This window comes from Pinus tabuliformis, chromosome 4_2 (genome assembly GCF_031772625.1).
Source record: "Pinus tabuliformis cultivar Carrire ecotype Pingquan chromosome 4_2, CPIR1, whole genome shotgun sequence".
NCBI lineage: Eukaryota > Viridiplantae > Streptophyta > Pinopsida > Pinales > Pinaceae > Pinus > Pinus tabuliformis.
In genome coordinates this window covers 230,713,898-230,785,986 of record NC_142304.1, presented here as the reverse complement: position 1 = coordinate 230,785,986, position 72,089 = coordinate 230,713,898, and the positions used below count along the sequence as shown (strand labels likewise).

The 72,089-nt window shown below is 35.9% G+C and overlaps 1 pseudogene; it reads left to right on the top strand.

Moving 5' to 3' along the window:
• Window positions 1-18,893: 18,893 nt before the first annotated feature.
• Window positions 18,894-55,679, top strand: LOC149168909 (uncharacterized; annotated as a pseudogene).
• The last annotated feature ends 16,410 nt before the right edge of the window (window positions 55,680-72,089 follow it).

Here is a 72,089-nt window from a genome sequence, read left to right as displayed (position 1 = left end):
CTCCACGCTGGTTTCATTTACCTGGTTCCTCTAACCGATTGGGTATCGAATATTGTCCCTGTTATGAAAAAACAAGGAACAATTAGAGTGTGCGTCGATTATAGGGATTTAAATCAAGCTTGTCCAAAAGACAACTACCCTACACCCTTCATCGACCAAATAATTGATGAATGCGCTGGATGTGAAATCTTTTCATTTATGGATGGATTCTCCAGGTATAATCAAATAAATATCCACCCACAGGACCAGTCAAAGACTGCATTTATTTGTCCGTGGGGCACGTTCGCATATCGAAAATTACCCTTTGGTTTAAAGAACACAAGGGCAAAATTTTAGAGGGCAATGAATTATGCCTTCCATGACATCAAAAACATAGTTCAACCATACCTCGACGACCTTCCAGCTCATTCGCAAAAGTGGACTGATCATCCGCAGCATTTAAGAGCGATATTTCTACGTTGCCGACACTACAAGATACGACTCAATCCACACAAATGTGTATTTTTTGTTAGTCTTGGTCGTTTACTTGGCTTTGTAGTCTCGAAAGACGGGATTCATCTCGACCCATGTAAGGTTCAGGCAATCATAAATTTTCCTCCACCTTCGAATTTGCTTCAAATTCAGAAACTCCAAGGGAAAGCAAACTTTCTGAGGAGGTTCATTCTGAATTATGCCGAAATTCCTAAAGGTTATATGCGTCTTTTGAAAAAGGAAGTACCCTTTACCTGAGATCAGGTTGCGCATGCTTCCTTTGATGCTTTAAAAGAATCCCTAATGAAAGCATCATTAATGTACGCTCCTGATTATCAAAAAGACTTTAACCTATATCTGGCTGTAGCGGATACAACCATCGCAATGGTTTTAGTTCAAGAAGACAATGGAATTGAACATCCTATATATTATTTAAGTAAGAAATTAAATGACACAGAAAGAAAATATCCTTATGTTGAAAAGCTAGCGCTCGCAACTGTTTAAGCGATACAAAGATTTTGACACTACGTCCTCTTTCGGAAAACTACCATTCTGTCAGATTGCAACCCCATGACTTATATATTGTTGCGACTGTTGCTGGGGGGAAAATATTCAAAATGGATAGCAATTCTACAAGAGTTTGATCTAGAATTTGTAAAATCCAAGTCAAATAAAGCTCTGGTTTTCGCAGAATTATTATGCAATCTCCCATCGTCGTCCAACGATGAAACATCCAAAGAAACGATCGTGGAAGAAAATTTGTTTCTGATATCTTCAAGCAATCTATGGTATGGGGATATAATCATTTATCTCCAAACCCAAAAATATAGGCCAAATACCTCTCGCTCCGAACAAAAACGTATTCGATACCAAGCAAAAGACTACATGATCGTCGGTGATACACTTTACCATCGTGGTATCGATACAGTTATGAGAAGGTACCTCACCCATGAGGAGGCCGAAAAAGTCTTGAATGATTGCCATTTACGCTCATGTGGGGGGCATCAATCTGGTTATGCTACAGCGCAAAAATTTTTACGAGCAGGATACTTCTGGCCAACAATGTTCAAATATTTCATAATCGCAGTCAGAAGTTGCCATGCTTGTCAAATTTTCGATAGGAAAACCAGAAGACCACCCGCACCTCTACAGCCAATAGTAGCTGTCGGGCCATTTTCCAAATGGGGCATCGATTTCATGACATGTAACCCCACCTAGACCAGGGGGCATTGGTATATAATAGTCGTAGTTGACTATTTTACCAAATAGGCCAAGGCGATGCCTACATTAGATAATACTGGTGAAACAGCTACCCTCTTCTTTTTCAATCATGTAGTCGCCAGATTCGGCGTCCCACAAGCTATAGTCACAGATCATGGATCGCATTTTCACAATCACATGATGGTCGAATTAGCTGCCAAATTAGGGTTGTCTCACGACAGCTCTAATGCATATTACCCGCAAGCCAACGGACAAGTTGAAGCAATCAACAAAGTCCTGAAGCGCATGCTGCAAAGGATGATTGGAGTTCACAAAAGAAGTTGGCACCTAATCTTGTACTCAGCCTTGTGGGCTTACTGAACATCGGTAAGGAACGCAACCGGGTTTACACCTTTCCAACTGGTATCTGGCCTCGAAGCAGTCTTACCAATCCAGTGTGAAATCTCATCCCTCAAACTCGCAATTGACCTTCTCCCCAGGACTTTAGAAGAGGAGGCTCATTTCATGGAAGTAATCCAATTGGATGAAACCCGTCGTGATGCCGCTTTGGCTAACGAAGCCCATAAGAAATGAGTCAAGGCGCAGTTCGACAACAATGTCAAACCCCATGTCTTCTCAGAAGGTGACTTGGTCTTGCTTTATGACCAAGAATCCGATAAATTGGGGGCAGGTAAATTCAAGTCTTTATGGATGGGCCCCTATGTTGTTAAGCGAGTGTAAGCAAAAGGAGCCTACGAGTTAATGGATTAAGATGGGATTCCACTGGCACAAACTCATAACGGGTTGTACCTCAAGCGTTACTATGCGTGATTCAGTATAGTAACCTATATACTTTTGTTATGTTTTTGTTTTCGCTAAAAGTATTTGTTTTGGTCAAGTAATCCATTTTTTACATTTATTGCAGATGTCAAACCTATTGGAGTCATGTGTTGGATATGCCGAAGGAGCAAGTCGTAGTTCGTGGAACCTATCTTCCGCGGCGAGTTAGTAAGTTTCAGAGGGGTATGTATTGGTCGATCAATGAATAACATCACTGAATATAGCACGTTGATAGAACTTCTCTCTGATGCCATCACACATGGTATACACCGACTGATTGTCAAGCTAGACTCACAACTCGTCATACTACAACTCACTGGTATCTACTCTGTCCGAAATCCAGCTATTTATCGCATGTTCTTAAGGGTTAAGATTTTGGAAAGGAAATTTGATTTTATTCAATATCAGCACATTTCCATAACCTTAAACACATTAATTGACTCATTGGCAAATTATGTGTTAGATAGACATTTGCAACATTTATAAAAAGAAGCATACCATTAATATTTTCATTTGGATCATGTAACTTAACCAAAATAAAACTTCGAAAATCAAAAATATATATATAACCGTTTATGGTTTACACATAATGTTCTGTAACCAAGACAAAATTGGTCAAATGACCCAAAACTCAAAACGCTAGGGGGCACCCTAGTCTAATGATGCTCGTGGTAGCAAGTCACAGCCTGTGCGATCATGCGTAAGAGCTGAGTCCATCGTCTTGGAACAGCAGTAGTATGTCGTTGCAACCTCAAAGGAAGCTTGTCAGTCCTCACATCTGGAATACTGAGAGTGAGGCCCTCGACCTGGTCCTGTAATGCTGCGAGAGTCTCGGTCACATCAAGGTCGCGAAGCATAGCCCTTCCAACAGCCTCTCCTGCTGGGGCGACAGCTGGCACTCTCAAGCGTACTACTGGCTGAACGGGACCAACATCTACATGAACACATGAGTTTGATTAGTCTTGATAGAATAAAGCACAAGGACATTATAAAAGAAAAACGATAAACAGGAATATGGTCAAAGAATTTACCAATGGCGCCCCACTGTTCGCCAGTCGGCAGTACTAAATTTGGGTCACCTTGGAAGTCCATACCAGCATATGGATACTCGGAATAAACCATCTCCTGATGATCAAACCACCCAAAGAAGGTATCATAAAAGGAAATCTGAGACTGACCAGCATGCCTAGACATATGGTCAACCCAACTCTGCATACGTGGTTCAGTCGGTGAAGGTAAATCGAGTGCAATATACTGCGGCTGCATCAGTGGTATCTTTTCCAAGGCAAAGGCGGTCAAGATAGAACCATACCCAAAGTTCTTCAACCTCCCACTCTTCACCTTGGTCAACTATTCTCTCATCACAAGAAGTACTGCGTCGCACCAGTTGAACACCTTCGGTTGGAGACATTCCAAGGCATACTGCATATAAGATTGGTTGGCTACATGAAGAGCTGCACCACCTGCCATCCTACCAAAAGTGAACAGAATAGTCCTGAAGGACCTGTCAGTAACATCATGGATGATGATCTTGTCGTCTTTACTTGGGTGAGATCCCTCTCTGCAATACCGGCGAACATAATCTCTCACAGATTCACCTCCTCGGGCCGAACCTGATAAAGAGATAGGGGCACCCCGCCTCGACAAGCCAGTCAAGAAATAGATGTCCACTACAGTAAAGGGGATGGATTTTCCCCTAATCTGGAACACCTAGCTAGTAGGATCCCAAGCATTGAGAAAATACTGCAGCAAGTTGATTTGTTGTCTCATGCTAGAAATGCGGAAAAATTTCAGCAAGCCACAGTTCCGCAGTGCGTTTATTGTAACCAGATCATGTAAAGCAAGCATGTCCTCTTCTTCATGCTCACGTTCTCACCATGTAATAGTCATCTTGCTCCAAAAATCTCTATAAAAAAACAAGAGAAGAGTTAGATCCTGATTTTGGTAAGAGACATGCAAAATTTCCATCAAAAACTGTGCATAAACTTCCTTCCTTGCGCCCATCGCACCTACAGTAGTGTTCTGGGTGTGTTGCATGTTAGTTAGCCAGTAGACAGGCTAACATCCAACGCACCTTTCGATGCACAAGGGGTGCGCTGAAGCCAAGGCGAGTTTTTCAAACCCCAGAGGCTCAGAAAAACCAGGAATCAAGCTCAGAATGCAAAATGGAAAGCATGAAATGAAAGAGCTCAGGTTTAGCTCCTACCTGGTCCAGACGGCACTGAGAATCGTCCACAGAATCTCCTGGAATCAGCTGATGAAAATCAAGGGGACAAAAGCACCTCCAAAGCTCCAACAAACCAAAGTTCAAATGAAATGGTAAAATGAGAGGTAAAAGCACTTTTTACTTTTTACATAATTCGAGTAAAATATTAGTGTTCTAACTCATTTTTCAAACATATATTGTTTATTTCTAACTAGTTTGATGATGCAATTGAAAATGCAGTACAATCTTTGAAAGAACAAAGCTATTTATGGTAAAGTCAAGAAATGACCGTTTAATCGAGCAGTTTTAGCACATAGTTCAAGCTCGTTAAAAAATAAACATAAGTCATGAGAAAAAGTTTCTCCCCACATTTAAGCTCATTAAAAAATGAACTATTTCACGGTAAATAACCATTGTGAATGTAGTACTTCAGCCTTTAAAGCGTTGGTCAAGTTCTCATCATCACCTCCACTCTGTATTAGCCGACCATTTACCTCCATTTGATCGTTTACCCCTTTTGAGGAACATCTGCGAAGAGTGATCCCACTAGCCATCCTTGTAACACTGTCATGATTGGAAAGTTCCAAACCTTACCTGGAATCAGCTCCTACCCAAGTTTATCACTCGTTCCTCAAAAGACAAGTCTCCTTTAAGCTCTTTTTGACTAACTCGTAAAATATGAAAAGATTGCCGAGCCATTGGCCTCTCCAACTCGTTAAAGGGACCGAAAGTGCTATCCCTCCTTTAGATTTTAATCTTTTTGGACCCGAGGGATTATTACACAAAAAGATCGAGTGCTTGTTTTGTTCGGCTCGTTAAAAGGATTGAAACTTCATCCCTTCTGTATTGTTTTATACTTTTTCAGACTTAAGGGATTAGATGACGAAAAAGGAATTTTGGAGTTTCCTTTATGTTCCTTTTTAGACTCTCTAAAATTGAAAAGGACCGAGTTATCTTTCTCGTTAAACTCGTTAAAACCTAATAGCGACAAACTTGTCTGTAGCAGACAAGAACGAGTTTCACTATCGCTAGGCTCGTTAAAACATAGCTATGGGTTTGCCCAAAGGGAAAATTATAGAACAAGCATATGTTATACTCCTCAAGCTTGACAAAAATAAAGAGGTACTGGTCAGCAATGACTGGGGAAAAATTGGGAAGAAAACTTGAAGAAAATTTTTTGGTAGCAAGTCGCTCTTGAACATGACACTTTCACTCCGCATCCAAGTCGGGTTGGGTTGTTTCATTCACCGATCACATCACCATGGTCCCATCACACCATCCACATTTGGGGTTAATGCTACGAATCCATCACGTCAGTGTCGCCGATATGTTCAAGAGAAGTCATTCAGAGAATTCACCTGTGTCTCACCCGCTACAATACATTTACACTCCATTCTTTCATGACTGCCACCCTGAACCTTATGTCATCAGATCGTTTTCACCTCCATTAAAATCATTTGCTCCGTTCTGTGTCATTGATGTTGGATTCATTAAGGCCCTCCTGTGATGGATCGCTTCTTGTCGACATCAGCTCATTATCCAAGAAGTCGATCTAGGAACACCCCGTTCAGTACTTTGAAGCTTGCATGCCTCAATGGCAAGTTTCTCACTTCCGACGACAGTCTTACATCAATGGCCTTCAACCGAAAGATTTTGCGTGGTGTTCGACGCTAAGTCCTTCATTCACACCAAGTGAATTGTACTGCAGTACCTTAAGGGTCATTATCATTATTGGTGATTCCTCTTGCGCCTGTTAACAGCTTACATCATTGGTTGGTAATGAGGAAATGTCTTTCCATGTTCGACTCCAGAACATCTCTCACATGGATAGACTTGTACTTCGAGTGAAGATCGAACGAGATTGAAGACCCCGGATCTAGTTTCATCCATCCGGGCTGCGATATATATTCAGGGAAATAAAGACATCAAATGTACATTATTGCTACACAGATAATCATCCAATCAAAGGGATGATGACTCTACCGGAATCATCAGTCTACACTCAGACGATTGTCTGTCCTATGTACATGAAAATGAATTTATAAATCTGAGCATGGGAATGCCCGCCTCAGCTAGATCATGAAAATATTTTGAAGATAATGTATTGTATTGTATCTTATTACAGGTCTCCTCTCAGATTGAAAGAACTTCGGATCCTCATAATAAAGCATTTCACCCGACATCAAAAAAGATTAACGACCTCATGCTTTAGGGGGCAACTGTTATAGACATTTTCGGGCACTACAACCCCAAGCATGAAATGTCCATAAACCAAGGGCTCCTAAGTCCCTAAAAGTGTTGTTCTAACCCCTAAAGGAACAAGGTCAACTGATTACAGCTTCTCCCAGAAGTTCTCCATGAAAAACTGCTCAAACCTGGTCAAAATAGGATCATTTCAGCTGCTCCATAGGCAAAGTGTGTTGCATCTCACCTAAGTACACTTTGTGGGTGCATTGCATTTCAAAATTCCCTGCTATGGGGTGCGATGGCCCAGAAGTGACAAATGGCAGTGTCATTCTGCGAGGTGGAGAGGCATGGAATCTTCCAGAAACTTCTCCTGTGACACTTTCCTCTCTAAATTCGACCAAGTATGAGTAAGAGATCATCAATCTCCAAGTGGAAGCAAGAACTATCAGAGGTAAGACACTAATCAAATCACAAGCTGACTCATCTCCCTTACAGATATCTATATATGGATCCCTCATCCCAGAGATCCAGAGGTTGGAATTTTGCATCTTGTAAGGAATTGCTGTTGGTTTCTTGAGACAACATCATAGCGTTGGGTGATCTAAGCTTTGTATGAGGTGAAGAAGGGCTTACTTGCTGAGAGGATGATGCTGGGTGAGAACAACTGGTTGTAACTCCCTTGGCTCTTTCTTGATTATCAATAAAAGCTATTTAAGTTTTCCTCCATACTCTTGTGTCATTTATGTTTTATGCATTTGTATGGTCAATTTATATCTAATCATAGATTGTTTATGATTATAGATCCATGTTCTTGTATAGTGTTATGCTAATGTGATCCTTCAGGTACACTGTGAAGCTGGGCATACAAGGGAGCAAGTAGCGAAAGACTATCAAGAGAGAGAGGGATTGAACTAGGAGATTAGTGTAAGATAGAGGTTGGTCTTCTCTGTTCTTCTCTCATCTATATTTCATAAAGGAAAAACGAAAGTAGCTTTACTTTGTTTGTTTCTAAGGTAGCTACCACACCTTAGTGGGATAAGCAATTCTGTGTAGACACTTTTCCCTGTAACATCTTGGCAGCCCGGACCATGCCTTACGTAGTTTTGGCAATTAGTCTCCCGACCTCTCGGTGGAAATTGCACAAATGTTCACGATTAATAACACAATTATATTGCAAGTCAATCCTTAAGTTTGTTTTGTTTTTTGACTGAGAGATTGCTTGACATGAGTGTTTCTTTGTCTCTAGGAAACATAGGTGCTTGTCTATCTCTCAGTTGCACATGTACAATCACCTTTAGGGGAGCAGATTCATAGGACACCGTTGAGAGCACAATGGGGTTTGTAGCGAAGAAATTGTCTATGATCTTTCCTACCCGTGAAGACATCAAGTTTTTCATATACAAGGACATCAAGATAATATGGTAGCAGCATCACAATAAGCAAAACCATTAGCAATAGCAGAAAGAAGCACACACGCATGAGACCAATGCAAGAGGAAGGTTCTTGACAACATAAAGGTGGAGAAAAGCTGTGAGTTCAAAGATAATCCACTCGTGATGAAAGGAGCTTTCGAGATTCAGGCTTTTAGGTGATGGTGTGACAAGATGATTGCATGAGGGAAGAGAAATGAATAGAGAAGGAGTTTTAGGTGATGAAGCGGTGACTCAAGGAGGAAAAATAGCTATATAGACGAAAGAACAGTTGGAGCACGAACAGGTACAACAGGGGATGCAACATGCACAGACTGATGAAACTACACCTTTACAAGTTGTAGATCCATCCCAGTAGCTGGCACAGAATAGAAAACGTGAGTAGTGTTTTTGATCGCATGCATGTCATTTGTGTGGATGCATGCGATCCCACCCATTTGGCATACTCACTGAGACAAAGACAAGAACTAAGTCTAATGAGGGCTGAGCATTGCAGTTTGATAGTTGATGCGCATGACCAATAGAAAACTCTTGGAGATCATCACGGAGACTATGCATCATTGTGTTTCTGGTATAGCCACACTGAAGATGACCATGCACATGTTATAAGATGAGTTGGACAAAGGAGTCGTATCATTGCACCCGGATGCAACGGAGGCAAGAGTTCACTTTTAGCAAGATGTCACCATTAAGCGTGCAGACGCCACCACAAGCTACCAAGCTTGACATCAATCTGCCACGATCGACCACCATGAGGTTGTCGAAGAGTTGGTCATCCCACATATGTCTGAGTGTTAGTGATGTCTTGCATGGCTTGCTCAAGCCTATGCCATTCCACATGGGTACATGTTCATTGTAATGTGACATCATCTAAAGTGAAAGTCCAAGTGTTGAGAGTTAGACGTAACAGTCATGTAGTAGGTGAAGAGTCATGAGGGTAGGTGAAGAGTCACAAAGAGGAATGTCGTGGTTCACCCCACCCTTTGCTCTAAATAGAACCACATCACTCATTGTAGATTCTTTTGCTTAGCCAAGCTTCCAATAGGAGTATCTTAGAGATAAGCTAGATAGTATTGTAACAAACCTTGGCTTCTTTATTGTGAAAAGCTAGTATATCTCTTTGAAGGAGTAGGCAGGAGTGACTTTAATGTTCCGCTGTCGGAACTAGTGGTTGGTCATGGTTGTATTGTCTGACTAGAACTTACACTTCTTAATATAACAGAGCCAGCACATTTCATGCATATGTAGTATTGTATTTTAGCTATCTTGTTTACTCTAAATGATATATGTATTTGTTTGCTTACTCATGCATGTGTAGCTATTTTCTGTATATGTATGTATGAATCTTACTAAAATTTGTTGTTGGTTTAACCATTACTTTTCATTGCTAGCTTCCTCGCCTTCCAGTTTGTGATGCATCTTAGCTTGTGTGTTCCCTTCTTAATTTCGTTCTTTCACATGTTTCCAAGGGGCACACTCACTTCACCCTCCATGTGTTAGAATCACTCATGCACCTTCCTTGAATTACTACATATGTCACACACTTGCTACCAACATATACATCTTAATTGCCTCTGTGAAAAATCGTAGTCAAGGAAATAACGTACAACCCACTGTTGGGACATCTTACCAAGGAGATCCCCTGACATGTTGGTGATTCCAACACTGTCAACACCTAATATTCTCAATATTTTTTTCTACTCTAAATGCATCCCCTGTGATATTCTCCCTCACTTATCATTTTTATCCATATAAAATATCCAAAGGTGAAGGTGGAAAATAGCCAAGACAAGTTTAAAAAGGGGATTTTCTAGTAGAAGCATTGATTCCTCTGCTATAGGAATTTATCATATATATCAAGTTTCCATTCTAGGTCTTTGTATGCTTGTAATTGTAATGCTTGAAAAGTTTCACCAATTTCCTAGTGACTATTTGCATATACCAATCTATCTATTAATGTAATTTTGTTTACCTCTTTAATCTCAAGTCCACCTTCTTTCATGATGTAGTTCAGAATGCACTGACCAAGCATCCTTTCTTGAAATAATGCTCCTTATTATCCCAAAGTGTGCCCATACCTATTCACGGAAATGTTTTCTATCTTTCTATATTTAATAGCACTTTTATAAATCATGAGAATGTTGGCAATATTTGCATTTATGTCAAGCTAAGTTGATTGATTAATGTCAATAAATGTTATTGATGTCACTAAGCTCATTGATGATCATTTATGTTAAATGGAAAATGTACATAAATGTTGAATGTTGAATATAAAAGGTTGAAGTGATGTGAAGTGCAAAGGCTATGTTAAACAATGTGAAGGCAAAACATTGAGACAAATGTTGAAATGCATATATTTGTTTGAACATGAAATGTAGATAATCCAAATATATTTTGACTCTTCTAAATATTACTGAATGAGATATTACTTTTGATTTATATTATTTTACAAATAATTCTTAGAATTGAAAATGAAAAGACAAGCTTGTGAGAAAATTTGGAAGTCCAAGAGACTATGGTTCATTTCATATTCCTCCAAAGAATACAAACAACAAAGAGGGCTTGCTTATGAAAAATACAATGTAGAATGAAGTTGGCGATATTCTTTTTAATAGGTGTGTTCTACATTAGAGAATGAATGAGTAGTAGAAGAAGAGAAGAAGACTAAAAAGAAGAAGAATTTCAACAGAAAATTTGACAACCAAATTGGATATGAGGTAATCATCATTTATGACTTGATAAATTTATGTTCTTTTGTAAGTTGCAACTTGAAAAATAACATGTTGTAGCATGTTGAGGTAGGATCCTCCCATGGGTTGCAAGTTGTAGAAAACTTGTGGGAGTTGGAGCCTTGTTTGAGGTAGGAGCCCCTTGAAGGTTGGAGCATATAAAAATCTCATGTAAAAATGAGTAGAAGCTTGTTGTCACATCCTGTTTAGCCTAAATTCCATGGTTTTTCTCCCTTTGGGGTTTCCACTTATATCTGTTGTCTTCATTTGTCTAATTCATGTTTGTTGTGTGAATGCTTTGAATTCTTCGTAAACAAATCTGAAAACCTCTCTCGAAAAATTCAAAAGGAATTCAATAATTATTAAGAACAACCATAAACAATTAACTACAGAAGAAGAAGATTAAGTTGATAAAAATAAAGAATTTAAATTACTAATTGAACACCCCCCCTCCTCTTGGTAATTTCCCATCTTAAATATCAATTGGAATCAGAGGAAAGTTCCTTTAGTAGCATTCTAAAAACTGGAAGGAGGTCCTAAGTAAGTAAAATGGCTAGTCAAGAAGGATTTTCAACAAATAAGCCCCTCTATTTACTGGCACAAACTATGCCTTCTATATAGTAAGAATGAAGACATATTTAATTTCTCTAGGAATAGAAGTTTGGTCTGCTGTGTTAATGGGGTATGAAGAACCAAAGGAAACAACTAGTGACAAGGATGCCAAACTAAATTTTATAGCTAATGAAAAGGCTATGAATGTACTTCTCAGTAGTCTATGTGAGTCTAAATTTATTAAAGTAATGCATTATGACATAGCTAAGGATATTTGGGATAAATTAGAAAATATTCATGAAGGAGATAAAAAGGTGGCGATGACCAAATTACAAGTTTGTAGAACTCAGTTTGATACGTTAAAAATTAATGAAGACGAAGAGATAGTCAAATTATTTTTGGGAGTTGATGAAGCTGTAGATATCATATTGTGTCTAGGTGAAACAATCCATGAAAGTGTAATAGTTCCAAAAATTTTGAGGTCATTACCATATAAATTCATTCCTAAGGTTTCAGCAATAGAAGTAACAACAAACTTTGATACTTTGAACAAAGTCAACTATGTGGCTCTTTGACAACATATGAGATGAGAATTCCAAAAGGGAAGGCAACTGGTAGAGAGGAAGCTTTCAAGCAAGACAATCCCATAGAAGAAAAGGAGTGGTTATTCACAGGTTCTGATGAAGAAGAAGAAAAATTCATCAAAAGGTTGAGGAAAGGCACATGTAAGTATAAAGGGAAACTTACATTTAATTGTTTTAATTGTGGAAGAGTGGGAAATTATGTATCAAAATTACCTTTTAAGGAAGATGAAAATTAACTTAAAGGGAAAAAGAAGAACAAGTCTAACAAAATGCAGAAAGAGAGATAATTGAAAAAGAAACATTTCTATGCTCAAGAAGATAGTTCTGGACTTGAACCTCCTAATGAATCTTCTAGTGACGATAGAACGAGTGAATTTATATTGATCACCTTGGAAGAACTTGAAAACCATTTAATATGAAGAAGAAGAGGAAGGTGAGGTAGATCTTGAGGGGGAGTTAATCAGTGCCCTAGATGAAATAGAAAGGCTTAAACTAAAGAATAGAAAGTAGAAAGAGATCGTATTAAAATATGTAAAGGAACAATCAAATTCAGATGACATTATAAAGTTGAAATTTGAAATTGAATAAGCCAATAAGGTGGTAGAAATTTTACTGTAGTAGATAAAAGAGAATTTATCTAAAGAAAAATCTAGATAAAGCTCAAACTACACTAAACATAAATTTTCAGAAAATAAAAGGATCTGAAAAATTGGATGTGATATTGAATTCTTAGAGGTATCCACTCATAAAGACAGGGTTGGATTATGAAGCACAATCCTAGACATTTCAGACAAAGGATAAAAGGACAATCATCTTTGTAAAATATTCCGGGAGAGAGGATGAAAACTCACATCAATCTAAGAACAAAAATTCGAGAAACACTTCAACATAAAGTGAGCAACTGTAAAGGGATGGAGAGTGAAGAGCCGAAGGGATAAGCTAGCGTTACAGAAATTTGCAGGGATCGTTTCTAATGGAAGGCAATAGAGGAGGGAGCTCGACTCCCTCCTACAAAGACATTTTTACAAGCAGAGGTAAATCATCGATGGTGAAAAGCAAAGGTTTTGCGAATGAAAGGAATAGGAATAATGAAAAGGATACAAAAGGGACCAAGACCAAGGAAAATAGTAGCACAAAGGACAAGGAGGAAGAAGACAAAAGTTAGGGTTGAAAAGACAAAAAACAAAAGGGAAACCAAGAGTAGAAATCACTCCTAGAGTAATATTAAATGATCCTGCTCTACAGGCGCATAGGGAACACATGGGGACCTACGCCATTATCTGCAAATTCATGGGACTATGGCCCACTAAAAAAGCTTTATAGACATGGATCACATATCACTGGAAACCCAAAGGAAGCATTAACCTACATCTTGGGTGAAAGGGATTCTTCACAGTGGTGTTCTCAAACATGAAAGATAAAGACAGAATATTCGAAGGAGGACCCTACTTTTATTCAGCAGCCAGTCTCTATATGAGGCCTTGGAGGATGAACTTTTTCCCAGAGTAAGAGACTTTCTCTTCGGTTCCAGTTTTGGTAAGGCTCTATTCTCTACCTCTTGATTATTGGAAAACTGAATCGCTAGCTGCCATTGGTAGTAAACTAGGACATTTTGTCAAAGCTTCTGAAGCCATAAGAAGAGGGAAATATAACTCCTTTGCAAGGATATGTGTGGAAATGGACCTATCAGCAGTGTTTCTGAATGAAGTTATCTTGGAATTTTTTGATGAAGAGTGGGTGCAGACAGTGGACTATGAGCATACCCCATTCAGATGTCGAAGATGCCATGAACATGGACATCTCTTCAGAGATTTCCCTCTAAGTAAGGTAGACAACAACGGTAAACTTAATACAACGAAGGACTCAAAAAGCTTTCAGAAAGTGGTAAATAGAGGAAAAGGAGGGAAAAAGAAGCTAAAGCAACAACACAACGAGGGGCAAAAGATCAGTCAAAACAAGCTCCAAGTGCTGGAAGAGAATGAAGAAATCACAAGAGAAAACCAATCATAGGAGGAAGGTCCTATTGAAAAATAGAAAGAAGAGGACAACCAATAATATCAAGATATTGGTTCTCAAAAAGAGACAATGATAATGGAAATTGAAATGGAGATGGACTAGGAAATGACCCAAAATGAAATAGATCTGGAAGATCATGAACTACAAGAAATTCTCAATAAGGAAAACCTGGATTTTGAAGGATTCTTGATGCAGGGAACCAAAGGAGGAATAGATTCACTACCTCAAGAAGAATGCAAAAGAATACAACAGTTATTTTTATGGAAAACTTAGGAAGGAGGTTTGGATAAAGGTAAAAAAATTCACAAGCAGGAGCAAAGAAGTGTGAAAACAATGAAATCAACTCCAGGACTAGCGACCAGAAATCCAGGAAAGAAGAGGGTCAGGAAAAATAAAAATGAGCTCTTGATGGAGTGTGGAAAGCTAATGATAGACAAAGGTGAGATGAAAGATGTAACCAATTACTCCTTCACAAATCTTTAACTATAAAGTTCATATCTTGGAATATCAGAGTTTTAGGTAGTAAAAGAAAACAAAGAATGTTAAGTAACAGAATGAAACTAGCAATGCTAGACATAATCTTCATTCAGGAAACAAAATTTTCCATTCAGATATTAAAGCAAATACATAACAAATAGCTTAATAAATTTGATTTTATAGAAGTTAAAGCAGAGAACACAGCTGGGGGCATTCTCACTCTATGGAACCCCCAAAAAATCAGCATAATAGATGTGGAGGCATCAAGAAATTATTTATCAGTAATCATTCAACCAGTGGGGGTTATGGACACCTACCTGGTCACAAATGTTTATGGTCCTCAAATAATAGATGAGAAACTCAGATTTCTTGACTCCCTAACAAATCTTAGAAGCAGACATGAAGAAATACCCTAAGTCATGGGAGGAGATTTCAACATGATTAAATATCTTTCGGAGAAAAAAGGAGGTACCAAAATGCTAACTAAAGATTCCATAGCATTCCAATCCTTCTCAGAAGATATGTAACTGGTTGACTCTGAAATGAACAATGGCCTTTTTACTTGGAACAACAAAACAGGAGGTGAGGCCCAGGTCGCCTCCATGTTCGATAGATTTTTTATCTCAGAGGTGCTAATGCTAACAAATAGAGAAATAATAGCTGATTTTCTCCACTTTGGAGGCTCTGATCACTGGCCAATTCAATTAGAAATCAAGGGGATCGATTCTCCCAAGAATAGACCCTTCATATTTGAGAATATCTAGCTCTCCCACCTAGATTTCATTAGCAACATTGAAAAATGGTGGTCCAAAGATTTGCAGATCCAGAGCACTAAAATGTTCCTCCTACATAAAAGACTAAAGCAAATGAAACTTGGACTCAAAGAATTGAACAAGAAGGATTTTGGTAAAAATTGTGAGGAAAAAAAATCAGTGGAAAGCAAACTATAGGAACTAAATCAAGCATTGATCATAGATGGTTCTAATAAAGTAAAAAGTGAGCAAGCTGATAAACGCAACCAAGAATGGGAGAGCCTATGCAAACAAAAGGAAATCTTTTGGATACAAAAGTCTCATGTTCAATGGCTCAAAGAAGGTGAACGTAATACCAGATTTTTCCACAGATCCACCATGGCCAATAGAGCACACAATAGAATCTCTTTGATATTGAATGAGAATGGGGAGCTTCAGACCTCTCATAAGAACATCAATGATGTGTTGGTACAGCATTTTAGAGGTACCACTAAGGAAAATAATCTAGACAGAGAGAAATGCATTAAGAAAATTACAAAAAATATCCCTAAGTTGGTGTTTAAAGAGGAAAATTTTAACCTAAATAAACCAGTAACCAAAGAGGAAGTTAGTGAGGTCATCAAAGATATGAAGAATGGAAAAGCTCTAGGACCAAATGGTTTCAATGTTGACTTTTTTAAGGCCTGCTGGAATGTTGTCAAACAATATATTCTGAATGTTGTGGAGGATTCTAGAAAAAGTAGGACTATCCTGAAAGCCCTCAACACCTCCTTCATCTCCCTGATCCCTAGACAAGATTTAGCCCTGACTGCTGATAATTTCAGACCCATTGCTTTATTCAATGTGGTATACAAAATTATATCCAAGATTTTGGCTAATAGACTCAAACGTCTACTTCCTTCTTTAATTTTAGGGCAACAATCTGGTTATGCGGAAGGCAGACAAATCCTAAATAACATTATTCAAGCCCACGAGGTAGTTCACACGTTAAACAATGAGAGACAGGCTAGTAGGATCATGCAATTAGATATTGCCAAAGCGTATGACAAGGTGAACTGGATCTATATCAAGAAGATCCTTACGGCCTTTGGGTTCGATGACAACTGGGTCAGATGGGTTATGGCTCTGGTAACTTCTTCCAGCTTTTTGATTTTGGTGAATGGCTCCCCCTCAGAGATCTTCTCTCCTTCTAGAGGCCTCAGGCAAGGAGACCCACTCTCTCCCTTTCTCTTTATCCTCATGATGGAAGGATTAGGCAGGTCCATCAAACAAGCCAAAGCCTTGAGAAAGATTAAGGGACTCCAAGTAATGGAGAATGGTCAGGAAATGTTTCACCAACAATTTGTGGATGACACCATGCTGCAAGGTATTCCCATAGTCAAAGAAGCTTCAGAGTACAAAAAAATCCTAAATAACTTTTCCTTTGCTACAGGTATGGAAGTTAATCTCTCCAAATCAAAAACAAAATTCTTAAATACTAACATTGCAATTCAGAGAAATATCTCCAAAATTATGGTCTTTCAAAGGGATTCCCTCCTCTCAAAGTATTTGGGAAATCCCCTTACAGCCAGACCACTACACAAAATTATTTGGGAACTAGTGCTCAACAAGATGCAAGACAAAGTCAAAAAATGGGCTATCAGATCATTAAACCTAGTGGGTAGGTTGATTCTAACAAAGGTCGTTCTACAATCAATCCCTGTTTTCTTTTTATCATCCCTCCCAGCTCCCAAAGGTGTCTTACAATAGTTCAGGAATATCCAGAGAGACTTCCTCTGGGGCAAGAAGGAAACTAGAAAGAAATGGGTCCTTCTTTCATGGGAGAAAATCTGTAAACTCAAATTCATGGAGATCTAGGCTTAGATGATCAAGAGATTCTAAGTAATGTTTTAGGAGCCCAACTTTGGTGGAGATGGGTTAGGGAACTAGAAGCTCAATGGGCTAAAACCTGGAAAGAAAAATATGCAAGGTCATGTCATACAAATAATCTTATAATAATGTATGGAAACATAAAAGGCTCTTATATCTGGAATAAAGCATGGGACAACAGAAGCCTAGTACAAAACAATAGTTTTTTGGAAATGAGAGCAGGAGATCTAGCTCTCTTCTTGGAAGATAAATGGCAATGAAAACCAATGTTGTTAAGAGAGGACTTCATGAGCCTCAAGAAGGAAACAGACTCCCAAGGATTAATCAATGTTAAAGATTTCTGGAGTTTTCCTCATAACTCTGGAAAGTGGAGAAACTTGAGAAGCATAGACTCTAGAGATGAAAACCCCATAAAAATAAAAGCAGAGGAACTCATGAGCGTGTTAAAACAAAGGAATATCTTGGTAACAGATGGGCAGGATCAGTTAAGATGAGGCCTCAATAAAGAAGGCACATTTAATATTAAGGAAGCAAAAAGAATTACCCTGAACCTAGATCCTTGTGTTTCAGCGAAATCCTGGCAACAACTTTCGAGCCACCAAGGGTGGGTGAAGATCAAGATTTTCATGTGGTTAGTTCATCTCAAGAAAATATTAACTTGGGACAATATTTGGAAAAGGGGTGTTATTGGGCCTTCTAGATGTCAGCTATGTGAAGCTCAAGAGGAGACAATGGAGCATATTCTCAACAGTTGCGCCTACACCACCTAGCTGTGGGATTCTTTTGATACCATTTTTCAAGAGACAGACAGAGACAAAGGAAGTATCATTAATACCCTAAACAAGTGGAGAAAAATATTTTCAGAGAATGAGCTGCTTAATTTGGCCTGGACCTTCACACCAAGCTTCATTATCTGGAATGTTTGGAAAGAAAGGAATAAAAGAATTTTGAAGGAAGAAAAAACTATTTCTCTTCGCATGATGGATCTAATATTGAAACAGATTAAGGAAACAGTTTGCACCACTTTGCGCAAATATCCCAAGAATCCTCCCACAAAGAATGAATTAAGAACTCTCAGGCATCTTGGAATGCAAGAGATCATTCCCCAGGGACTAGGCAAAAGGGATAGAGATTTGGAAACGGAAAAGGAGTTCTGGCATCCTCCACCAAAAGCTTATCTGAAATGCAATATTGATTGGGCTTCAAAATGCAACCCTAGAATAACAGTTTATGGAGGGGTGTTAAGAGATGAAGAAGGAAACATAATCTTTACATTCCACTGCCATTTAGGTAAAGCCACCCACAATATGGTTGAATTAATGTCATTGGAACAATGTCTAGAGCTTCTAAATCTAAATCAAAGCTCAAATGTCATTATAGAAGTAGACTCAGAGATATCCATTAACGCGGTTAAGAGAATCAGTTGTGGAACTATGCTGGAGAATGTCTCAAAACACTGGAGACTAATACAAGTGTACCAAAGAATTCAAAAACATCTCCTCAATCTTCGAACTATTAGCTTCAACCATGTTTGACGAAAAGCCAATAAACTAGCGAATAAACTGACCAACCAAGGAGTGATGACATCAGAAAGCAGGATTGAGATGAAGTGGCAGGAGACACCTCAAAGCAGATTTAAAGTTCTCTGCAATGAACAAGTAGTAGAGGACAGAGAAATTTCTATACATTCGGCCAGAGGAAAAGGTACGGAATGATGCTTTCTTAGCAAGTTCAAACCCAATACTCTAGTTGACACCATGAAGAAGGGCCAGCTTAGAGCAGTCACATAATTCCCTGGTGTAAATCAACCACTCTTCTTTTTCCTTCGAATTGTAGCATAGGGATCAATATACAGTCAGCGACAGTCTCCGATGCATGTTCTGAAGCAAGATTTCATGAGGACGGGGAGATCTTTCCAGCGGCAGATATTTTCCTACATTTCTCTTACGGAACGGAAGCCCAGGCACAAAACAGTTTTCAGGTAATCACACAACTTTGGAATGGTAAGTGATATTGGAGTTTTGGGAGCGATTCCACTAGGCTCCCAGCACGTTGCAAGGGTGTGGTAAGGAATACCACCCTCCAATGCACATTAATGAGTGAGCATCTTGGCAAGGTGATTTTTCTCTGAACCATTCAATTTTGGAGAGTGAATCGACAATTAGATTTGGTCGTGCGGTTTTGTGGGGTTGCTAGTAGTATCAGGCCTTTTGAGACAGTGACATGAGGGTTAGCGGGGTTTTACTTTGGGTTAAAAGATCATAATGGCCAATCGAAGGTTTTATCTGAGAGGTTAGCTTTATATTTTGTATAAGGGGGGGTCATATCTATGGCAAACTGCCCTTGGTATCTCCTGAGTCCTTGTAGAAGTTAGGTTTCTCTGTATATGATGTAACATTACTTTTGGTTTATTGAAATGGAAGGATTATCTCTTGCTTCAGAAAAAAAAATGTGAACAACTGTAAAGGAACACTATCAATATAGCATATAAGGAAAAATAAATGCAAAATCAATACACAACCTATAAGAACCTACACTCCTTCAGAAGATAGGATTATCATATGTCAATAGGGTTAGATTCACAAACAACATCCACTTCCAAGTAAAGATATTTGTTTTATGTATATTGTTATTACTGTAAAAGAAATTGACATAAAGCCATAAATTGTAGAGATTATGTCAGAAGAATTGGTTTTGGAAATTTTAAGATGAGAAAGAATGGATTCGAAAATGTTAAAACAAATATGAATATAGACAAAAATTCATTTTCTCCTCTCCTTGATATCAATGAATGTTTCTATTGTCACAACTATGGGCACAAGTCATATGAATGTAAGTTTCAAGACAATAGGTTAACATCTCAGAATATGTATAAAATAATTGGATGAATGCAATGGAGAAAGAATGTAGAAGAAAAGAAACCTGACAAGTGTGACTTAGATTTGTATTCTCAAGGTAAAAATAATAAATGGCATGTGGGTAGTGGTTGCTCTAGACATATGAGAGGAGATAAAGGCAAGTTTTTTTCCCTGAATAAAAATAAAACTAGAAATGTCACATTCGCTAGTAATGAAGTAGGAAGAATTAGAGGAAAGGGTATAGTGAGTCTGAACAATGGAAGAGGAAAGGCTTAAGATGTACTATTTGTAGATGGTCTAAAAAAAAATAGTGTAATTTAGATGTGCGACAAAGGCTGTGGTGTTCTTTTTAGATCTCAAGACTCTATAATAATGTCAACATCTACAAGGAAGGTTCTGGATAAAGGAGTTTGAACTGAGAATAATGTATATATATTGAAAGAAGAGAATGAGGAATGCTACATCATCAAACAATATGAATCCTACCTATGGCATATGAGATTGGGAAATCTCAAGTTTGATCACATCATCAAACTCAACAAGAAGAAAGAGGTCAGAGGTCTACCAATAATAAGAAAAACTTTAAAACATCATTTGCAAGTCATGTCAAATGGAAAAACAAACATGAACATCATTCAATGTCCAAGATAAACTATTAAGAAGTAAGGCCTTGCAGTTAGTTCATATGGATCTATGTGGGCCATCTAGAATAGAAGTAGCAAGAGGAGAACAATATTTCATGATAGTAATCGATCACTACTAAAGATTAACATTGCTGGAATTTCTCAGAAATAAGTCAGAAGAATTTGAGAAATTTAAAACATATAAGGCATTGGAGGAAAATCAAATAGGGTGCAAGATAAAGTGCATAAGTTCAGACATAGGAGGTGAATTTGCATTAGAGGAGTTTGAACACCTATGTAATGAATTTTAGATAAAACAACAATATACTATTCCAGACCCACCACAATAGAATGGAGTTACGGAGAGATAAAAAAGGCATGTTCAACAAATAGCCAAATCCATGATGCAAGAAATAAACATTGCTCAAATCTATTGGGCAAACGCGGTGCATACAATTGTACATATTCCCAATAAGGCACATCTTATACCAAATTGTGATAAGACACCTTATGAACTATGGCACAGGAACCCACAACAATCAAGCATTTTAAAGTATTCAAAACTAAATGTTATATCAAAAGTAATGATGAAAAGCCAGGAAAGCTTGATGCTCGATCTCATGAGGGAATATTTTTGGGATATTCATCAAAAAATAAGGGATATAGATGCTATAATAAAAAACTACATAAGATTGTCGAATCCAAAAATGTAAAGGTTAAAGAAGAGTTACCTAATAAGAAAATGAACACAGGTTTTATCAATCCTCCATATCATCATCATCATATACGTAAGGAGAATCAACTACAAAGTGAAGAATTAGATGATGTTGAGACTCATTGAAAATGACCTTCAAGATACACTCAAAAGAATCACCTTGAAAACCAAATTATTGGAGATAAAAGTTAAGGAGTACAAAGAAGGAGGAAACTAGTAGAAAATTTGAGCAAGTTCATATAACCATGTTGTCAAAGATAGAGCCAAAGAAATTTGAGGAGGAAGGTAAAGAAAAAAGTTAAATAGATGTTATGAACGAGGAATTAGATCAAATTGGGAAAAACGAGACTTGGGAACTAACACCAAGACCTGTCAGAAAGAATATCATTGGTAGAAAATGGGCATTAAAAAATAAGATGAATGAACATGGCCAAGTTGTTAGAAACAAATCCACAAACCTGTGTAAGGGTTACTCATAAATAGAAGAACTTGATTATGAAGAGTCCTTTGCACCAATCGTGAGATTGAAGACAATCAGGATGTTTTTGTCCTTTTCATGCTACAATGATTTCAAGGTGTATCAAGTGGATGCGAAATATTATTTCTTAAATGGTGATCTTGAGGAAGAAGTCTCTATGGAAAAACCTTAAATTTTATCATTGACAAATAATCCTAATTATGTCTGCAGGATAAATAAAGAACTATATGGTTTTAAGCAAGCACCTCGAGTGTTGTACTCTAGACTGGATAGGTACCTTAAAAAATAGGGGTTCAAGAGAGGATGATTTGATAGTAATCTATACATTAAGGCTAATAAAGATGAGTTACTCATTATAGTTGTGGACATGGATGATATTATGTTTGGAAACAATAAGCATCATCTGGTAGAATGGTTTGCTGAAGAGATGAAGACTAAGGTCGAAATGTGTATGATTGGAGAACTTACCTTCTACCAAGGGCTCTAGATCCTACACAAACCCTGGAGGCATATTCATTTCTCAAGAGAAATATCTAAGATATATGTCGAAAATATTGCAAATGGAAGATTGTAAACCTGTCTTAGCCCCCATGACTATGGGATGTAAGCCATGCGTAAATGATGACTCACTTGATGTGGATCAAAAGTAATATAGATCTACTATAGGAATTCTGTTATACATAACATCTTCTCAACTTGATATAATGTTCACAATTAGATTAGTAGCAAGGGATCAATCAACACCCAAACAAAGCCATTTGTTAGTAGTGAAAAGAATATCCAAGTACTTGAAGGGGACTATAGGCTATGGTATATTGCATTCGAAAGTTAAGGATTTTGCATTAACAACATACACAGATGCAAATTGGGTGATTTGTGTGTATGAGAGCAAAAGTACAAGTGGTGGTGCAGTCTACCTAGGAGAATCATTGGGGGAATGACTAAGAGAAAAATAAAGATCGGTGTCTCTATATACTCAAGAAACTGAGTACATAGCAGTTGCAGCCTATTGCACTCAAGTATTGTGGATGAAACAAACACTACAAGACATGAAGGTAGATTTTAATGAATCTATATATGTCAAGTGTGACAATATAAGTGCAATAAGAATTTCAAAATATCCTCTATTCGATTCAAAGACTAAACATTTCCCTATAAATTACCACTTTCGTAGGGAAAAGGTTGTTGAGAAAAAGTGAAGATGGAGTACATACCCAAAAGGGAAAAAATAACAGACATATTTACAAAACCCCTTTACTAAATAACCATTTGAATATCAATGAAACAAGCTAGGGATAGTACCTATAGACTCTCTTCACGAATGTTACTTCAAAAGTAGAACCTGAAGGACTACAAAGCATATGAAAATTAGCACGACCTAAGGGGGATATTATAGGAGAATGAAGGAGTAATGAAGAGAAACCCAAAGCTTATGATCATGACAAGAATTTGAAGTAGTTAAAGAAGTAGTAAGAACAAGAGAATCATCAAAGTGGGAAATAAAGTCATATTCTCTACGAGCTATCAACATCAATCGGGTTCACCATTCAAAAGTCCATTCTTCAATAATTTTTTTTCCTTCACATGTATATATCCGATGCATAAACATGTAAATAAATTTCTACATGTAGTCACAGTACTAGTGCTGCTAAGACAATTGCTTATATATTCAAATCATATTGAAAGAAAGCTAAGCACAAACTATTGTATAATTTCATCATCATTTTTTCTCAAAATGTCTCATTATCTGAATGCATCAGTGTACGTTATGATGATCCCAATTAAACAACTAGTGTATAAAAATATGAGAGCCATTCAATATATTTCCATAAAGCGGAGGAGTTGACTCTATATATGTTTATGTTTGGTTTATTTATGCATTCATCATGAAGCATCATGTGATCTACATTAGAACCTGATCATTGGCAATATTCACGTGAAGACTTCTATTCCAGCAAATAAATTAAATTTTGTACTAGTTTCACTGCATCACTAAGTTTTCTTTAAATCCTTCAGCTTCGTTATTTTGAACACAAAAATTTGGATGCAACAAGAGCTAAAGTGTATGTATCCTCAATAAAAGAAACCTCTTGAAAAACACGAGCAATATAGTGGAAGATGAAGATGAGATAACGATTCACCATCTCATGAGGTTTCGAATGAAAAATCCATACTTAAAAAGATTATAGCTATTCTAAACCATAGAATTAAAATTCAAATAGAACATGCAATTCATGGGCATTCAAAAAAAAAAAAACCTAAGAAAATATGCAAAACAACGATATGTTGAACAAAAGGCTATTATTGCATGCTATTTAAGAATAAATATATTATATTTAAGAAACCTCGCACAGTAATTAGGCTACAACAAGTTATATGAGACAAAATAAATGTGTTTATGGTGTTTAACCATATGGACTGTGATCTGTCAAAGCTCATCATCAAAAGAGGTAGAGACCATCCTTTCTCAGAGAACAACGTGCACAACATTTGCTTTCATATTTTACAAGGGTTGGCGCCTGCAACTAAGTCCTTATCGAGCACCGGAACTCCTTCCTTACCTTGATATGTGGACAATGGATGTTATCATGGTGGAACTCCTCACCGGCTGCCAACTATTTCAAAGGTCTTGGTATCAGATATGTGGATGATGGGCATGGAAAGTGAGTGGTATAAGTCTTGCTCTAATGTAGTGATATAGTGTAAATATCAATGGGCTATCTGTTGGGCATTATAGACATTACCTCCAACTCATGTTAATACATTATACAATTATACATTACAAAGCAATGCTATACATTGATACACTGCAAACCATGTGTTATACATTAATACATTGTAGAGTAGCATTATAGACTAATACATTATAGAGAGACATGATACATGAAAGTGGCCATCTCATGCATTATATGTTACAGTGGGCAGGCTAGGAAGAAACATTATAATTTTGGAGCAATGTCATTATTTCAAAGCATTATTTATTGTTTCTGAGAAACGTTATCATTCCCTATGGAGCAACCTCATTATTATCATTGACAAACTCACATTCAATATAGGCAACATTGTTAATATCAACAACATTAAATGTAACAAGAAATATTTTCATTATTGGTGGCATTATTATCATATCAACCTTAATGGTGGAAGAAAGATCAAATGTGACAAGGCTGTTAATATCGAAATCATCGTTAATATAGGAATCATTGTTAATGTTGACAAGATTTTCAATAGTGACCATGATAATATCAACAATATTGTTAAGCATTGTTGTTAAAATCGGCATTATTGTATGCATTGAATTCAAATGATAATATAATGCGACAGTGATATATGAACAACTCTACATTTCTCAATAGCATTACATTTCTGAGCAACGTTATATTTTAGAGTTGTGTTACATCATGATCAATGTAAATTCTCATGGATAGTTGAACCCTTGGCTGACTGAAATTAATTGTGGGTAATGAAGTTATCTCGGCAAAAAGTGACCTTTTTGGGAATGAGGTTATCTGAGGAATCAACTAGCGGTAGCAATAATCGGAGCCTCCTTTCTTTGAATGAGATATTTTCTCTTGGTTGACTACTAATGATTGTTAGACATTTTTTTGTTAAATGGTGCAATGTACAAATGGTGCAACATAAGAATTGAGATACCTCAAAAACCTCTATAAGGAAACATGAATACCTCAAAAAGAATTCTAAACCAATACCTCAAAAATCCACGAGGGATTCACTGACAAAGCAATACCATATCACGTGCGTTCATATTAGGGCATACAAAATGAGGAAAAAATGAAATAATATATTGAGCATATAATAAGGGCATAAAGGGTTTTTATATGTTGTATAGAAATATGTGTATTACAAGGCTTTGTTTATACAATAAATTGGTCGTGCATAGTCAAAACAAAAGTGGGTTGGAGAAATAGAGGTTCAGGAGTATTGTGGGCGTATCGAGAGTTGGAGGGAGAAAGAAAAAACTATGGTAATGTTAGGTCCATTGTAGCCCAATATTAAAACCTATGGTTAATTTTGACATGCAATTCATGGTAAGGATAAATTATTAAAGTAAAAGTGAAATTCTCCTTTATCTTTCATTTTCATCCTTTTACTTAAATTTTTAACATTACCATGAAATGATTCAGGATCTTTGAGAGTGGTTCCGACATCATTAGATTTAATATGGAGAAAGTATAATTTTATATCTCACTTAAAATCCAATAGACTTATTAGTTTTTCATAATTTCAGGATTGTGGGGATTCCAATGTTTCCATTGGATGTTTTTCATGTACTAAGGTATGGAACTCATATTTAATCAATAGAAACAAGCCCTCTATGTACCTTGATGTTAATGACATTTGTTTTCAAACTAATCTATCATGACCTTACTAAAAGTGTACATGTCACTCAAATAAAATCTTGACTTGACATGCAAAGTTTTTTCTATCTTATGTTAATGCTTAGAGGGTGATATTAATGACAAAGATCCTAAGGTAGACAATGATTTTTATTATATGTAGTTATTTGTTGTAGCATTATTTTTTTGGATGTTAGAGGCCATACATAGCCTATTTCTTGATGTATTGTTTATTAGAAGATGGATTGAACTTGATGTTATTTAGGTTATGTGAACCCTTACATGTTATATAAATGAGAACTTGTAATTTGTGGACATGTGGTTGATGAAAATTATAACTACTAGATGAATGATGTTATATGTTTTAATCCATGTTTTTATGTTTTTTATCACAAATTCATCCTTCTACAAGATTTTGTTGAGCTATGGAGAGCTCCAGTTCATCTTTTGATGGAGACAAACTTACTTGGCACTCTTACCATGCAACTGTGGTGCACTAGGTGTTAAGGTTAGGGATATGATTTCACAAAGTCCAACAAGATAGGATTTTTCATGTGTCCATGTTCATTGTACTTTTTATCCTCTTCCTATTCTATAAGTGATATGAAAGGTGTGCCATTGTGCTGATTATGGAGGTTTTATTTTTAACTATTTTATTCTATCTTTTCCAATATTCAATATAAGATAGACGCAATTGAGAGCTCAAGTCTATGTATTTTCCTTTCAAATTTTCCATAGCATGTATTTTTAAATCGACCAACTTATATCTGCCTCCTTTTTACTGAAACGTTCAAGATTTCAACTACCTAGTATTTAGGTTATTCTTTCTAGGTGGAAAATCTTATTACCATTGTTAATGAAAATGAAGGGATATAAATATAATGGTATATAAAAAAATTTAATGAAAAAATGGATACCTACAATACCTAGTGAAATTAGGGGCCTTTTAAATTCGGAAGGTGTATTGGGTTAGTATTAGTAGGGGGTTAAATAATGTGATTTTTAGAGGTATTTTTCAATATGTAGTGAAATTAAGGGTATTGTTAAGTATGCCACAAACGCACGTGCTATGTTAGAGGTTAATTCAGTGGAGCCCCTATGCAAAAATATTATTAAATGGTGCAACATATATGGTGCAATGTAAATGGTGCAACATAATAATTTCTATCTTATTACCAACTAGTAAGCCAAGGCCCAAATAACTGCTTTTGTTCCAATGATGAACTAGTTGTGTGATGCCAAGCCATTTTAGATTCGTTCCATTAGTGAAATTTCAAGTCTCTATCATAAGTGATGCTACATAAGCAAGCCATTGTATAATATTTAACCTCAAATAATGCAATGCCATATAATTCACATAGGGAAGATGACATTGTTTTCGTGTCATAAAGTTAACACTAATGAGGATGTGATGATGCTCATGTAGATGTGATTTTATACCATTGCATATGTAGTGAGAATCATATTGTTTCAATATGACACAGAACATAAACCAAGTCTCTACAATATGATGATTGCCAGAGCCTCTTCAACGAATGTGAATCACACACAAAATTATACAGTGAGCCTCCTACAAGATTATCCTCCAAATATTGTAATTAATTCCATTTCTAGAATATATATAAGAGACAGCATATCAATGAGTGTAATGAGATTGTGATGTGTCATAAATAATAAGGACTAGTTGATATAGCAGACTCATTGTGGAGATTTAATGTTTTTTTGGAGTTCCCTTTTCAACACTTGTGCAAACTTAAATCTTGGTTAGAGTTTCTTCTTGAACAACTTTTAGACTCAAAACATTGTTGAAGCAACAATGTTGAAAACATCTATGAAGACACTTTTATATTACTGCCTGAAGACATCCTGGAGCCTTTAAATAAGATTGGAAACCACTGAAGCAACCTCTTGAGATCAACCTAAAGCATGTGTTGAGGATTCTTTTTCAAGCAATCATTGGAGATCTTGGAGGAGTCCTTTGGCAAATACTTGTTGAAACTGGTTTGTAACAAATGACAATAGAATATTGGAATCTATAGTTTGTTATTTCTAGTCTTTCAGAATATATAATTTCAGATGGTCACACAAAGTCGTCTCTCCATAGTATTTTTGCAATATTTTATAGAGTATTCCCACAACAATATTTAAGGGCTATAGAGAAGTGTTCATTTACAGACTACAAGACATTTATAACCCCTTCTGATTGATTTCAAAGGGGGAGGTAAGTGGAGGTTACAGGAAAAAATGAGAAACTAGCAGAGGCTATGGCCAGCAAGGAGAAATATCTTTCAGGACAAAAGGAAGAGGATGAATGAGTTGCCATCAATACCAAAGGGGGATATTGTTGGAAATATTGGCGTTTATGTCAAGTTACGTTGATATATTATTGTCGATAAATTTTATTGATGTGACTAACCTCATTGATGATAATTTAAGCTAAATGGAAAATTTACATAAATGTTAAATGTTGAATATAAAAGGTTGAAAGTGATGTGAACTACAAAGGCTATGCTAATCAATGTAAAGGCTAAACATTGAGACAAAGCTTGAAATACATACATTTCTTTGACATAAAATGTAGATAATCCAAATATATTTTGTCTCGTGTAATTATTACTGAATGAGATATTAGTTCATCTCTAATTTATTTTACAAATAATTTTCATAATTGAAAATGAAAAGAAAATCTTGTGAGCATGTTTGGAAGTCCAAGAGACTATGGTTCACTTCATATTCCTCCAAAGAATACAAACAACCAAAAGGACTTTCTTATAAAAAATATAGTGTAGAATGAAATTGGTTATTCTCTTTTTAATGGGTGTGGTCTGCATCAGAGAATGAATGAGAAGTAGCAGAAGAGAAGAAGAGTGAAAAGAAGAAGAAATACAACATAAAACTTGACAACGGAATTGGATATGAGGTAACCAACATTTGTGACTTGATAAATTTATGTTCTTTTCTAACTTGTAGCTTGAAAAATAAAATGTTGTAGCATGTTGATGTAGGAGCCTCCCGTGGGTTATATCCTATAGATAACTTGTGGGAGTTGGAGCTTCATTTGATGTAGGAGCCTATTGTAGGTTGGAACCTACAAAAATCTGATGTAAATGGGAGTAGTAGCTTACTTTCACATCACTTGTAGCCCAAAGTTTGTGTTATTCTCCGTTTGGGGTTTTCACATATATTTGGTGTCTTCATATGTTTAATTCTTGGGTGTTGTGTGAATGCTTTGAATTCTTGGTAAACAAATCTCCAAACCTCTCTACCTGAAAACTAAAAAAGGAATTCAATAACTATTAAGCACAACCATAAATCATTAACCGTAGAAGAAGAATAATAAGTTGAGAAAAATAAAGAATTTAAATTACTAATTCACCCCCACCTCTCAGTAATTTCCCATATTAAGTATTAGAGAATGCACATGCTGTTGAAACTATTAAGTATAAAAAATATGTATTTCTTTCCCTTCCCATTCATTGGTAAATATCACATAGAATCCATGGAAATCATTTCCTAAGTATGACTGTATAGGTAAAGGATGGTATAAACCCTATTTATTGCTACTAGGAATTATAGTACAACAAAGTACACAACCTCTAATGTACCTTGCTACATATTCTTGCATTTTGCGCCAATACACATACCTCTACATGTTGGAAACTATCTTCCCAATAGCAAAGTTCCCTGTAACCTTGGAGGTGTGAGCCTCCCTAATAAGTTATAGTTGCTCACTTTTAATTACATGAAGGTTATCAAACCTTTATAGTAACCCATTTTGGAGATGATAGTTAACCTTTCTGTCACCTTCTTTTAGATAATCTATCTCTATAGATTTTTAAATACCACCATAAATTCCTTATCTTTTGTGTATGTATATTTTTGTGCATCATTAGCAAAAGGCTCATTTTTCAATGGAAGTGGAATTTAAAGCATGCAGAAAGATTTTTTTTGTGATTCCTTGTTATATTTTATGATTACTTGAAATCAGCGTAAGAATCCCATCCACATGTAGTGTCTAATGTGTTCCATCTTACTATATGTGTGCAAAGATTATAGTAATTGTTGATATGTGTGGATGGGGGTTTCATTTCCCATCTAATAGTGTTCCCACATTTTAATAGCTTGTATCAAGGCATAAAACTCCTTGTACATAGGAAGTTGAGAATTTACTAATGAAATACATCATAATGGTAGCATTCAATCCTTCCTCTTTGAATTAAGAGCATTCCCATGACATACCCACTTTCATCTAGCTTCACCTCAAAAGGATTTTGCAATTTTAGTAATGCAAGGACTAGTTCTTGATTGGTTTTCTTTTTCAATTATTTAAAGGCGTTATACCAACTCTTTTCTAACAATAAACACTTCCCCCTCATTATTATGGCATGGAGTAGTGTAGATACTATTCAAAATTAATCTATGAACTTTTGTAGGTATTGGGATACCCCAATGAAACTTCTAACTCTAAACACGTTTGTAGGAACTAACCACTTCATGTTGGCGTTCATATCCATAGGATCTATATTAATATTCTTTCCACCAATGACACACCAAATACTACTGGGAAAACTAATATTTCTTGAGATTTTCCAATAGTTAATGTTATTTCAATTTCCCTACCATCTACATCAAGTGGGATATGTTCTTGTCGCACGTAGCACTCTAGGACTATATATCATTAAAATAAATTATAACAAATAAATATAGATAAGGGAATAGTAAATCATTCAGTAGTCTCATAAACATAGTTGATGTATTGCATAAAACCAATGGCATGACTGACCATTGATATAAACTTTTTCTTTTTTGAAGGTCATCTTCTAGTGTACTATTCTTTGACTTCAACATCGTTGTGATATCCTAATATGAGATATAGCTTGATGACATTTTTTTGTGATGAATATAATCTAATGAGTCATTATTCCTAGGCAAAGGTTACATGTTCTTGAGTGTAATCTTTTCTATTGCTTCATAATTGATGCAATGATTTTCCAAGTGCCATCCTTCATTAGTTCCATTATGATGCATGACCCACAAGGTGAAGAAATTTCTTGAATAACATCATGCTCCAATAGTTATCGCAATTTCTTATTCATTTTATCCACTTCTAGAACAAACTATCTATACAACCAAACATTCGACAATGGAGAGTACAGAAATAAATTAAATTTTTTCTCCACTTCCCTTTTGGGTGGTACCCCTTTGGGCTCTTGGTACACTCCCTTTATATGCTTGTAGCAATCATTCAAGTTGTTGTGTCCCTATAATACTAGTGATTACCCCATTACTATTGTAGTTATACCCCTTATTTATATTGTTGTGCCCCCATTACCCCCATATTGTTATTAATTTGCCCATAGAATCCCTCTATTGTTATTTTTGTGGCTTTATATTATTATTGTTAGGTTGGCTGGATTATATTGTGACTCCATAGACTCCTATATATAGAAAGGAGGTTTTGTTATTTGAATCATCCAAGAATTGTTCATTTATGTAATGTAAAGGAGGTTGCCCCCTCGAAGAGGCGAATTCTAAGGCGTGGATCTCTCTTTTCTATCTTTTTGTGAGCTGGTTTCATAACATTTGGTATCATAGCTTTGGATTCTAGGGTTTCGCTGCTCCAAACAGGTCATCGTGGCATTTTCGCTATAACTTTTTTTTCTGTGACGTTTCAGAAGTTGCAAAAAAAAACCCATTTGAGAAGAAATCGCGCTGAACCTTGGGTCTAAATTTCAAAGCTTTTCGTGCGATATTTTCGGAGATATGATCTCAGGAAGTTGGTCTTTTTGCAGACTCCTGAATTACACTCAAAACAGGTGACCTGGGGAAAATCGTCATAACTTTCTTTCTGAGCATCGGATTGAAATTTCGTAAGAAGGTACAGAAACAGGACGGACTGTAGTTTTCTTTTATATACTTTTAGAGTCAAAGGTTGAAACAGTCACACGTGGCACTTCATACAAGTTCGCTCTACTGAACTAGTCTATAATCAGGTCACTACGGGAGATTGTGCATAACGCTTTCTTGGAGAATCCAATTTGGTTCAGACTAGTGGCATTGGAAAGAGGACACACAAGGCTACAATAGGTCACACTTTCAAAACTGGATGATTCGAAATTACAGAGGTACATCAAATTCAATATCAGGCTTCTACAAAGTAAAAAAAGGTGTGTAGTTTTTATTTTTTATTTTTGGATAAGCTTGGTTTGAAGGAATTCAAAGGGCCTAGTAAAGCATTATTATCGGTAACTGATGCCCCGAGGAAAGAAAATGAAAACACCTAGTAAGGAACCTGAAAGCTCTAGCGTGACTCATGAAGAAGAGGAAGAAATGCTACATGATATATCAAAATTACAAGAACAAGTGCAACAAATGTCACGCTCACAAAAGCTAACAGATGCTAAGATAAATGGCGTGGAATATAAGATAAAGGGCATGGAAGCTAAGATGGACGATCTGAAGATAGATTTGAAGACAGATTTGAAGAAAGACATGGCAAATTTGAAGACAAACATGGCAGATTTGAAGACAGATTTGACAAATTTTCTACAAGAGATACTTACTAATGGTGAAAAGGTTGTAAACGAAACTCATGATGTGAACAAAAGTAATTTTAATCATGATTCCATAGATTCTAATGTTGGATCAAAGGCCCACCATATTCCAAAAATCAATATGAGGAAGTTTGATGGCAAGGATCCCGCCACTTGGATATTACAGATGGAGCAGTTCTTCGATCTCAATAATGTGCAAAACACACAAAAGGTACGTATGGGAACTTTATATTTGGAACCAAATCAATTTGTATGGTATCAATGGCTTTTCTCTTGTAAACAATTTATCACTTGGGCAATTTTTACGGAAGAATTGATAGCACATTATGACGATACAAAAAGCAACACTTTTTTTAGCCAATTGATAAGTCTCAAACAAAAGGGTTCAATAATGGAGCACATTGAGGAGTTCCAAAAATTGAACATAAGGGTAAAAGATATTTCAGAGCAGCATAGGATTGATGTGTTCATAGGGTCTTTAAAGGATAATATCCAACATGATGTTCAACTTTGGGAACCTGATTCATTAGAGAAGGCATTTAGGTTAGCAAGAAAAATGGAAAGCAAAATTATGGCAACCAGGAAGCATACCACTCACAACTATAAAGACGGAACTGCAGTTGCCCCTAGTCTTCCACAACCTATAAGGTTGACACCACAACAATTGGAAGAAAAAAGAGCAAAAGGGCTTTGTTATAGTTGTGATAGCAAATACACTAAAGGTCATAAGTGTACTGAGAAGAAATTATTCTACATAGATTGTGAAGAGAAAGAAGAAAAGGAGAAAGAAAGGTCAAAAGAAGAAGATATACTCCAGGAACAAAGCCTAGATGAAGAACAAATAAATCCAACCATATCTTGTAATGCATTGGCGGGAATTACCACTCCTCAAACCATCAAGATAGAAGGACAAATCAAGAAGAAAAAGGTGATAGTGTTGATTGATTCAGGAAGCACCCACAATTTTATTCATTGTAGGGTAGCAAAAGAATTGAATTGCTTCCTATATCTAGCACCAGAGTGTCAAGTGATGATTGCAAATGGAGGAACAATAAATTTCTCTGGAAAGTGCCAATATCAAGCTATCCATGGGAGAATATGTATTGACTAGCCCAATGCTTTCCATTCCAATGGGAGGTGCTGATGTTGTACTAGGAGTCCAATGGCTACAATCCTTGGGTACAATAGCTTTTAATTTTCAAGAACTTTTCATCAAATTTTCTGTGGAAGGAAAGGAAGTTGAATTAAGGGGTATTGCAGGGAAACCAGGAAGGATAATCAGCTCTAATGGTATGACAAAGCTTCTAAAAAGGAGCAAAGGGGTGTAATTGCACAATTATGTTCGCTAGATGTTTCCACATTAGAATCATCTATTTCTCCAGATCTCCAAAAAGTCCTGGACAATCATTCCAAGGTATTTGAGACTCCCAAAGGTCTCCCACCTATGCGTGATCATGATCATGCTATTCATCTGATTCCAGGAAGTGTTCCTCCAAACATCAGGCCGTACAGATATCCCTATGTCCAAAAAAGTGAAATTGAACGTATGGTTGCAGAAATGCTAGAGGCTGGTATAATTCAACCGAGTCAAAGTTCTTTCTCTGCTCCAGTAGTATTGGTGCACAAGAAGGATGGATCATGGCGCATGTGTCCGGATTATAGGGAGCTCAACAAGCTCACTATTAAAGATAAGTTCCCCATTCCTGTCATTGATGAATTACTGGATGAATTGCATGGATCAATTTACTTCACCAAGTTGGATCTTCGTTCAGGATATCATCAAATCAGAATGAAGATTGAAGACATTCTGAAAACGGCATTTAGAACTCATGAGGGTCATTATGAATTTTTGGTCATGCCTTTTGGCCTTACCAATGCACCTTCAACATTTCAAGGTTTGATGAATTCAATTTTCAAACCATTCCTTAGAAAATTTGTGTTAGTATTTTTTGATGATATACTTATCTACAGCAAGTCTTGGAAGGATCATGTTGAACATGTTGACAAGGTGCTACAACTATTGGAAGAGAAACAATTATATGCAAAAAGATCCAAATGTTTCTTTGGAGTCCAGGAGGTGGAATATTTGGGTCATATTGTATCTCATGAAGGAGTTAAGGTAGACCCTAGCAAAATTAAAGCCATTAAGGAATGGAAAATCCCCACATCCATAAAGCATTTGCGCGGATTTCTTGGGTTGACAGGGTATTATCGCAAGTTTGTTAAGAATTATGGGAGAATAGCAGCACCTCTAACAACATTATTGAAGAAAGATGCATTTTCATGGACTCTGGAAGCAACAAAGGCCTTTGAACATCTTAAAGAGGCAATGTGCCAAGCACCGGTCTTAGCTACACCGGACTTCACAAAAACCTTTATTGTGGAATGTGATGCTTCAGGAAATGGAATTGGTGCTGTTCTAATGCAAGATGAAAGACCCATTGCTTTTGAAAGTCGTCCAATCAAGGGAAAGTTTTTAAGCAAAGCTATTTATGAGAAGGAAATGTTGGCAATACTCCATGCACTTAAGAAATGGCGACCCTACCTAATGGGAAGACACTTCAAGGTAAAAACAGATCATGATAGCCTTAAATACTTTTTAGAACAAAGATTATCCTCTGAAGAGCAACAAAAGTGGGTCACAAAGATGTTGGGTTATGACTTTGAAATCATCTACAAAAAAGGGAAGCAAAATGTGGTGGCAGATGCACTCTCAAGAAAGGATGAGGATGTGGAAGCATTGTTGTGCACTATTTCTATTATCCAACCAGATTGGATAAATGAAGCAAGGGAGGAATGGAAGAATGACGAAGAAGTGTGGGCACTTATTCGAAAGCTACAACAAGATTCCAGTACGTCTGATACATTTAGCTGGAAAAATGATTCGTTATGGTACAAAGATCGCTTATACCTCTGTAAGAATTCCCAGCTAAAACAAAAGATTCTTATGGAATTGCACACTTCTCCCTTAGGAGGGCACTCAGGATTTTTAAAAACTTACCACAGGGTTAAGAAGGAATTTTTTTGGGATGGCCTTAAATCAGATATTCAAAAGTTTGTGGCAGAATGTTTGGTTTGCCAACAAAATAAAGTTGAAACAATTAAGACACCGGGTCTATTACAACCTTTATCCATTCCAAGCCAACGTTGGGAGGAGGTTTCAATGGATTTTATCACAGGTTTACCCAAGTCTGAGGGAAAGAGTGTCATCATGGTGGTAGTTGACAGACTTACCAAGTATGCACACTTTTGTGCATTATCACATCCATTTAAAGCCAGTACAGTTTCTACTGCATTTATGGAAACAATTCAAAAGCTACATGGAAACCCAAAGATTATTGTAAGTGACAGAGATCCCATTTTCACTGGAAATTTTTGGACAGAATTATTTTCTTGTCTTGGTACTCAGTTAGCTCATAGCTCATCTTATCATCCTCAATCTGATGGGCAAACTGAGATAGTAAACAAATGTTTGGAAGGATATCTTCGTTGCTTTGTATCTGATAAACAGACACAATGGGTCAAATGGTTGCCTCTGGCTGAATGGTGGTATAACACTTCCTTTCATACAGCAACAAAAATGACCCCATTTATGGCACTTTATGGGTATCAACCACCATCCATCACATCATATTTAAGAGAAAATTCTAAGGTTCAGGTAGTGGAACATCACATCGAACATCAACAACAAGTCCTCCAACTCTTAAAGGATAACCTTGTGTTGGCACAGAATAGAATGAAACAACAGGCAGATCAACATCGCAGTGAAAGAAGTTTTGATGTAGGTGATTGGGTATTCCTACGGCTACAACCATATAAGCAAATGTCCCTCAAGCAAGCTAAGAAGGATAATAAATTATCACCAAAGTATTATGGTCCGTACAAGGTGTTGCAAAAGATTGGTACTATGGCATACAAATTGGAGCTTCCTGCAGCTTCTCGATTGCACCCAGTTTTCCATGTTTCATGCTTAAAGAAGGTTATAGGCGACAAGCTCCCAGTTCAAACAATATTGCCAGAACTTGACGAGGAAGGAAAAATTATATTGGAACTGGAAGCAGTTATAGAAACAAGAACTCGACAGCTATGAAATCGATCAATTTCAGAGTACCTTATCAAGTGGAAGAACTTATCCGCTGAAGATTCCACATGGGAGGATGAGAATTTTATGCAGAAGTATCCTGAACTACTCAAGCGTTGAGGACAACACTTTTTTGAAGGAGAGGGGCATGTTGGGTCCCTATAATACTAGTGATTACCCCATTACTATTGTAGTTATACCCCTTATTTATATTGTTGTGCCCCCATTACCCCCATATTCTTATTAATTTGCCCATAGAATCCCTCTATTGTTATTTTTGTGGCTTTATATTATTATTGTTAGGTCGGCTGGATTATATTGTGACTCCATAGACTCCTATATATAGAAAGGAGGTTTTGTTATTTGAATCATCCAAGAATTGTTCATTTATGTAATGTAAAGGAGGTTGCCCCCTTGAAGAGGCTGAATTCTAAGGCGTGGATCTCTCTTTTCTATATTTTTGTGAGCTGGTTTCATAACATATATGTTCTTGTCACACGTAGCACTCTAGGACTATATATCATTAAAATAAATTATAACAAATAAATATAGATAAGGGAATAGTAAATCATTTAGTAGTCTCATAAACATAGTTGATGTATTGCATAAAACCAATGGCATGACTGACCATTGATATAAACTTTTTTCATTTTTGAAGGTCATCTTCTAGTGTACTATTCTTTGACTTCAACATCGTTGTGATATCCTAATATGAGATATAGCTTGATGACATTTTTTTGTGATGAATATAATCTAATGAGTCATTATTCCTAGGCAAGGGTTACATGTGCTTGAGTGTAATCTTTTCTATTGCTTCATAATTGATGCAATGATTTTCCAAGTGCCATCCTTCATTAGTTCCATTATGATGCATGACCCACAAGGTGAAGAAATTTCTTGAATAACATCATGCTCCAATAGTTATCACAATTTCTTATTCATTTTATCCACTTCTAGAACAAACTATCTATACAACCCAACATTCGACAATGGAGAGTACAGAAATAAATTAAATTTTTTCTCCACTTCCCTTTTAGGTGGTACCCCTTTGGGCTCTTGGTACACTCCCTTTATATGCTTGTAGCAATCATTCAAGTTGTTGTTATGTACTTTCGTAGACTACTCTATAGTTCATCCTTCCTGATTGACTCACCACTAGAGAAGTATTCTTTCAACAAAAGTAAAATTGATTTCTTGCTAGAATTCATCGGCTTCTTGTCTTGGAACTTACCAATGAAATATTGGACTTTAATTTATGCATCTCAGTTATTGAAGATTTCCCATTCTTGATGAGGAAGTAATCAATCTATCCATTGATGAATATTTATCCCTCATATACATGTATATCCTCCCAAACATGACTATGCATACATTAAGTTTCAATACATCTATATCTACTTCATTAATATAATCAACAATTATAGCAAAAATATGATGCATTGTTTTCTTACCTTGATATTTATGTCCATATTTACAAACCCTAATGTATATAGTCTATGATTCTCATGAAACCCTAATCAAATTTTATTCACCAAATACATTGCAGTGACACTATCTTGCCACATTGAGTTGAACAATGCATCTATCTTGTTATTCAAACCCTATAACTTGACATGGAAGAGTTTGGTCATCTGCTTCTCTTCTTAGTGATGAATGATACTCAAATTCATCTATTTTTTGCCCTAACATGAAAACAAAAAACTTATCCAAGATGAATATACTTTCCACCTTATTACTTGAACTTGTCACTATAAGATTAATTTTCTTTGAATCGATATTGTGGTTATTTGAGTTTAGAATTGAATGTACTTTCCATCACTCCTCCTTAGTGTTACCATCTATGATACATTGGCTACAACGGTTATTGTAGATATTGTCTTCCTATCCTTTCCCCTTTCCTAGTTCTTCATCCCTCCTTAGAAGATTCCTTTTGCTCCTCATTATTTAAACCACTTGGATTCCCTTTAATTTTGGATATTCATTCAATATACTACAGTTATACACATTCCTCTTCCATTATTCTTAGGTTGAAAGGAATCATTCACTTTCATATATGGCCCTGTGGACACCCTATATAACTTAGGAATACATCTAGGCTAATGAGAGGGATACCCAACATGATTCCCATATTATTGACCTTTATGGTGTAATCATATAAAATATACCCCAATCTATACCTAAAATAGTGTGATAGGATTGATATTTCCTCTATATACCTAAAAGGGTAAAATTATGACTTAATGAGGGTTTTGAATTACTCCCACTTAGTTTTTGGTGGATGAACCTATAGCCTAAGTGTTTATGTATGACTTTTTGCCTAAGTGATAGAATGGCCCTCTAATATTAGTCTAAAAAATGATATTTTTTGCTCCATATTGATATAGTGATGCCTAACTCAAAATAAATTTATAATAGTCCCAGCTAGTTATTCGATTTAAACATATAAATGTCACCTTTTTATGTATTTGTTTCCACCTTCAATTCCTTATTAAATAGGGATCCTAAATAGCTGATGGCATTCGAACATGGACACTCATTCTCAGCTTCTTCCCTTCACTCACATTTTTGGATTTTCATGGTCTCTGGATTTCATCTATGATTTCACCTCTATGTTGGAACCTCCATCTTCTCTAATTACAAGTTTTTTTATATAGCTTCCATAAGGAGGTTCATGTTGCAAATGATGTTAGTGGCTTGTGATTCCAGCCTTATGAATCCATATTTTGTTAGATCATGAGAGTTATTGTGAATAAACCATTAGACGTGTTTATGGTTTTGCATCTTTCTACTTAAGCCACTTCACAGATTCCTTATAACTTTCAAAAATATTCGCTAAACAAACATAATCCCATACCAATATGATTTATGGACTACCATAGTTATTCAACTACAATTTCTCACGGCAATAAAATTACCAAAATATTTCTTACTAATATGATATATTTTGGTCGATTTATTTTCCTATGTTTATTAACATATAAAAGGTGGAAAATTTCATCGAATAGTGTATATAAACCACATTAGTCTATGTGATTATGCTAGCTAATAGCCAACATGTGTGGGGTGGATTCATTGACTATGGTTAACCATGGTTGATGAGGGTTGATGAGGTTGATCATGGTTGATGAGGTTGACCATCGTCAAGATTACATTAATGTTAATGGTAATGTTACATCAATTGTTGAAGTGCATTGATGGGGTTGACAATGGTTAAGGAGGGTTGACCATTATTTAACATATTCAACCATATAGATCCTAATTGGTCATTATAGTTCTCCATTTTCAACCATAGAGACATTTGTTTACCATGTTCAACCATTCTAGCCATGTTTGACCATGTTTTACAGTTAGGAATCGATAGAGCATGGAATGTTCTATGTTGAGAATGGTTGACCAAAGATAACCATGGTTGATCATGGTTGAAAAACGTTGACCATGGCTAACCAATTTTTCTTTAGATTCCAAATTCTTTAGAAACATGAATTTTCTGCATATTTAATTAAATTCAGTAAAACATCATTGGCATTATGAAAAATGTGTTGTCCTTAAAGGGAACCTACTTAATAAAGATTTTGACATGATGGTAGTAGGATGAGTATTCATGTTAGTACATATTCATGTTGAATATGCATGTTCTATGAAGCAAAGCCACTTACATACATGGGTTTAGTGAAGAAAAGTAGTGTACAGTTTATGCACGATGGTGTTCTAAATACTAGGGTTTTTAGCATGGTATTGGCCCATAGTGATGAGTGCAACAAAAGATATTTGGTCCCGTCAAATAATAGCATTAGTATAACTACAGAATTGCCTTAAGGTATTAGCTAAGGCCTAATCTATATAAGGAGATGGAGATTAAAGTGTTTCTTGTGCATGTAATGGGTTATTGATGAATTGTTTATTTTGAAATAAGTGTGCATGCAAAAGTGTGATGATGGATAAGATCTTATAGATCTAAAATAACTATGAGTTGAATAACCTGCTTATGAGATGATAGATTTGTGATGATGAGGTAATGTATGTATTTTACATTATATACCAAGATCTGGGGTTTGAATGATGTTCTATTCTGCAACAAAGATATGATTACGTTGTTACAGATCTATAAGCAAGTTTTCCTCAAAGATATCATGTACATACAAAAATCTGCTTCTAGGTAATCATGTATCAATTTTGCAGTATGGACAGATATGTACGCAAGTATGATTATTAAAATGCATGTATATATACGGAATTGTCTTATAAATGTCACGTACATATTCTATGGTTTTGCAGTCTCAGCTAATGATTAGGATTGACTTATTCTGTTATGTTTTCTGTTGTCTATCAACGATTTCTCTTTCATGATAATCTATGTGTGACAGTTCTGGTTGAGCTGAGTGGTTTGTGGAATGATATGTTGACTCAAGATGATGTTGTCATGTGAAGATTTGTATATGTTTAGCAATCTATAGTGCAGTGATTCAGATTCAGGGTTTGGTATTTTGAGATCTGTATGCAAGCTTTCTTAAGGGAAATCACATATATACACATATATTCCTCATAACAATGGTGTATACATTATGGCATATGATTTATTAGTGTTTGTAGAAACATGATCTAGTTTCAATGATAAACATTATGTGGTCTAGTATTTTTGAATGGGTATACAATGATATGAATTGATCTAGCTAATTTGGTCATTTAAGAATCATTAATTGGTTTATTCCATGATTTAATGATTAAGTTGGTTTAGTGATTAGTTTAAGTTTGTTATTATATATTGGGCTTAAATAATGGTAGTGGGTCCAGTCTGAAATTTTGATGAAAGGTGTCCTACAAGTTGTGATGTTTTCATTTAGATGGATCGAGCATGAGAAATTATGAAATGTCATCCACAAAGGTGTTAGCACCTTCAGTGAGGAAGTTGAAGCTTCCTTCCAGTGGTAGTTGGTGAATATGATCAGGGTGTTAGAGTTCCCTTACAGTGGATGCTGGTATGAGTTTGTGCCCATACAAGATTGTAAGAAGTTTTTAATTATAATAAAACATGAAGACAAAAATGACAATGACAGTGGTTTTTTCCCTCATTGGGTTTCCACCTAAAAAGCATGGTTTTCATGTTTGTTGATCTACTGCTTATGTTTGCTGGTTTATTCTGTTCATATTGCACATGGTTACTATTTAATTAATTTCTAAAGAAGTATTTATTTACTATTTCAAGTTAAACAAATGATGAATTAGTTGAAAAGTTAGTAAATTGGATTACACTACTTATCCTCATCGCACTCGTGTACATATGCTGATTCATTGAATTAAAGTCACGTATAGAAATATGAATAATAATTTTAAATGTTTTAGTGAGCTTTAAAATACTGATTCACCACCCCCTCTAAGTATTTTTCCCATCAATTGGTATTAGAGAAGGTCCTTCAGAAGAAGCTTGATCGCTTGAAGGAGATCCATCAAGATGGCTAGTCGAGAAGGAATATCTTCTATGAGGTCCCTTTAATTAATGGAACTAACTTTGTCTTTCAGAATGTCAGGACATGATCATACTTGCAGGTGTTGGGAGATAATGTATGGGAAATAATTGAAAATGGATATCAATATCAAACCTCCATTCCCACAAATAGTTTAGGAAAGAAATAATATGAATTAAATGCAAAGTTTTTGAATGATATCTTGTGATGTCTGGTGGAGTCTAAATTCGTGAAATTATTGCAGATGAAAACAACCAAGTAAATGTGGGATAAGCTTATCCAAATTTATGAAGGTGACACCAAGGTAAAAAGTGTTAAACTCAAATCATCTAGAATATAGTATGAGATGCAAAAAATGCATGATGATGAAAGCATTACAACACTTTTCCTTAGAGTAGATGAAATTGTTAATTCCATGAGAATTGAAGGTGACGAAATAAAATATTCTAGTGTTGTTGAGAAGATTTTTAGATCACTAACTATGAAGTTTAATTCTAAATTCTCTTTTGTTGAAGAAATGTAGGATTGGAAAAGTATCACACTTCATTAACTCCATGAAATATTGACAAAATTAGAGATGAGGAAAGGTGGTCCTTAAAACACGAGATAAGAAACTTTCAAAGCGACATAAAAAGGGAAACATAAGGAACCACCCACGGAAAAAAGTTACATATCACATGAGGAAGAAGAAAATTTTTTGAGAAAGATTCAAGTCGGAAGTGGAAAATTAAGAGGTGAGCTTCCCTTTGAATGTTTTTCTAGTGGAAGAGAAGGGAATTATGCATCCAAATGTCCTTATATAGAAAATCATAAACAAAATGGAAAGAATGTTGCTAAAAATAAGTTCTATGATAAGAAAATATTTTAGTGTAATGAAGGTAGTCATAACACATCCGATGACCAAGAAAATTCGCATTAACATTCTAATAGTCACTATCAAGTACCTATGGCTCTTGAAGATCAATCATTAAATGAATCATATGGTTGTGACGTAAATGATTCAATGAAGGCTCTAAACGAGAATGACAAACTTGGTAATTCTAACAAAGAATTTGAATCAAAGGGAAACAATATGATTGAGGAAATAAACATGTTGAAGATGGAATTAGAAGCAACCAATAGAATAACATAAAGCATAAGAAAATAACTTCAATAAAAGGAAGAGGATTTCGAAACATTAGAATATGAAATGATAACCCTAAAGGAATATTATGAGAAGATCAAAAAATGGGAAAAATAATATAAGTTTGTAGAGAAGATTATTAATGAACAACACTCTCCTTTGACCAAGACAGACATTGGCTGTGATCATACAAAATGTGATGAGAAAAAATAGTATAGTGTTGTTTAAGGGAAATCTAGATCAAGTCACACATCTCCTAGATCAAGGTCAAGATCTATCCATAGGAAGAAAGGACGGTTTTTTGAATATTGTTCTCTTGTAAGTCATTTGGGAATAAGGCCACTGATTTCACATCAAGTATGTAGAATAGAATCAGGAGATGGTATACGTTCTAGCGCATAGGTAGAAATTGCAAGCAGATATGGAGGAAGAAGCAATCTAAGTCAGAAACGTAGGGAATATTGACCCCACTACATTCCATTGGTTCTTAAAGCTTACTTCTCATAGTGACTGCAGAAATGGTATGAGGTACATAACCTCATAAGAGTAGAAGATGACTATAAGGACCTCAGGAGCAGTGACGTGTAATCTGAGGGGTAGTAATACATATGTTTTCTTGATAATGACTCCCATGGTTGTTTTCGATGTTTATGACAATGCATCTGATGTAGTAACAGTGAACAAGTATAGACAAAACAGGCTTAGGGGGAGATCTAGTTATGAAATTTTAGCACTTTCCTTTAGGTACACGGATATTATTAAGGACAATCACATATATACACGAGTTTTAATAATGACATTCACATATATTTTCCTATAATGAAGAAACAAAATGACAGATTTAGGGAAAGGTTGTGATATGCTCCAGACAATTATTATTTTTCTTTATTGTTTTAATGTTGATTGTTATTGTCTATGGATGCTACTTATAAGTGGTATTTTCTAATGATGGTTTATTAATTTCAGCAATATGACATTGATGTTTTGATGGATATACTAATTGATGAATATTGTTTATGACCTAACTCATGGACGAGCTTATGTGATTAGATCTGACAACGAACAATTGGCACAAGTTCAGGGGGAGCATTTTCTTTGCTTCTAATAAATTCATTGCTGAAATTATGATTTCTTTAGTATTCCTTATTTAATAATGGTGTCTATTCTCATAATTTTGTTGACGTTTTGAATGATAACTACATCTTGATGTTGTCATTTTTCATAATTTTCTTATGGTGAAATATGGATGATGCTTAAATGTTTCTTGACGAGATGCATATAAACTATCAATAATGTTGCTAATAAAATTTGTGATACATGTATATGATAATACACATGCCATAGGAAGATAATGTTGATCTTCTTGGTATGATATCAAGGAGATGGGTTGATTTGGCAGTCTTATGATTAGTTGATGATGATTATGAGTTCATACATATTGAAGAAAGAGGTCTTTTAGATGACTACTTGAGTTGCATATTGGTGAAATGGTTTTTGATGTGAAAAATATTCTATAAATATATTGGGCCAAGAGAATGATGTTACTGCAAGTTTCATAAAGACTTGGTTATTGATATACTACTGCTACATCTGATGGATGGTACCTGGAAACAAGGCATACTTTGATGATGTTGAAGAATGATGCTTCACTTCCCTATATTATGATTAGATGCTTGGTTCTAAATTATTTTATTGATGTTGCATATTTGGTCACATGTTGATGATATTGAAGCTACATTGTCTTATCTTGCATATTGATGATGAGTTGGTGTTTCTTCTATCTATGGTACAAATCCCACATAGTATATGATGTTTGTTGAAGACTATCTTGGTCATGTTATAAAGGTCTTTGGTCTTGGTTACAAGTGCCATATTTGTCTCTTGATGTAAAGGTCGTGTAAATACCTATGGTATAAATCATTGTGAAATTCATTTATGTTTGAACTATTATGGTCAAGTCATGTAATCCCATCTTTTTTCGCATATGATATAAAGTTGAACCAAATATGTAACCCCACTATGTTCAGTGATCAATGTAAGCATGAGTCATTGGTGATAGGAAAGTTCATGTGTGGTTGAGTCATATTGTCATGTACTTCTTTGTATATCTTCCGAAAATTCAACATGTGCTCAGGGGGAGCATTGTCAATATTCAGTGTTCGTACTCAAAAAGTCAGATCTACAACACTCATGTCAACAAAATAAGTGAAACCTTCATTCAACATTAGCCAACCCTTTTCCCTTGATGCCAAATGGGGATAGTGGTTTGGTGTTTGTAGCAGAATGCTTGGAGAGAAGCTTGGTATGCCTACATATCTATTTACAGCTATCTACAAGTACCAGTGACCAAACACCAGAGTGGTTATCATTAAGTCAAAATGGGGATATTGTTGGAATTATGAAAAATGTGTTGTCCTTGATGGAAACCTACTTAATAAATATCTTGGAATGATGGTAGCAGGATGATTATTCAAGCAAGTACAAATTGAATATCAGTTCGAAGACGGAGGAATGATAAACATAAATCTTGAAGAAGTATACGTGGGCTTTTTAATGCAAATTCGCGTACATACACAGGTTTAGTGAAGAAAAGTGGCATACATTTTCCGCACCATGGTATTATAAATACCCTATGTCTTTACCATGGTATAGGCACATAGTAATGAGAGAAAAAAGATATATTTGATCTCGTCAAGGAATACCAATTGTATAACTATGGAATTGACCTAAGGTATTGGCTAAGTATTAAACTATATGGGGAGATGGAGATCAAGGTTCGCATGTGCATGTAATGGGCTATTGCTTAATTGTTTATTTTGAAATAAGTGTGCACCCAGGAGTGTGATGATGGATTAGATCTTATAGACATGAAACGACTACACGTTGAATAACCTTGTTATGAGGTGATCTATTTGTGATGATGATATGATGTATGTATTTTACAATATATGTTGAGACATGGGGTTTGAATGATGTTTCATTGTGCAACAAAGGTATGATTCAATAGTTCAATATCTATATGTAGGTTTTCTTCAGAAAAATCACGTACATACGTGGAACTACTTCTCGACAGTTGTGTATCGATTCTGTAGTATGGACATATCTATATGCATGTATGCTTATTAAAAGGCACATATATATGTGGAAGTGTCTTATAAATGTCGCATACATATGATAGGGTTTTGTAGTCTGAACTGATGATATGGCTGACTTGTTCTGTTATGTTTGTTGACGTCTGTCAATGACATCTCTTCCATGATAAACTATGTGTGACCATTACGATTGAGTTGACTAATTTAGGGAATGATTTGTTGACTAAAGACGATGCTGCAATGTGATAATCTGTATGTGGTTCAGAAATATGAAGTGCAATGATTAAGATTTAGGGTTCAGTCTTTCAAGAGTTGTACGCAGTTTTTCTTAAGGGAAAGCCCGTATATATGGGAATATTCTTCAAAACAATGGTGTATGCATTCTGACGTATGATTGATCAGTGTTTGCAGTGACAAGATTTAATTTTAGTGATGAACAATATGTGATATAGTGTTCTAATGAATGGGTATAAAGTGATTTGAGATGATTTAGTTGCTTTGTTTGTTTGAGATTCGATAATTGATTTATTCAATTATTTGATGACTAAGTTGGTTCAATGATTTTTTTACAGTGATTGGTTTCATTTTCTTATTATATATTGGGCTTAAATAAAGGTAATGAGTCTAGTCTAAGAATTTGATGAAAGGTGGCCTACCAATTGTGAAGTTTTGAGTCAGGTGGATCTAGTATGAAATATTATGAAATGTGGTCCACGAAGGTGCTGAGAATTGGAGCCTTAAGTGAGGAAGTTTAATATTCCTTCGAGTGGTAGATGGTGAATCTAATCAGGGGGTTGGAGCTCCCTTCCGGTGGGTGCCGATAAACAAGATTAGTGGGTTGGATCTCCCTTCCAATGGGTGATGGAGAATGAGAGAAGGTTGTAGCCTTCTGCACATGGGTGCCTACACGCTGGTATGAGTTTGTACCAGTAAAATATTGTAAGAATTTTTTCATTATAACAAAATATGAAGAAAAAGATGACATAAGCGATGGTTTTTTCCCACATTGGGTTTCCACCTAAAAATTGTGGACTTCATGTGTGGTTATTTATTTTTTATGTGTGATGGTTTATTTTGTTCTTATTGCACATGGTTGCTATTTAATTAATGACTAAATAAGTATTGATGGACTAGCTCAAGTTAAACAGATGATGAATTAGTTGAAAAGTTAGTTAACTAGATATACACTACTTATCCTCATCACAGTTGTGTACATACACTGTTTCATTGAATTAAAGTTGCATAAATAAATATGAATAAGAATTTGAAAGGTTTTAGTGAGATTTAAAACTATGATTCACCCACCCCCACAATTATTTTTCGCATGAAAGTGAGAGACAATAAAGAAAAAAGGAAAACACACACCATCCACAATAGACAGAAATATTTCACCCTAGGGAACCCTAATGGGAGAAAACATGGCTAAAAGTTGAGGCTACTCTACTCTCTTTCTATGTAATGGATAATGTGAAAGTACAAAGAAAGTGGTGCTCTCTATGGAGTTACCTAAGACATGTGGCCTGTATGGTTACGGTAGAATGATAACGCTCTCTATTGTTCTCTCTAGCTTCTGATTCCTAGTTTCTCTACTCAATTATGGAAAAAAATTGCAATGACAGGTAATGAAACTCATAATCCTCATACAACATAGAATAATATCCAACTAGAGGTAACATTGACTCCCTCAACTCTTAACTAGAGTAATGGATTTGAAGCTTATTGAGCCTCTTCAAGGTACACATGGGTAGCCCCATAAGCATTAGAAGAAGGGGTTAACATGGTGTCTACTCACACCGCAATGGTAATCATGGTAGGAAAACTTGTGGGAGAAATATTATTTTCATATAAACTTAAATTGACATAATTTTTACACGATTGGAAAGGTCTCTATGTTAGAGAGATATTTCTTGTAAGTACGGTGGTTGAGATATTTTGAATGAAATAATTTACAATGATAGTATATATAACTTCAACTTTGCATCAAGGTTATTTCCATGGCATACTAACTTGCATTTGACTCCACCTCAAATGGTTTTTGCAAGTTTCGTGACATGAGAAACCATCCTTGTCTAATTTCCTTTTTCAACTCTTCAAAGTCCCTATGCTTATAGCTCCCCTACTCATAACTCTTTCCACTAGTTATCGTGTGGAGTGGTGAAACTACAATTAAAAATGAAATATGAACTTCTGTAGGTGGTGTTCCACTTTAATTAAATCCTAACTTGATAGAGATTTGTATGAACTGAACACTTAATGATGACCTCTATATTGATAAGATACACCTTAAGCTCCCTCTACCAATCACATACCTTAAATGCATGAAATATTGATGGCCAAACTCACATTTCTTGATGTTTTCAATTAGTTAGTACTTCTTCACTGACTCTAGCACTTGTATCAAGTGTCAAATGAGCTCCTCCCAAGTAGTATTGTGGACAAGTATATCATCCAAGTAAGCTATAACAAATGAATCTATATAAGGATATAGTACATCATTCTTTACTCTCATAAACATAGTTGGTGAATTGCATAAACCAAATGGAATAAATATGGGCTCATAACCAGGATATATATTTGAGGATTAAATATGGGCTCCTCAAAGAGATACCAAACATGGTGCACATCCTCCTGAACCTAGTGATATACTCTTGTACACTCCACCCCTACCCTTTCTTGAAGTAGTGAAATAAGTTACACTAGTCTTGTACATAAATGATAGGGTAGAATTGCAAATTAATGATGGTTTTGAAGTCCTCTCACTTAGTTATCAATATAGAACCCTCTAACCAAACTATTTCCATATGGATTACATGCTAGGTTAGAGTATGGTGCTCTAACTTCAGTACATAAAATGATATTTGTTGCTCCTAGTCTCTATGGTGAACACTAAAATACAATTTTAATTTCTAGAACTAGTGATTCAATTTTATATCATAGATATCACCTTAGTATGCCTTTATTTCTACCTTTTCTTCCATATTCACGAGGGACTATGAATGGTTGATGGCACTCAAAAATGGTTATTGTTACTTGGGTTCTTTCCTTGAGTCCTTTTATTGTTCATGATCTCTCAATTTCCTCTCTAATCTGACCTCTGAATTAGAATGTGTATATTCTCTGATTCCAATCTTGTTTGCTAGAGCCATCACGAGGAGGTTCATATTGTGACAAATGTAGGAGAACTATGCTTCTACCATTTTGAATCTCTCTTATACAAATAATGATAGTTACTTTGAATTGACTTGTCAATCATGGCTAGGGTACTTTAACTTCCTACTTAAACTACTTCCTGGAAGCCCTACAACTTCCCTAAAAATTCCTCAAAGAAGTTTTTGTTGATGCCAATATGATTTGTCAAATACCTTTAATACTCCATTGGAATAGTTTGTTCTGCGACATATTTGATAAAATTACTGGAATATTTAATATTAACATTTTTCATAGATTTATATTCTTTATATAGTTGATTTTTCTTCATAATTAATTAAATTAGCTAAAAATCAGAAAATAGATAGCACAAAGAAATACATTAATCATCCATAATAAACATAAATATCTTTCCCTAGGAAGCTCTTATAGAAGAAAACCCAACTCAGACCTGAGTTTAGAGGTATTTATTTGGACCTTCTAGAGTATTCTTCAAATTCCATAGGCCGCTAGCCCCATATGCATGAGTAATAGGTGTTAACATAACATTTACTCCAACCATGGTGGTCAACATGGTAGGTTAACTTGCGGGAGAAAACTTTTGTAGAGAAACTCTATTTGACACAAATATTGCATCGTTAGAAAGGTCTCCAAGTGTAAAACAATTCCTAGGTACAATACTATCTTTAATAATTTTTGGCACCAAAATCTCTAATCAATGCCTTTAGATGGTTCTCAAATATTTTAGACCCTGATTTTACAAATTAAGATATGTTGACAAAAATAATCTCACAAGCTATTTCTTATAATTTTTCCACTTTGAAAACATTGAGAAATATGGTAAATAATATAATGATCAAATTTGGTTTGCTAAAGTGAACAAGTAATGGCTCAATCCCTCGTTTTGTCTCATTGTTAAGATCATATATTATTTATTTTCCCTACATCACCACAGTCAAGGCCCTTCATGAATATGAAAATCCTCCTTAAGGCAGTCATCTCACTATATAAAAAAATCATAATGTTTCCCACATCTCACACAAAGAACAATCATGCCCTATAGAGGAGAATGATATGTGCCTTTGACATTATTTAAGACCCTTGATCGTTAGAGGCTTCATCAAGGACTTAAGGTTATTATTTCCCCTTGGTCACTACTTATGATTCAAGACTCTCATCCCTAGCATGAAAGACTTTGTAATGGTACCCAAATTCCACTTGGAAGCTACATATGACCTCTAAAGGGCGTGCGATGTGATTTAAAGTCTTGTTCATGGCTGTTAAGGCATAGATTTATTTATCGTATAAGGCACTCTTGTTTCCCTTTAATTATGATCAAGGCCCTATAATTCATACTTCTTATGAAAAAATACTTAGCATGTCTATATATACCTGATATACCAAAGGTTCACTTTAAAAGGTTTGTGTTGTGATTCTTGTCCTTAATAATGGCCCATTAACTCAAGAATCTTAATTTAGGTCCTAATTCCCTATATTATTTCCTAGTCATGGTCTAAGATCCATCGCTAATATACAAAGCCTCATATTTGTGTCCATATCCCACTTTAATGATAATTATCTCATATCCAAGGCATGTTTTTGCTTATGGCCCTTGGTCCTTAGAAGATTCATATAGGTCACAAGGATCTTATTCTCTGCCCATTCCCATTAGAAAGGGCTTAATATTCATCTCTACTATCAAAAGTATTCTAAAAGTGACCATATTTCACTTGGAGGTTGAATATCCCTTTTAGAGAGTCTGTATGGTGGCTTGAAGCCTTGTTCACGGTTTATGAGGCCTAGAAGCTTAATTTGGAGCCAAATTTATATGCTTTCATCCCCTTGCAATGGTCAAGTCCCCAAAACTCTTAGCTTATGTATAAGAACTCCTAAGAGTACCCATAAGACCATTGAATCTCAAATATGTCAATTAAAGAGATAATGTGGTGGTTTGAGGTATCGTTCACCACAGAAATATTCATTTTTTATTCTTTTGAAATTAAGCATTTATATATATAAAAAACATAAAAAAATTGTGTGATAAAAGCGTAGAAATTTTGAAGCCCTTTCTAATGAGCTAAAAAGCTCTAAAAGTAAATGTTCGAATAAAAAATAATAAAGGTAATAGAAAACTTACTATATTATTTTTTCATATAAAAATAATACACACATTAGTAGTGCATTTAAGCTCTTAAAAAGCACATACATTATTTTGCGTGCTTTTTTGGAAAAGGTTGGGCCAACTTTATGGCCATTTGGAAGGTATTCAAGGAGTTGTAAAATGAATGTGTGAACATTTTAAATAACAAGTGTATCTTCTTGAATTGCTCATTGCCACTTTTTCAATTAATTCAGGGTAGAAAGCCTATTTCTCTTTTCAAATAAAATTTTAAATTAGTAAACATTTAAATATGAGCAAAAATACTTGTTTCTAAATCTTGGTTAATCTTATTATTTTATATAAATGGGAAATTCAAAATGGTATAATCATTACTACTGATTATTCAAAACAAATCCAACTAACACATAACCACTTATAACTTACTAATATTATTTATATCTAATGAATTTTGGATGAATGAATTTGGGATGGTTTACATTTTTTATATTTTGTAATTTAATTTTTTTGAAACTAAAAGGACAAGAGGTGTTTCTCAGCAACAAGTGCCTGCTGCAATGCTGATCGTTTAGGTTGTTATTTGAAATTGAGAGATTGTATATTTATTTTGCGAAATGGACACTTTATCTTTCTATGTGAAAGTTGATTATCATTTAGGTTGTTATTTGGAAATTAAGAGATTGTATATTTATTTTTTGAAGGGGGCACTTTATCTTTTTGTGGGAAAGCTGATTGGATTAGGCACCGAGGCTTTATCTTTCTGTGGGAAAGCTGATTAGGTTAGGTACCGAGGAACAACATATTGTTCAAAATGTTAACAAACGTCCCAACTCAAAAAACCAGATTGACATTTATTGGAGCAGCCATAATTTGCTAGAAAATATAAACAGAGTGGTTGATGCAATAGCACTTGGTGCATTGTAAATATGCCAACTCCACATTTCTTCCAGCGGCCATAATTTATAATTGTATTTGTTTAAAAAGTTAACAATTAATATATGAGAAAATAAGTGCTAATTGAAAAAAAAAATGAAATAAACATTTGAGCCAGCATTTTTAATGAGGAAATATAATATGAGGAAATAAGTGCTAATTGAAAAGGGAAAAAACAAAATAAATATTTGAGCCAGCATTATTAATCAGGAAATAATTGATATTTGAAAAAAATGAAATAAACATTTGAACCCCTATAATGGCCTTGCATGCAAGGCAATTGCTCCCTCCTGAATGACCCAGGATCAGTGTGGAAAGTTACCTTGTTTGGTCCACCACCAGACCAGCATGACTTAAACACCTGGCCAGCATGCCTTAAGCCATTTGAAAGCGTACAATCAGGGATCAAAATTGAACACGTCAGAGCCCTTCAAAGGGTCTCTGGCAAGTCAGAGAAGTAAGAAGAAAATTTTACCAGTCAAAAAAAATTTAAAAATTGATTTTTGTCATTTAAAAAAAAAAATGGAATAATATCTTAAAATTTTTTAAGAAGTGCTGTCAAATTGTCAATTTTTTTTTAAATTTCATTTTTCCTGAAATTACAATTTTAGGAATGAAAAAATTAAAATTTTAGGAATGTTGAATTTGTAAATTTCTTTTCATGTTAAAACTTAAGTCCCATTTTAGAAACTCCCATTTGAAAAACAACAGTTTCCTTTTGAGTTGTTTTTTCTAATTGTGCATATGATGCAAGTTCTTATTACGCCGTAAGGCATTTCCCTCTGAAATCAACTCCCCTCTCTGCTTACCTGTCATCGTGTAAGCCACACGATTATATGTTAGACGATTGCAACAATTTCAACCGTTGATCGTTGATTCAAAAGGTTGCCCAAACGGTTTGGGCGTTTCATTTGGCAGATCGAATAGTTTCATCAGGGCAGCTGAACCGGGCTCTCTAGTGCTACATGCGTCCCACTAACCCTGTTGGCGGGCTTTTCTTGTACTGTCTGTGGGTGGAGTTGATTGATCCCAAGGTTGTACTGAGCAGGCAGCACATTCTCACAAATCCCACATTCTCACAAATCCCGGTGTTCTCAAATCCATCGTTGAGAAAGCGGACATGAGAGAAAGCGATACCGTCCTGGAAATCGGCCCGGGTACTGAAATCTAACCCTAGAGTTGCTGCAGGCCGCCCACAGAGTCATCGCAGTCGAGATCGATCCCCGGATGATCGAAGTAGTTCACAAACACATAAAGGGGACCGAAATGGCTCAGAGATTGGAGGTGAGTTCCAATTTCCTTTGCATCTTGTTTTTACATTCATTCACCTTATTTACCTCATTAACAATATGTCAATTCCACATGGATTGTGACTCTTCATGCCCACCCCAAGTTTCAAATCCTCAGAGACATGTTTTCCCTTCATGAGTTGTTGCTTCTATGCACCTGTGTAAGCAGCGGCTCAGGCTCCAGCTCCATGTGGATGGGGCAAGGTGTAGGTCTTCTGCCACAATCACTGAGACATATGTTTTCGAATATCTGTTGTTAGCCTGCTATAGTTCGTTGTGATATTCACATAATGGAAATGGGCATGCTTTCTGCATGACCTGACTTCAGTTCATCGTGATAATCCCATAATGGAGAAGGGTGCACCGTGCGCTTGCTGCATTTGTAAACTGGAAACATCAACCAAAAAAAATCCTACATTGACAACAATACTGAAGAAGGTTTATTTGTGAAATACCACATACATTAAAACTTTTTCAAATCTTTGCCAATCTGAAAACTGGGTTTAAGGTGAATTTCTCATGCCTATGCGATGAAAACTGGCTATGGGGTGAAGTCCTCATGCTTATGTGATAGCAGCCTTCTTTTCTTCAGTTACTACCTTTCTCCAATCTAATGATGCTTAGAAGTACCTGTGTGCTTTGGGAAGCCATAATCTTGTAACGTACTGCACTTTCTGTCTGGCAATGAAAAATGCCAATTTTGGCAATAAAACACTTCTTCTTTTTGCAAATTTGATGTTGTAGATGGATTCCCTACCCCCTTATGTCCAATTGGGCACCTCAGTATTAAATTTATGCAATTCAAACCTGTAATTCCAAGATTCTGGCAAAATTTCTGCCAGATTTACAAGGAAAATGCACTGGAAAGAGATTCTGTTTACTGCAAGGTTAACCTAAGCTATGTGCTTTGCAGGTTCCCTTGTGATGTCTTCGTAATTGTCTCTTGCAATTCCTTTTTTGTTCCTTGTGATTGCTATCTTTGGTGATACCTTATTAATTTTTGGGATTACGATAAATCAAAGTTGCTCTTCTCTAATATGACTATCTCCTTTTTCTTTTCTGTTATGGACAGTTGGTGCGAGGGGACATACTACGAACAGACTTGCCAACTTTTGACATATGTGTAGCCAATATACCTTACCAGATATCATCTCCGCTCATCTTCAAGCTTTTGTCCACCATGCCCAAGTTTCGAAGTGCCACCCTCATGCTTCAGAAGGAATTTGGCCACCGCCTCGTGGCAAAGCCTGGTGATTCCCTTTTCAATCGCCTGGCTGTCAATGTGGATCTTCTGGCCAGTACCAAGCTCCTTATGGATGTGAGCAAGAGGCATTTTACGCCATGCCCTAAAGTGGATTCCTCTGTTGTGAGAATCGAACCAAGGGCATGGCCTCCTCCAGTCGACTTGAGTGAATGGAATAGATTCACTCTGATGTGTTTCACCAGAAAGAATAAGACTCTCGGTGCAATCTTCTTGTTCATCAATTTTAATCTTGAAGGCATATATCCCTGCTATTGTTTATTTGTTCCCTAAGATTATCTTCTTTAAAGGCATTTAGAGCATGGATGGCAGCAATTTCTCAACGAACAGTATAGGTACATTTGTATTGTATGAGCAAATGGAGGAATTTTTCCTTTTTAGTTAAAAGGACGAATCATCTTCGGTTTTTCTTTGCAAGCAATACTTTAAGAAGACAAGCGTTTCAATATGAATTAGTTATGTTTTTTCGATCTCTTCATATTTATTTTCTTCAACATGTTTGAAACCTTTTCTTCTGGGAACTATTGTTTTTGCAAATATTTTACCTTGAATCAATTTGTCTCAGCATGCATTCAAGTTAGTTAGAATGGAATCACATAGGTTTCAGCAGTTTAGCCTAGTCGGTTGTCTCATTAGTCAGGACTTATGAGATGTATGTTAAAATACTGAAACCTGCTTATGTTAAGGTGAATTTGTGCTGAAAACAGTTTTCAATACTCACGGATCAGACCTTGATCCGAAGAAACTTGTGGGTTAATGGAAACTCATGATCACAGATATAACTGAAAAAGGGAAAAGGAAACCCTCCTATTGAACGATTTCCTCTGCGAAGTTTTTCTCAAGCTCTTGTCAAATACAAGGCAAACTCTTACATTCCAGCTTAACAGAGTTCTTCGCAGAACTGAGGTTTTAAACATTTTGTTCGTAACTGACAGGAAAAATATGTTGAAGATGGATCACTTTCAGCTACATAATTTTTTTAGTGTCTTGTACTCTAAAGTTGGAGTACGAGGGAAAATATTCCTTGCTCATTAAATAAAGCCTCATCTGTGACTCCGTCGGTAACAACCACTCTTTAGAAGGTAGGCCCCGATAAAAATACCAACATTTTGAAAGAGAGTCTAAAATCCTGAAAGGCTCTAAAGGATCATAGTGTACAACGGTGACTTCCCCACAAAGATTAGTCTTGCACATTACACAAGACTTGATCGAAGGATTTTCTGCGTAATGAAAAAGGCAATATGGGAGATTCCAATCACGTTCCAAGGCATTTTTTAAAATGTGGATGTGACAAAAGGTTGTTGTGGAACGTGCTGTTTGTATATTTTAACACACTAACACTTTACAACAATGAACTAACAATATTCATGATGAAAATAGCAATAGGGAAGATTTATCTGCATAATGAAAAAGACAATATGGGAGATTCCAATCATGTTCCAAGGCATTTTTTAAAATGTGGACGTGACAAAAGGTTGTTGTGGAAGGTGTTGTTTGTATATGGGAAATTTCTTGATCATTGTGTATAATCCTAATGTTGATAGATATGTCTACTAAGTGGTTCCAGTTAATGGGGCATTGATTTGAGTGGTCAATATATTTTTATTATTTATCAAAGTAATCTTGTGTTGTATTTGTGTTCTTCAATTTATGCCTTACGGCGTTTCCTTTGCAACATCTGATGCAAATGCTAGTTAATTATTATGTCACAATTACCTTTTGATACCATTACATTTGGCAGTTGTTCCCATTTCAAAAACAACAGTTTCTTTTCGAGTTGTTTTTTTTAATTGTGCATATGATAGAAGTTCTTATTAATTATTATGTCACAACTACCCCTTGATACCATTACATTTGGTAGTTTCAATTGAGAGCGACTAGATGTCAATATGGGCCATGTATTAGGTCTGTAATTTCATTGGGTTGTGCTTGAACGTTGCCTAAAGCAAGGTTTGATGACGATTTAAGTTGGAGAGGAGCATAGATTCATCATTCAGCAAACGACTTTCAAGCAAGGTTTAAGCACGATTTATGCTTGGAGAGGAGCGCATTCAACAAGCTTCCTAACATACTGGATTTGATTTGTTTGCGGATTCCCAATTCCTGGTATGTTTTCATATTAAAAAAGGAGATACCAAAAACATATACACATTTGTACATTCGTTTGTTGAATCCTAAACCTGTTTAGAATTTTACTAAATTTTTTCGTTCATGCAATAAACTTAAATTTGATTGAGCTACTTGTATATTGGCTTGAACGTTTTGGTCACAAAAATTTCCTACAAAATTAATCCTTATCTAAACTGGAGCAGGAATATAGGTCTCCTTTTTATCCATTAATGGTAAATGCATTCGATATATTAGTTGTGGCTCATATCAGACCTGCCTTATATACAACATCCATGGGGTTGTTGTTCCACCATTTTCCTGTGGCTCATATCAGACCTGCCTTATATACAACATCCATGGGGTTGTTGTTCCACCATTTTCCTGTGAAAAAATAAAAAGAAATTTGAAAATAATTTACTGTTGTCAATTGAATTGCTCTTTTTTTTTATGCTTTTCATTATAGAAGTGCGACCTAAATATGTGCCCTTCTAAATGAAGTTAAGACCTGCCCTTCAAATTTGATCACTGCGTACAATCTATGGCATCCTTAAATTTTTTTAGCATATGAAGATTAAAATGTTTGGAATATCTAGTGGATCCAGTTGAAGCGGCCCTTATAGTTCCAGTTCCTACTCATGATCAATTTGGAATATGTTTTCGGAGTGGATCCAGTTTGGAATATGTGTTTGGAGTGGATCCAGTTGAAGCGCGCCTTATGGTTGCCCCGTTATATACTGGCAGAACAAATTTCCTTAGTTGTCGGAGAAAAATACCAGCAACAGAAGAAAGGGTCATTAACAATTGTGCAGTTTCCACTAAACACAATTGTGTAGCTTCCACTAAGCGACAACACTTGTGATGTTATGCCATTGAAGCTAGTCAGAGATGTGCTTATTTGGGTCCTGCATGTATTGCTTCTCACTTCTTATCTAGGTTGCATTTCTTACGTCTTACCGTTACAAAAGGAGAAGCAAATATGTGGAATCTGTGTGTACTTTGATTCTCACTTCTTACCTAGGTTGCATTTCTTACGTCTTACGGTTACATAAAGAGAAGCAAATCTGTGGAATGACTGCAGAAGGTGTTAATGATGCTCCGATCTTCAAAAATGCATATATTGGAAAAATAGATTTGCTGAAGATAACAATGTGTTGTGAAACCAAGTGTGTTATGGTTGCAGGTGGTTTTTTTGTTTATTGCTTTGCTAATTCATTAGTGATAGTAAATTACTATATTTTTAGAACAATTATTTTGTTTTTTTGGCTTGAATTATAAACGCAAACAATTATTTTCTTATTCTTTGTTGAATTAGTACAAATGAATGAATTTGTAAGAAATTTAACTGCATATTAAAAGTCAATTAGTATTTTTTTAGAATTAGGATTCACCACTTGAATTAGTAAGAATGAATGAATTTATAAGAAATTTACACCCATTTTTAAGTTCAGTAAGTTGGCCAAAACAATGTAAATCACTATATTTTCACTGTAAATATAAACTATAATTATTTTCTTGGCTTGAATTAGTGGAAATAAATGAATTTATATGAAATTTACATGTTTTTTTTGGTAAGCTAATATGGAACCATTTATATTATAACAGGTTAAAACTAGTACATACATACGATGGCCTCAACCCGCCCTGAAGGGAAACCAGGTCTGTTGGCCATCTGAAGTTCTTAATAGCCATCCAAAAACAAAATTTAACGAGTTTGTTTGTCCATGCTATATATACTAACCATTCAAAAAAACTAACACTCGCCATCTGAAGTTCTTAATAGCCATCCAAAAATAAAATTTAACGAGTTTGTTTGTCCATGCTATATATACTAACCATTCAAAAAAACTTACACTGTTTGCTAACTGCATTATAAAAGATAACAGAGGGTAGCATGCTATTCATCTTCCTAACTAAGGAGAAAATAAACATATCTTGAATAATCATTCTTCCATTGCGCTCGGCTGGTGCTCCTCCTCTTTTACTCCCTGAGTAAGCTTCTTTAGCTGTTGTTGTATCTCGTCAAGCTTGCCATCCTGCATCATAATGGTTATCTGAAGGTTGTTTATCTCTTTCTTTAGATTAGGAATGCCTTGGGCCAATTCAGCCATCTCCATGGCCACCTGTTCCATGGCCTTAGCCAACAATCGCTTCATGACCCAATACACATGTAAGGCCTGTTTATACAGGGACATATGACCTCTGGTATTTCCAGGGTCTGGTAACAGATATTCCCAGTCCTCCATCTCAGATTCTGACTGTTCCTGGGTCGCCTCCTCTTCCAAATGCTGGATTATTCTCCTAATGTCTGCATGCGTGTCTTTACTATAAGCCCTCTCTGCATACTGCACCTGGCGATTCATCGTTTTCCTTCCGCATTTGTTTCCTGTTGTTTTGGTGCGTCCCTGTTCCTGATGACCGGCTTGCCAACGTCCTCTTCTCCCTCTGCGGCCCCTTCCTCGTCCTGCTCTGCCTACATTGTATTCCCTTACCCTACTTCCCTGTCCTAATTCGTTGGCTGGTGTTCCCATGTCTGCTTCCTCTTCTCAGCCCCTGACTTTCTTATCTCCTATATCCTCCGTTGCTTGTCTTGTTTTTTCCACAATTCTCCCTTTACCTCTATTGCTTTTTCTTATCTGTGGTTGACTATCCCGTTCGAGGTCGTATATCTCCTCTATGTTTTCCCGGGTCTGTTCCTCTCCCTCCCATTGATCTGGCTTAGTGCCTTCAGCACGCGAAGGTCTTCCTCCCCTATTCCTCGACATTACAGTCCTCTTCATTCCGTCCTCAATTTTCTTGCTCTGAATTTTCCTTAACCCAGGAGGTCGACCCTATGCGGTTCCTCCTGCTCCGTCTATCACCTTTTCCTTTTTGCCTCCGTTCACCTCGAGGACGCTCCTTTCATGCTTGCCCTTATGCCTCCACCTGTATCCACTCCCGCTCACCTGCCAACTTCTTTTGTTCTGCTACACCGCCTTTCTCTGTCGCCTGCATTCACCATAATAGCCCACTCCTTCTTGGCTTTCCCTTGTGCGTCCTGGTCCTTGTCCCATCACCATTCCGCGATCACCTCCACCACCTCTGAGCTTAAGATTATTCATCCTGCTGCAATTTAACATGATGTCCAGTCTACCTAATGTAATATCCACCTGGTGCGATCTCCTGATGCAAGGTGGCTCATAATTTCCACCCCTCATCCTTTCACTGCCTTCCTATCTCATCGCATTAACCACCCCAATCGTGGGTATGAAATTTACATGTTTGAATCAGTAGAAATGAACAAATTTATAAGAAATTTACTAGCATCTTTAAGTTGAATATGTTTGTATTTTGCCAGAATTATGATTCAACCTAAAACATTGTAAATCACTATATTTTTACTATAAATATAAACAATAACAATTATTTTCTTGTTCAAACTTGAATTACTAAAAAAAATTATTTTATATAAAATTTACATGCATCTTTAAACTCCGAGTTGGTATTTTTTCAAGAATTAGAATTATAGCAATCTAAAAGTAATAGAAACAAATATAATTAAGAATGTTTCTTTAAATTTAACAAACTTATATCTATTATATCTATTAAAACAATGATAGTGTACTTGAGTCTGATAAGAATAAAAAGCAACATAGCTGGAATGATATGGGTACAATAGATATGTGAAAATTATGATGTTTATAAGACGATGTCAAATCCTCCAGAATGTCTTCCCACCATGCCTGCTTGGGGCTCAACTTATTCTGAATGTGGAAATAGCCAGTGAAACACGCTAAACCCACAAGCAATAGTTTTGGCCGGATAGAGTTCGTTGCAAAGCAATAGTTTCAACAGGATGGAGTTTGTTGCATAACGTCTTCCCACCATGCCTGCTTGGGGCTCAACTTATTCTGAATGTGGAAATAGCCAGTGAAACACGCTAAACCCACAAGCAATAGTTTTGACCGGATAGAGTTCGTTGCAAAGCAATAGTTTCAACAGGATGGAGTTTGTTGCATAACGGTAGTTTTCATATGTATTTGGCTTCTAAACTATCCCCGCAGGGGAAGGCTTCTAAACTACATAATGGTAGTCTTCATGTGTATTTGGCTTCTAAAACCACTGCATATAGTCTTCATCTGTATTTGGCTTCTAAACTATAGCTGCAGGGGAAGGCTTCTAAACTATAACTGCAAGGGGAACTCGGTCAAATGCTTGCTTGTGCCTATGCTATAGTAGGTTGTTCCGGATAAACCTATTAAACAGCTGGCACTTAATCTGTACTGCGTGGCTTCCGTGGCCAGTTGCATACTCTTATCACTGTGCTAGCCAGCTTTTACTTGCCACTTGCATACTCTCCTTACTCACGACTTCCAAGTTCTTGCTATTTGTTTATTTTCATTTTTTCTTTTAATTTACAAAATAAGATATAGATATATATCTCTGTCTTACACAATGATATATATTCAAACATTAAATGATTGAAAATTAATGTTTGTATTAGTTTACCAGCAATTTACCAGTGTCTAAATGCTAAACTAACTTATAAATATAACTTATGGTTTTGCTGGGAAAAGGCCAAATAAAATGGCGAAATAAAATGGATCTAATAACTTTGTTTATTAATGACGATTCTGATATTAAGCACCTGAATTAATACTAAGTCCAGCCATATCGATTAATATAGCCCCAGCGGTGCCTGCTGCTGTGACGAAAAAGGAAAACATCCCCAAAAAAATCCCATCATTTTTCAAAACTTCTTGTCTTTGTTAGAGAACGGTGCCCACTGCAAATCTCGAGTCCTTCCGCAAACAACAAAACTCGTTGTCTTTATCATAGAATGGGACCGACTGGAAATCTAGAGTCCTTCGGAAAAGACAAAAGACAGCTAATACCTTCAACCAACGGCATGATCAACCACCACTCAATTTTTCCTTTTAATAAGGAGCATGAAAACCGAAATATCTCCCTAACTCGACAGAACTAATTCCCCTAAGCAATGTCTCTAGAAACCCTATAATTGAAGCTTTTCACCAACTCTGGTCCCAATTTTCACTTTCCATGTTCCTTATGCCTTATGTAGAGCCACTGAACACTAACATCATAGACTAAAAATGAATATCTTCATTCCAAAGACTTTTATGTAGCAAACTAATTTTCTAACTGGTATCAACCAAATTTTATCTGGCCATATATACCAGATATCACAAGTGACTGAGAAACACGCTGAAAATAAAATAATTAACAGCAACCCTAGTTATCTATAGACGAGAAGCGGTTTAAGCAAATGCACTATGAACTCACAGAGCATCAATTATAAGCACGCACATGACATGAAACCATAGAACATGGTAGTTTCTACTAGATATGCACTGGAATCCAAGATATAAAATTCTAAGGCGAAAGGATTGTGATTGAGAATCCTCGAAGGATTATGATACAAACTCAATCAAATGCTTTGAAAAAAACGTAAATTTGCGCTCAGTGATCATATTTACGTGGTTACAATTACAAATTCAAAGCTTGATTATTTGCCTTTTGTGCCAAAAGACATGCCCCAATTGACACCGACGCACATCATGCAAGAAGATGATGAATTCAAACCGTTAAACAAGGCCTCAGAAAAATCTCGCATTAATAATGAAAGAGAGAGAAGTTGACAATCTGGTAGAGTAAATTATGGATCACTATATGTAACATAAATATGTCACTCTCAGACTAAACATCTACAAGAAACTCGCACGGATCAAAACTTCTAAGACATCTTGCTACTGCTGTTCTTGATAAAATTAGGATTGAGAATTCTGAGTTTAATGTGTTTAGAAACATCACACAGTTTACTTCCGAAATTTTCAAACAATAAGTTCTACAGCCTGCCAGACTCAGGCCAAATTAGAACCTACAGAAACCAAATATATTATGGTTTTTGCAACTACAGCGAATTATAAGAAATACCCACTACTGATCAGTGGGATTCCCAACCTAACGAAATATTAGCGCGAAGAAAGAATCCTATGGCGTTGTATAATGATTGGAATTAAAGATGTCAATTTTAATTAAGTTGATAGCCTGGTTTATTTAAAATTAGGGTTTTACATTTTTTTATTATAAGAAGTTATATAGGGTTGGTTTAGATTTAATAATATAATAATAGTTTTTTAGTTTTATACACTATTTAATGGGTGATCTTTTATATTTGTTACTTTCATTGTTATTAATTAAGTTAATATTTCATTAATATTAACCATGTTAATATTATATATTTTAGATATTACATGTTTCAGATAATACAAATGATACCAAAGTATTTTAATAAGTATCCACTATTTATCAGCCATCAGCAATTTAATTTATATGTAGTTCAAATGATACAAAAGTATTTTAGTAAGTATCCACTATTTATCAGACATCAACCATTTAATTCATTTAATTTATATAGTTCAGATAGTATGTATACTATCATAAGTTAAGGAAATCGTAAACCTTCATATCATTAATTAATTGCATAAATGGAAGTGCTAAAAAAAGACTCACAGGGGTAAGAGTATCGAAACATATACAGGTAACACATCTAATCTTGTAGATGATCATCTAGTTGGAGGAAAGATTTATATTCCGGAGTGGTCAATTTTTGATGTATGCATCAAGATTTTTGGAGATGCATCTGGACTGATGACAAATGAAAAGAGGTCAAAATTAATTCATAACGATAACCGGGATGTGATTCTGGAGAAAATTAGACAGTGGTTTGGGATATCTTCAAGACATCTTGCTGAAGGGTTTCTTTATTTAGGATTCATCTTAAAAACATGTGGATAATTAAGGATTTGGAATGGTTAATTGATAAGTTAAAATACAAATTAGATGGTTCGAAACCCAAATGGATGACATTATGGGGGCAGAATGTTAATGCTTAAATTTGTTTTACAAAATTTATCAATATTCTCCACGCATATTTTCTTATTACCAAAGGAAATCAGCGAAAGGATAATCAGTTATGGGACATTTCTTGTGGAGATAAATCTGATTGGCTGGTAATTCACAGCAAGATCGGTGGACGATGGAGGTTAGGTGATTATTGACCTTGGAACTTTCAATAAGTAACTCACCATCAATAATACGTGGAGGGATGCTGCAGGAGAGGGCATTTGGGCTGATATTATTGAGGACAATTATATGTGTGGACAATCATTTTTTACTTAGATCACTAATGGGGTAAGAAACAAAAACTGAGAGATCATTTATTTGGAGTAGTATGTTTCAAATGCTACAAATCTTCTGGGCATGGTTGGTGAATCACTAGTTACCATGAGTATTATTAATCATATTCATAATAAAGAGATTTATCATCTTAATCAGCTTATTCATTATAAGCCTAATCAGTTGGACATTCAAGAATGGTATAAGGCAGAAGAATTGGAATTGTCTATAGGATGCATTAGACAATGGGAGGATTATATCTCTACCCTTAGAAATGTTCGGATCACTCTAAACAATAGTGAGGGCCGAATGGGATGGGTAGGCACACATAAGAAAGGAAGCCCAATGGTGAAAGACATATATAAGAATATGCCAAGTGAGGAGAAGGGATATGGATTCCTACTTAATTTTTAGACCATATGGAAATGGAACATCCTGAATAAAATAAAATGTTATTGTTGGCTTGCCATTCATAATAGGATATGGACATGGGAGAATCTTCAAAGGAGAGAGTTTCATGGTCTCTAAGTTTGCCGTATGTGTAGAGAGGTTGAAGAGGATAATAGTCATCTCTTCATACAGTGTCTGTGTGGAAAGGCAATATGGAATGGAGTAATGGGATTTTTAAAATTGCATCAAAAGGAGTAGTACATAAGTTGTCATCAAGTATTAGGATTTGAGTCAAAGTCAGATAGTTGAGAGCACCACCTTTATTTATCATGTGGACTATTTGGAGAAGGCACAACCTCATTATCTTTGGACATAAAGGATTAGAGGTACAAGAGGACATTAACAAGACTATAACCTATTTCAATGAGATTAGACAAATACAGAGAAACAAAGGCAGCACAAAGGTCGAGATTAGAGTAACATGGCTTTCATATTCAGTGGGCTTCTTTGATGGGGCGTGTGCTAACTTAGAATGTGGATGTGGAGTTGTTATTTACATAAGGTTGATACAGCCTATCATTTCTAGTGGGAGGGTGAAAAAGAATGTAATAGTAGGGTAGAAATCATTGTTTTATGGGGTGTATTGATCGCCGAAAAATTGTTATGGATTAATCAAATAAAAATCTATGGTGATGCCAAGGCCATTATAGAATGGGTCAAAGGCCAAAATGATTTCAATCGGCCAATTTTAATTAATTAGATGAATCAGTATCAAAACCTTGAATAAGACCTTTCAACAGGTAAAATTTGACCGTATCCATATGCTAAGGCCATTATAGAATAGGTGAAAGGCTAAAATGATTTCAATCCGCCAATTTTGATTAATAAGATAAATATTATCAAAACTTTGAAAAAAACCTTTCAACAGGTAAAATTTGAGCATATAGAGAGAACAAGAGAACAAAATTAGGATGAAGATTTGCTTTCAAATAGAGGTATAAGAAGAGAAACATGTAAATTTTATTTTGCATCATTTGCGGAGGGAGTCATGGACAATGAAGGTACTATCAACTATTCAGAATGAGAGAGGGGACTCTTTGTGTTTTGTTGTGTGTACGAACAGATAGAATTGTAATCTTTTCTGGGCAATATATAAAAGGTAGCAAGGTTGTTTGAATAGCACAATTATGTGCATTTGATGCTGAGTAACAATAGGTGTAGGTGGGTATTAAGACTTTTTATGTTGAGTAACAATACGTGTCGGTGGATATTAAGACTTTTTTTTAAGACAAAGCTATCTGTAGCTGATACATTGACATTTTTTGTAAACCAATAATGGTAAAGATGATATTGTAAGGTGCTGACTGTAGTACCTTTAATACTAAAGAGTAGCGTTTTTTTCTACTAAAAAAAATGGAACTGCTACACCATGTGTAATCTGTGGTTACAAATGTATGGTTATATGACTGCTACATACAGTAAAATTGTATTTAGAAATCTGATATCATACCTGAATTTGAAAAACAATTCACTATTAATGAACAAGGAGATGTCTACCTGTAATATGGCCAAACAAACAAGTATTGCAGACGATTTTGTCGAATACCATGAATTGTAAAGATTCATATATGTCTCGTTTTTCAATTGACAAACAATTTCTAAGCGGAAATAAAATAGAGGGGAACGATTTATACCGTTAGCAGCTCCGTCTGTAGATACCGCAGAGGCGATTCCAAGAGTCCTCTAGATGCATCTTCAACTGGCGGTAAGAATTTCCCATAAATGACTCAGCCTTCACGCATAGTTCCTCCGCGCTCAATGGAATCCCCTCTTCCTCGCAATGCGATATGTTAGTGTCTTCATCACCTTCGACCATTGCTACTTCATCGTTGGCGTGAAGCTGCCCCTGATGTGTATAACAATCTCCCACGACAGTGGAAATCTCGAACACAACTATTAATAGCCGTTTTGAATTGCTAAACATGGTAGCCATATTCAGGATTGCCAGAGGAAAAAAACGAAAGAAGAAACTCTTGCGCTTGTTAAACAGATATTGCAAAGGAAACAAGCCTAATTATAAGTAGGAAATAGGTAGGTTATGAAGAAATGGGAGAGCAGAGGTGATTCTACATTTATAGCAGAAGCTAGACAGACAAAATCTCTGCTGGATTTGTGCTGTGTGACACCAGATTTGTTGTCTTTGGCGTATGCTGCTTTTAATGACTAACATTACAGTTGGAGACTGTTTGGAATCTCGCGTGGTAAATTTTTGTTATCCACCTCTCCTATCAAGTATGTTAAGTATGACGGTGATGAGCGGGATGTAATACTTGTCTGAAAGGTTGATAACAAAAATTTACCACTCAAGATTCCAAATACTCTCCAATGCAAATGTGAAATCTGTCGAAACACGAGCACTATATTTGCCAAAAATTGAAAATTTGATAGAAAAAAAAAGAAATGCTAACCTATAAAATCCATCTAATACCAAAAAAAAAATACACATCTTACAAATCGTTAATCATATTATTTTTTTAATTTTCAAAAACTTAAATAAGCAACCGTTATATTTTTATCAGTCACTAGATTTAAATGGACATTTCATTACATCTTTCTTTCAAAAAAATATTATGTTTACTTATCTCCCGCACTAGTTTCTCTTCTCCTTTCTAAGATGTTATAAATACCATGAATAAGATACCATTTAAAAAGAATTGACGGGAAAGTTATTGTTTTTAATAGTATTATATTCACAAAAATACCATGAAAAAGATGCCATTCTATAAAAGAAATTAACACGGAAGTTATTTTTTTTAATAGTATTATATTCACAAGCTCAAACTTACCTTTACAATTTGATATATATATATATATATATATATATCTATATATCTATCAGTATAAAAGTTATTTTTTTCAACACACCTTCAAAAACCCTGAGTATGCTAAAGCTAAGGAGATGTATTATTCACCCTCTGCACTTAGTGCGGTAGAGGGAAAGCAAAATCTCCTACAGCGTTAGTGCTGACAACTCGCTTAGGCTATGTGTTGATATAAGGAAACACTAAAATAAGTCACTCTAAGTCCTTCCATGAAGATCAAATTCGGGTTGAACAGACGTCTTTCCTAAATTCATCTTTGTACCTGAGGAGGCGAGTGTTCAGGTCCAGTGTTCCATACCAAATTCTAATTTGGCGAATTCCCTTTTTTCAGGCCAATACGACAGAACTTAGTAATTATTGCTAGCACTTTTGTGAAACGCAAAAGAATAGTTCGCATTTCATCGCTTGTTGAATGTGTAATTTCAACGCAGACGTACATCGCTAGAAACCGTTCACCAAACCCGCCTGAGATTTCTCGGATCACTTTCCGGCAAAGTCATTTTCCGTATATTTGAACCCGATGCAATATGGTGCAGACCCGTGGCTCTCCCCATACGTAAGCAAGTCTGAAATTCTCGGGACATAAAGCTCTGCAGCAAACGGCCTCCCGATATTCTCCTCCACCATTCGATTGTTTCCATTGCTCTCCACTGTCGATTGTCCGAAGATGCATACGAGCCTGCAGTAAATATTGCGTGGAGTAAAATAAAAGCTTGGTTGACTGCAGACTTTTTTCCATGAAGACATTTAATGAAAGTAGGTGAATATTGAAGTTTTTATATACAGCACGTAAGTTTTTTATGTCGAAGGTAAGGTGCATTTAAAGAAAGGCATGGTAAGTTTGTTTTTCTTTTACGCAATGTAATATTTAAAAAAAATAAAGGAGCTCATATATTATGTTTTTGTTGGTTGACTTTTTGTAATGAGACTTGAGGTTTGCACAACAGTGCAATATGTGAATGAAAAAAAATGGAGACAAGTATTGTATAATGCGAAGGCGAATATGGCACAGCAGTGCATAAAGACAGAGGGAGGAGCGCATAAGTTTTTCAGAAAGGTAAAAACAGAGCATTGTCTCTGTGTGTTGAGTTTCAGTTTTATTTGTGTGTTTTTGGGATTTTGCCAGAAAAATCCCCAACAGTGGTATCAGAGCAGGCTTAGGCTCTTTGAAGGTGACAAAGAAGCTGAAAGGAGGAGTCTTTTGTTGCAGCAGTAAATCTTCTCCAGCAGAGTGAAGGCTCAGTCAAGAAAATACTCAGGTATTTCACAAAGTTTTTTTATGTGTTGCTGAAGAAGCAGTCAGTTGTTTTAAAATACACAGTTAAGAATTTAAAGCATAGTTGAGGATGCAAGGAATGGCTAGCACAAGCACTGGTATGGGTATGTTTAAAACCCAGCTCCCACAGTTCAATGGGAAGAACTATGACTACTGGTCAATAACTATGAGAGCCCTGTTTGCCTCTCAAGATTTATGGGAAATAGTTGAAGATGGTTTTGAAGAACCAGCAGATGAAGATGAGTTCAATGCATTAACTCAGGGAGAGAAAGATCTCCTGAAGAGCAATAGGAAGAAGGATTCAAAAGCCCGTATGTTGTTGTATCTAGCAGTAGACCAGAGTGTGTTTCCAAGGTTAGCAGCAGCTAAGATAGCAAATGAAGCATGGCAAACCCTCAAGACAGCCTATCAAGGCATGGAGGGAGTGAAGACAGCAAAACTACAGTTGCTGAGGAAAGATTTTGAGAATCTGTGCATGAAGGAGTCAGACAACATTGACTCATTCTTCACACATGTAATTGGTTTGGTCACACAAATGAGGACTCATGGAGAAATCATTGAAGATAGGAGGATTGTGGAGAAAATATTGAGGGTCTTACCCTCAAAGTTTGATGCGATTGTCACCACCATTGAAGAGACAAAGGATCTCTCAAACTTTTCAGTTGATGAGCTACATGCATCACTGATAACACATGAGCGGAGGTTGAGTAGAAATGAAAACTCATCTCTAGAGCAAGCCTTCAAGACCCAGATGTCCTTTGGAAGAGGAAGAGGTCAAGGCAGAGGAAACAAGAGAGGAAGAGGAAGAAGCCAGAACAGAGGTGGAAGGAACAGCCCAGCAAATGCTCAAGGAAGAGGCAGCAATCCAAATCAGAACCAAGGCCAAGGCAGCAGCCAACAAAGAGGACAACATCATGCTCAAAGACAAAGGTATGAAAAATCCAATGTCCAATGTTATTATTGTAAAAAATATGGGCATTATGCCAGTGAATGTAGGAAGAAGCAGCATGATATGAACAATAGATCAAATGCAAATGTCACTAGAGAAAACAACAGCCAAAATAATGTGTTGTTAGCTTGTAACATGGCTGAAACAAACAGTGAAGACATATGGTTTTTAGACTCAGGTTGCAGCAACCATATGACAGGAAACATAGCCTTCTTTTCTGCCCTAGATAAAAATGTGAAATCAGAAGTTACACTTGGAACTGATAGTAAAATCTCTGTTATGGGAAAAGGAGAGGTAAAAATATTGACAAAGCAAGGAGAAAGGAAAACCATAGCAGATGTCTACTATGTCCTCGGAATGAGATGTAACCTCTTGAGTATTGGACAGCTTGTCCATAAGGGGTACAATGTTTTCTTTAAAAATGATGTATGCACCATCATGGATATAGCACCCAGAAAATGATGCATTGCTGAAGTAAAAATGACAAGGAACAGGATGTTCCCTCTCAGGATCAGGGCAGATTTGAAAAACAAAGGGGAAATTGCAGCAGTCACCCAAGAGACTTTCCAAAGTGTGCGAAAGGATGAAAATTGGTTGTGGCACTTGAGATTTGGACATCTCAATTTTGGAGGTCTAAATTTGTTGAGTAGGAAAGGAATGGTAAGAGGATTACCATTGATAGAGAAACCGGACAGCCTATGTGAAGGCTGCATTTTGGGGAAACAACATAGAGAAAGTTTTCCATCAGGGAAGAGCATAAGGGCAAAGGCACCCTTAAAAATCATCCACTCAGATTTATGTGGACTGATGCAAGCTCCATTATTAGCAGGCAGCCAATATTTCCTAACATTCATTGATTACTTTACAAGAAAAACTTGGGTATATTTCCTTAAAAACAAAAGTGAAGTGTTTGAAAAATTTAGAAATTTCAAAGCACTTGTGGAGAACCAAAGCGGGCTGCATATTAAAGTTTTGAGAACTGATAGAGGAGGTGAGTATATCTCCAAGGAATTCCTAAGATTTTGTAGAGAAAATGGAATTCACAAATAGTTTACAGCAAGGTACACTCCGCAGCAAAATGGAGTTGCTGAAAGGAAGAACAGGACCATCATGGATATGGCGAGGAGCATGCTGAAGGCAAAGCATTTGCCAAATGATTATTGGGCTGAAGCTGTAAATTGTGCAGTGTATATTTTGAATAGGTGTCCTACAAAAGCAGTGTTGAACAAAGTGCCGGAAGAAGCATGGAGTGGGAGAAAGCAAGGAGTCACCCACATGAGAGTTTTTGGATGTGTGGCCTATGCCCACATTCCAGATCAGCTAAGGAGGAAGTTGGACAACAAAGGGGAGAAATGTATTTTCATTGGATACAGTGAGGAATCCAAAGCTTACAGGTTGTATATCCCATCCACCAAAAGGTTTTTTGTCAGCAGAGATGTTCAATTCATTGAAGAGGAAGCTTGGGATGGAAGCATAGAGAAAACAGTGAATGTTAAGAACTGTTTGTCTCATGATGAAGATGAAGAGGAGGTGGCTGAAATGGATCCCCAAACAGCAGCGCCAACACAAGGACAACAAGGGACACCATTGAGGATAAATGAGAGTGCTTCTCCAAGCACACCACAAGGAGGAAATTCAAGTGCATCTTCAAGCACTTGCACACCAAATGAAAGAGGTAAGAAGTTTAGAAATTTAAGTGACATTTATGATGAAGGAATGAATTCCTTGTTTGCTTTGTATTGTCATGTTGATGATCCTATTCATTTCGAAGATGCAATTAAAGATAAGAAATGGATAGAAGCTATGGATGAGGAGATGAATGCCATAGAGAGAAACAAAACATGGGATTTGGTTGAGCTACCAAAAGGCAAAGAAGTCATTGGAGTTAAATGGGTTTACAA